This window comes from Puccinia triticina, chromosome 7A, assembly GCF_026914185.1.
Source record: "Puccinia triticina chromosome 7A, complete sequence".
Classification (NCBI taxonomy): Eukaryota; Fungi; Basidiomycota; class Pucciniomycetes; order Pucciniales; family Pucciniaceae; genus Puccinia; species Puccinia triticina.
Window position 1 is genome coordinate 3858957 of NC_070564.1, and position 70884 is coordinate 3929840.

The window sequence follows — 70884 nt, forward strand, 5'->3', positions numbered from 1 at the left end:
AGAATAATTAAAATATTGCTCAGTGTGTTATATTTTGAGCTTCCTTCTTTGTAGATATTGACTCACATAACATGTTTTAGATCCAAAATCAGCAAGCCCAATTGAAGCTTGTTGTGGGAACTTTTCATTAAATTTTGCTGTACCTAGCTTCAAATCTTTGACTGAACTAAACATTAAACAAAGAGTAATCAGATGCAAACCAACAACAGATTCTTTCCCAGATAAAAAAAACCAACAAACCTTATACAATCCTCTGGTTTTATTGCATCATTTGGTTTATTTAAAAAACTATTCTCACAGATTGGAATTCCAAATTGAATCTTGCTACTAAATGGAGTCTGATCAGGTGTAAGTGAAAAAGCTTCAACAGTGAAGGTTGGCTTCACATTCAATGCACCCTACAAGCATTGAAATTGAATCCTCAATCTGGTCAGATACTTGGGCAAGAAAACCATCCACAAAAATTAATAGGAGTACATACAGAATATTGAGATACAGGACATTGGTCAAACATTTCACGGAAGGCTGCTTCTATGTCTTGCTGCAGGGCAGCGCTGGTAAGTGAGGAAATTTGAATCTCTGTCAATACATGCCATCTGACTAGTTTTGAAGGTTCAAATTAGTTGTAAAGGGAAGCTTTAATCACCCTGGGTTAGTGGATTTCACAACAACCTTATAGAAAAGCAAAATTAGCCTTATGTAGTCAATTGTTGATTTGATGATTCATACCTATTATAAATTGGAAAAAGGAAAAAAATCAAAACAAAACTCATGGACTCACAAGGCAGTCTCCAGCATTGGCATATATTTTTGTTTCGCCCCCCATGATCCCGCCCTGAGTATAATTAATATTCTTGTACGCTCTGTTTGAGATAAGTGTTCAAAATACATGAAGATGTTGTAAGCCAAAACGCCCAAGATAGAGGCAATATGGTGATAATTGCTTGAAATCAAGCCACATGAAGGAGAAAATGTAAGAAGCAGCATACTGTTCACAAAGGCTTCGGGTCGGAATCACTGTACCTTCCCCGCATTGCCAAGACTGGGCGCTGTATAGAGAGCTCTGAGCTAGGAAGCCGATCAGAATGAAAAAGAGTTTACAAGCAATCATTTTGGCTGTTTCTGAGATTGATTTTTGATTTTTGGCGCTGGTGAGATCTGGAGAGATCAGGTTTGACACTCTCGAACGCAGGGGCTCACCGTAAATCGTCGCGATGGTCGTCCATCAAGGCCCGAGAATGGGAAAATTAATCAAATGAAGTGTAGCAACTGCCGAATCAATTCGTAGCAACTGCCGAGCGACCGAAGTCGCCGTTGAAGGTGTTTCAGAGCGGTTGTTAATACATGCCCCCAACATCAAATATCAAGTAAGCACAAAAACGCCGCAGAAGCTATCCTTTGTTATACCCTCCCGATCCCATAACATCCCATGGCAGCATGCCCCGGTTTCCAGTCACTAGCTCGACTGCCGAGTCCAAGGCCGCACGGAGTTTGTAGTTTTATGCAATCTGATGGCTCCACGACGGTCTGCATTTCCGAGTTGGAGATAAGAAAGCGAGGCAAAAACAACTTCACAACACGTGTAAGTGAACGGTAGCTGACACCCATGGGCCGACACGCAGCTCGGTCGTAATTAATTTCTTGACGTCGGCTGTTGCATCCGATGAACATAGGATGACTTTTTCCTTCCTTTGTCTTCGAATCTCCCCAATACATACACCCCTTCTTGTTGCGTTGTTGTCAGATCGTAGTCTATCCTTGATACACACACTCCCTTCAACAAATTCTCTGCTACAGTCCCGCATGCATCCTTCACTTTGGCACACATCAAGCGCACCTGTACTCAGAGGCACGCTCTGGACCCTGTCCCCCGCTGCTCCGAACACAAGGCAGCCATCAGGCCCGTCGAGAACGCACTCCAGCTGCCGTTGCCGTCACGCAGATCATGGGAGCCCAACACGCAGCAACGCTGCTCCCAACTGAGACCGTATACATTGACGCAGTACAGAAAAACAGGCGCAATTTGTCTCCGTTTTCTGTGGAGGCCGGGGTACAAGGGCGCGATTTGATGAGAGTTAAAAAAACAACAAACCAATACAGAGAGAGGAGCGCGGCCGGAAAGATGGAGAGGAGGACCTAGTGCAAGTCGATGACGACATGGGCGTCCAAGAACCGGACGCTGGCGTCGGGATCGACGACGACAGTCTGAGTCTCTACGAGTCCACAGAGGCAAGAGGGTCAGCGCGACAGGCGATGCAGAGAGAGAGGGAGGGGACTCAAGACGGTCGAGGAGGACGGCGGGGCCGTCCAGGATGTCGCCCGGCCGGAACTTCTCGAGCGCCAGCACCGGCGTCCGCACCCTGCCCATCGTCTGCTCGAAAAACACCATCGCGAAGCCGCCCTCGTCGGCCGGCGGGAGCGCGAAGGGCGCGAACCGGATGCGCGCGAGCTGCGCCGCCACCGACTCGCCCTCCGCCTCGCTGCACAACCCAACACCATCACTCTTCCGTCCACACCCCAACCAGAAACCCCCAGGAAAGAAGTGGGAGACGTACCTGGACTTGCCGCTCCCCCGCACCCGCACATCGTCGCATACGACCGCAACAGACGGCGCCAGAATGAAGCCGAATTGCTGGCGATAGGCGGCCTTGAACGCGGCCAAATAGTCGAAATAGTCGGGCTCGCCCTGTCCGGAGTTGGGCGGGCGAGCGGAGGAGGGGTCGAGGACCATGAGGGCGGTGTCCGTGCCGTCGTACCTATACGCAACAAAGGGGGCCAGAAGGTCTAGAGCCGCACGCGAGGGAGAGGGAGGGGGCGGGGAGACGGACCGCATGTTCAGGAAGCGTTCGACGACGATCCGGCGGTCCTCGAAGCCCTGTTTGTGCAAGCTGTCGACGACCTGGGCCTGCAGCCGCGCGAGCTGGTCCTCGAGCGCGCGTCTCGCGGGTCCCGATGGCTGGTAGACGACGGCGGACGGGGTCTGGGCCTCGACGACACGGTCGGCAAGGGCCATGCCGTAGGCGCTGAGGATGGACGCGTGGCGGTGGAGGACGATGCGGGGGACGCCGAGGGTGCGGGCAAGCGCACACGCATGCTGGCCCCCCGCGCCCCCAAACACGCTCAGCACGTGCTTCGAGGTCGCGTATCCACGCGCCTCGGTCAAGGCGCGGATCGGCCGACACATGGTCTCGTTGGCGATCTTGATGAACCTGGAGAGTGGGAGTGTCTTCAGTGCATGGGTGGAGAGGAAGGAGGAAGACCGAACGGACCCCCAGGCAACCTCGTCGACGCTGAGGTCCTGCTGCAGATCGTGGTTGATCGTCGCCCGGAGCTCCTCGAAGAGGGTCCGGGAGGCCTCGACGTCCAGTTCCTGGTCCTCGTTGGGCCCGAAGATCTTCGGGAACTGGCCCGGGACGAGGCGTCCGAGGAGCAGATTGGCGTCCGTGACGGCGAGGGGCCCGCCCTTGCGGTAGCAGGCGGGGCCGGGCGAGGCGCCGGCGCTCTCGGGCCCGGTGACGAACAGCCCGTTCCTCCAGAACAAGCGCGAGCCTCCGCCTGCAGCCACGGTATCTATACGAGAGAGATCTCTGTGTCAGCGGCGAGAAAGTGGGAGGGATAGGAGGAGACTGACTGATGTCCAGCTGGGGACTCTGGATGGTGACGCCGGCGGTGGTGGACTCGAAGACGGTCTCGTAGTGGCCGTCGAACCTGCTCACGTCGGTGCTCGTGCCGCCCATGTCGAGGCCGATCACGGGGGTCTTGGCGAGCGGGTCGAAGGTGGTGCGGGCGTAGCCGACGACGCCGCCCGCGGGGCCGGAGAGGACCGAGTGGAGGCCGGAGAAGCGCGCCACATCGGTCAGCCCGCCGTCCGAGCGCATGAACTCCACCCGCGTCCGCCTCCGCCCGTCCGGCGGGCCCGCAGGCTCGCGCTGCAGACTCCCGTCGAACCCGCCAAAGAAGCCGTCGATGTAGCGCCCCAGCACCGGCGTCAGATACGCGTCCGCCGTCGTCGACGTCCCGCGCGTCACCAGCTTGATCATCGGCATCAAGGTCGAGGAGAGCGAGATGTGGGCAAAGCCCAGCTCCTGGGCGAGCCTGCCGATGCGCTGCTCGTGCTCTGGGCAGAGTTCTGTCAGGTTTGGCTGGGTGGTGCAGATGGGAGGGGAATCGCCTCCCTGGGTAGGTGTATGAGTGCATGAGGACGACTGCCAGGGACTCGAAGCCTTGGTGCTTGAGCTCGACGAGCTGGCGGCGGACGAGCTCCTCATCTGGCGAGAGGCGTGGGCAGAGGTCAGGAGAAGGATGTCCGTCACAGAGGGGCGGGGACATACCGAGGGGCCTGATGATCTGGACGGCCTCTCCGCTGTTCCCGCGGACGACATGGGCGGGGTGGGGCCGGCCATCGTAGGGGCGGGCGACCGAGCCGTCGGGGGCGAAGAGCGTCTGGCGGGCGGGCTGTCTGGGGTCGCTGGTGAAGCCGAGCAGGGTCACCCGCTCGTCGACCTCGACGACGGCCGCATAGAGCGTGCTGGGCTTCTGGATGGCCAGGTCGAAGATCCGGGGGCGCGACTGGTTGCCGATCTCGAGCAGGTCCCGGAAGCCCTTGGTGATCAGCAGGGCGTGCTTTGCGCCGCTGCGCTCCAGAAGCGCATTGGTCCCCACCGTCGTCGACAGCCGGATGCAGTCTGCGGCATGGGTCAGCTTGAGTGTGTGTGTGTGTGTGTGTCTGCTGAGGAGAGACTGACCGATCTTGTCGGTGTTGAGGGGCTGGTTCCGTGGGATGGGCTGTTTCAGGACATGCTCGAGCACTCTGCGTATCCCTTCGCGCGGGGCATCCTCGTATCCAGCGTCCTGGGAGAGCAGCTTGGTGACCCATTCGTGTCTGGTGGTGGTGGTGGTTGCTGGCCATGAGGCGTGGACATCGGTGAAGGTGCCTCCGCGGTCGATGGCGATCTGGATGGAGTGGTCGCCGACTGACTCGTCCATGGTCAACTCGATGTTCCGCCCCCTCCGCCGCCTCGCCACCACCATGGCCACCCCACCAGACCCACTCCCCACCCTGTGAGCATCCCCTTCTCGTTTCCCCGCGCCCGGAGGCTGACTCCCGCCACAGCACGGCCCTCCAGACCATCGGCCTCCCCCTCGTCTGGCACCACTCGCACAGCCTCGCCCTCCCCGCCCCAGCGGCATCCGTCCCGGAGCCGGCCACCGCCTTCCTCGGGAAGCTCGCCCGCGCCGCCCAGACCGTCTCCGCACGCCACCTGCTCGGCAGCCTGCTCGCGGGGCCCGACAGCGAGGCCGACGACGCCCTCGACATCCCGCTCCTGCTCGGCTCGCCCCCTGACCGCCCGGGAAAGACGCTCGACTGGCTGCTCGCCCGGCTCGGCCTCGCCCATCTCGACCCCTCCCTCCTCACCGTACGCATCCCCCGTTCTCCCTCACCCCAGCCACAGAGCCTGACCAGAACTTCCGGCGAGCACAGATCAGAGAGCCCTTCGAGGAGGCCTCCGCCCAGCAGCAGCACCAGCCCTGGGTCCTCGCCCGCCTCTCCGCCTGCCAAGTCCAGACAGCCGCCGCAGACCCCGAGCACGCCGAGCTCGAGACCCTCCTCGCCGCACTCCGCCCCCGCCTCTCGCTCGAGATCGAGCTGCCGGAGAGCCCCAATCGCCCCGTCTGTCTGCTCGTCGGCCCCATCCCCCAAGCCCTCAACGTCTGGGGCGGGCTCATCAGCTACCGTGTATCCTCGTGATCCCCTTGCCCGCCCAACAGGCCATCTCCCCCAGCTTATACATATATATATATGTCACCCTCTAGCAACCGCTCACTACATGAACGTCTGAAAAAGAGGCTGTCTCATTCGCCCGATCCCGAATAAAAATACACGATATGGTTGTGAGCAAAGATACCACAGGAATTTGCGAGATGATGGTCCGGCCCCATTGTGGCGTGGTCCAGGTACTTGTTGGTTCCAGTAGGCGGACGCATCCCCAGCTGTCTGGGACCACCACTAGACTGCGACCCCTCCCCACGTAAGCTCACACTATCTTCGCACAGGCCACCCTCGTGGACCTGCCCAAAATGGCAAGCCTGGGTTGGCAAGGTGAGCCCCTCATCTACTGTGCTCGCCAGCCTGTCCATACCGGCAACCCCAGATCAGCGAGTAGGCTCTCTGGCCAGGTCTGCCCCCGACGGAAAACCTTCGTGAGCAGGCAGAATAAACGCAAGGCGATACAGATCTGCTGCTTGGATTCTCAAGACCCGGTTTCCTGTCAAGCCCGCTGCGTTCAAACTTTTAGGAGTGGCACATCCTCATCGCAGCGCAAACCACCCTGGACCGCCGGACATGCCATATTTTACACCACAGGAGCGATCCAGGAAACCTCAAGCGTTCCCTCGACGCTCGACGAAATATTGAACGTATTCTGGACGCTCGAGGCAGAAAAATGTCCCTTAAACCCACAAGACGTGGGTTTTGCGTTGGGGGTTCTGGTAGATCGTCAGAACCCTCCCCCCACGCAAAGCTTATCCTAGCATCGGGGCGGTTCTGGGACTCAGTTCTCTCAACGCTCTGCTAAAGCGTTGAGGGAACGGTGGCCTGGAACCAGGCTGTTCTCTGAACACACCAGTTCCCTCATCGTCTGCCAATCTGTTGAGGGAACTGGAGCCGGGCCACTGTTCTCTCAACGATTTGGCAGAGCGTTGAGGGGGCCCTTGCGTCCAGTTGACATTCTGCCAGACAATTAAGTTAATTGCATGAATCAACCTCTTCCTGTGTGTGTTCAGGCTTTTCATGATGCCCCACAAAATTGGGAAACTTGGCTTGAGTTCCAAGGAAGGTTGCTTCTTAAGGTGTTCAAAGTTGAAATCATAAAATTTTCAATACATACAGCAATGTCAGAAAAGCTTGCCAAATTTTGTGGCTGAAATGAATTCTGCAGTTCAGCCACAGGCCTGTACAGCTTCACTGTACAGGCAGACAAAACCCGTTCGGGCAGCTGGTTTCGCTTGACATGGGTGCCGGGCCGGGCGGGGGGCGAGGGAGGCAGGGGCAGCAAAGGGCCGGATCAAAGTAAAATCACTCCAGGAATCCAATGGTGGGGCCCTTAAGGCCCCAAAGTGTTTCACAAAGAAACTGGGGTTTTTCTTCTGATGGCATTCCTGACGTACAGGAGCCATACAGGCTTTGAGGCTGAAATCAGCAGTCCAAAAGCTGGCCGCAAGCTTTTCTGACATTGCTGTAAAATCATAAAACTTTCATGTGATGATTTCATATGTACCATTCTAGAAATGTTGCTGTAATTTGAGTGTTTAGGTGGTACATATTTTTTTCAACTCAGGCCCCGTTTGGCTGCCGCGTTAGATGTGATAAATAGGCTGATTTATCAGGCACAACCCCCGGGGGGTCAAAGTTTTTGGTGGAGACGGGGGGCAAACTTTGGGTTGCGCTTGATAAATTTGCACATTTATCACGTATAACGCCGCAGCCAAACGGGGCCTCAGAATTTTATGGTTTTATGGTGTTATGATTTTATGCAAGTCAAATTTGAAAACCCTAACTACAGACATTCAGCCATTGCCGCAGCATGCAGCGTCACCCAGCCGTTTCAGTCCCGTGTGAATGCGCAAGTAGGCGCAGTCACTGCCGCCGCAACCCCAAATGCAACGTCAGGTAATGCTGCGGGCTGCAACAGCAGCTATTTGCCTGTAGTGATACTTGGTTAAGAATCACTTCTCAAAGATTTTGGGGAAGCAATGAGGCAGGTTGAAGTCCAAGCATTGCAATGTTCATTTGACTTGGCCCACATTGCTTGTAATGTTGAATCAACATTGAGTGACCCAAGTTAAATGAATTTCCTTCCCACCAAAACCACCACAACCAATGTTTGGTTAAGGATGTGCCCACTGTGTGTCAACTTTTCCCTGCACGCAAAAGCGCAACATTTGATTAACCTCCAGGTTGTCCAATGACCCAACGTTGGACTGCTCCTGTGGTGTAAGGATTCATGGACGGTCTCTTGAGTCTCAGGTGGCTGGAACACTGGGCACAGGAGTCTGGGGGAATTCCAGAATGAATTTTGGACTTCATGTTTTTCATTTATTATCATTGTCCATCTATTGATTCTGATTTTTCATTATTTTTTTGGAGTAGCATTGAAGATTCTCCAAAATCATCATTCAATGCAAGGAAATCTTTTGATGTTCCAAATAATTTTTATTTTGTTACATTCATTCTTCTGAAGCCAGCTGCATTTCAGATTGCCCAAACTTGATGGCTGCGGTGAATCTTTGCATTATTGCAAACCAGAACCAAGTTGGGCACGGGAAAGCAATTCATTTGTGGAATCTAGGGTTGCCGGCAAAGTAATCAGGAGCCATCACTTAAGGATTGAAACTGCTGTATGAAATTGGACTAACCAGGTCCCATTTTGAGAAATGCTCAAACTTCCGTGGCTTGAAAGTATCTTCCCGGACGGTCGGAGCCAGTAGACCATTAATTGAAATTGCCAGGAGGATGCTGAGCCAGATAGGTTTTGAACGCTGGATACAATGAGCAGCAGGAGTTCCTTGTTTTGAGTGTGCATGTGTCTGAAGCAAGTTGCGCTTGCAAATCACACTTTCATCTGGAGGAAAATCAAAGCTTTCAGCACCATGAAACCATGAAAAGGGAAGAGATAATAGCGGGCTCACTGGTGAAAACCAGGAAGTTGGCGGGATAGAATCACATTTTCTCCACATATCTGAACTTCTTCACTAAGCATTTCTTGGACTTCTTTAAAGTTGTAGATAAGTGGTTTACCAGGTTGAACTTCTTGTGAACCGCACACATGCTAAGCAGAGTTGTACTTGAGTTGTAAAGATGCTTTTGTAACTTGTCCAAGAATAAACCAGGTTTTTTGTGCACAAGCTGGACCATGAACATCACATCCTTGGAGGTCATTGTTCTGGAGCAACCAAGGAGCTTGTACTACTCCGGATTCCGGATTACAGATTTAGTTTGACAAAAGATATGAAGCCACCAATTGAACAACTGTTTGGAGATTTGATGGCCTAGAGTTCTTTGGATAAAGTCTTGTGGATGACCCTCAATAGATATTCTGACCACAACTGCCTTGATCTGGGGATTGTACAGTACGTACACCATTTGTGCTAGAATCTACTGGATGAGATGATGAGGCAAATTTGGAATTTGGACAGGGATGGAATTAAGGATGATAATTGGGCCAGGTTTCCATTGGCCCGCCCAAACCCGGCCAGGTTTGAGCAGGGCGCAGACCCACTTTTCTTAGAATTATCATACTTTGGCCCAGCCCTCTACTGCTATCAAACAGCGCAGGCCGGCGCGGGCTGAACCAATCTGACCCAAATGCCCCCCAAGGACCTACCTAAGCGCGTAAATGCATGTGCCATTTGCCAAATACCCTTGGAGGGGTCTCTGAAAATATGCAGTCTACGTACACTAAGTCACCAGTCCAACGTGTTCACTTTCCTATTCTCACTGTGTTGAGTCTTTTGTGCACCCAAGACTGCATGAAGAATTAGAATGTGATTTTCTCTCTCATCCTTGGAGACGCTCTGCTCTCCATCCTATCAGATCAATCATGTTGTTTTCCTTTCTTTTATGTCTTTGTGTTTTTTTTTTACAAAATCAATTTCATCACAAATTTGTTTCTCTGGCCAATGGCACCTATCTCCAAGCTTTCCTAAGCCACCCGTGACCCGCCAGTGTCCGTGATGAGGCGGAAATGTGTTTGGGCCGGACACAATATTTTGGTGTTTGGACCCGGCCCAGCCTGTCCAGAATTGTAGCGGGTTGAGCCGGGCTAGCCCAAACCCGCCCAATTATCATCCTTAGATGGAATGATAGGCAAAAAGGGTGGGTTGGTGGAATGAGATGATGGGCGAGAAAGGACTTACAGCTTGGTCACCAGGGGCTGGGGGGGGGGATGTGTGGCACTCTCTCAAGAGCGCCAAGCCGTATGTTTTTCTGGCAACACTAGCTGATGTCAGCATTTGAGCATGTGTGATTCAGGCTTCAAATCTGTTGAACTTCTGTTCAAATAAGGCTGATCTTTGATCCACTCTATAGCTTACACACTGGGAATTTAGTTGAGGGTACCTCCAATTGATGCTTATTACACCCTGAGATTCTGAAATTACCCCTGTTTACTAGACGTCAAGTCAAGACACCCTCCACTCTCTTATTAGGGTGTGCAGTAATGGAGTGGAGATTCCCTCCACTTTGTTACTTCTGGACAGAAATTGAGTGGAGGGTGTGCCCACTCGATGAAAATATCCAAGTTACTGTCCATCAAGTGGAGGATGTCTCCACTTGATGACTGGTGTTCAATTCCATCAAGTGGAGGGATTCTCCACCTGATGACTGGTGTGTGCTGGCCACTGACTGGAGGGGCGGGGCTCTCCACTTGATGACTGGTGTTAATTAGGCATTGAGTGGAGAGAGACACCCTCCACAGGTTGCTGGGATGGGAAACAACCAGCTGAATGACCAGTGTACATGCTGGAAATTGGTCTTGGCCTTTTTTTCAGACCAGTTAGTACTGTACATTGCTGTGGAAAAGTCCTGGCTTGACAAACAGTACATAGTGTCCATCCAGCTGGGTTTTGGCAAACCAAAGAAAAAGTGATCACATCTATGGTTTGGGACCATACAGCTCCCAGAGCTGAGGGGGCCAGCTCTGCACATCATTAATGGTTTGTAACCGTATAGGTACCTGAGCTGAAGGAGCCAGCTCTCCACATTCTGAGGAGAGTACAGCAGCCCAATGAAATAAATCATCAGCTCACCCAGCTCCCAGAATCACCTCACTGTAGCCAGCTCACCCAGCTCTGCCCAACCCACACAGATCCAGCTCACCCAGCTCCACCAACCACACTAGATCACCCAGCTCATGCAGCTCCCGCACCACACATAATATCCAGCTCACCCAGCTTCTGCACCACACATAATCTCCAGCTCACCCAGCTCCTGCACCTGTCATACTACCCAGCTCACCCAGCTCCTGCACCTGTCATAGTACCCAGCTCACCCACCCAGCTTCCCAATATACCCAGCTCACCAAGCTCCCCCACCACACATAATAACTAGCTCACCCAGCTCCCAAGCCACACATAATACCCAGCTCACCCAGCTCCCGAGCCACACATAATACCCAGCTCACCCAGCTCCCGAGCCACACATAATACCCAGCTCACCCAGCTCCCCAAAATACCCAGCTCACCCAGCTACCGCACCACATCATACCTAAGCTCACCCAGCTCCCCCACCACACATAATATCCAGCCCAGACAGCTCCCACACCACACATAATCTCCAGCTCGCCCAGCCCCCGTACCACACATAATCTTCTGCTCAGCCAGCTCCCGTACCACACATAATCTCCAGCTCAGCCAGCTCCCATACCACACATAATCTCCAGCTCAGCCAGCTCCCACACCACACAAAATACCTAGCTCACCCAGCTCCCACACCACACATAATACCCATCTCACCCAGCTCACCCAGCTCCTGCACCACACATAATCTCCAGCTCCCCCAGCTCCCGCACCACACATAATACCCAGCTCGCCCAGCTCCCCAAAATACCCAGCTCTCCCAGCTACCAAACCACACATAATACACAGCTCACCCAGCTTGCCCAGCTCCCACACCACACATAATCTCCAGCTCACCCAGCTCCCTCACCACACATAATACCTAGCCCACCCAGCCCCACACCACACATATATAATACCTAGCTCACCCAGCTCCGGCAAAAAACATAATACCCAGCTTACCCAGCTCCCCAAAATCCCCAGCTCTCCCAGCTACCACACCATGCATAATACCTAGCTCACCCAGCTCCCCCAGCTCCCCCACCACACATAACACCCAGCTCACCCAGCTCCCCCACCACACATAACACCCAGCTCACCCAGCTCCCCCACCACACATAACACCCAGCTCACCCAGCTCCCCCACCACACATAAAACCTAGCTCACCCAGCTGCGCACAGGACATACTACCCAGCTCACCTAGCTTCCCAAAATACCCAGCTTTCCCAGCTACAACACCACACATAATACCTAGCTCACCCAGCTCACGACCCACATATAATGACCAGATCACCCAGCTCCCGCACCACACATAATACCTAGCTCACCCAGCTCCCACACCACGAATAATATCCAGCTCACCCAGCTCTCCCAGCTACCACACCACACATAATACCTAGCTCACCCAGCTCCCGCACAACACATAATACCCAGCGCACCTAGCTCCCGCCCCACATATAATACCCAGCTCACCCAGCTCCCGCACCACACATCCAATTGATTTCTTTATATTATGTGTTTGCAACATTGTTTTCATGGAAAATAATGTTGATCCCTCTTTTACCTATATATACAAATAAGGTCTGCCAGATAGTAACCCGGAACTTCTTATGTTTCCATTGGTGTTCTGACACGTCCACAAACTTACACATTTTTTTCCATTTACCAGAGGAATAAAATTTAGGGTACAGAGAATTGTCCCTAAAACTAATTCCTGGAAATCTTTAGCAATAGTGTGTCAGAATAAAATGACAGATAAACAGTTTGATGACTAGTTGTTGGTATCTCAATTTTCTGCTTTAGCAGCACACACACAATATTTGCAGTGTTTGGTAATAATGTGCTTGAGGTATTTTGCAGTGCATGGGAGTGCTGTTATGTGTTTCTTGTAGCAGAAACAGCACAGCGCGGCAAAGCAGAAACAGCACAGCGCAGCAAAGCCACAGCCATCACCACAAGACTGAGTCACATACTACAATTCATCACACAAGTCTTTACCAAATCACCCCACCCATCAAGCCTACCATCTCATCAATTTCCAACAATTCAAAATGCTTGCAACTAGATCAAACCAGGCCCAAACAGGTGGAATCAGCTGAAGAGGTCACGGTGTCGAACAAGGGAGTTGTGGAGGACGCGGAAGAGGACAAGGCGGTAGAGGCGGCTACAGAGGGAGTGGAGACAGTCAACGAGCTCAAGGGCAGGAACAAGGACCTAATGGAGTCGGAACAGCACACGAAGGAGGCTGAAGGGCACAGGAACAATCCCAATCTGAATTGGAGGACAACCAATCACATACCGGTAGGCAACAACATAACAATCAAGAAGAAGAGCCCCTACCTTTTGAGTTAACATTGGAAAATTATGAGAGTCAATTAAACAATTGGACCAAAAACCAACTCCGAAAAGTTTTAGAAAAACAGAGCAAACCATTGAACCAAATCCCAACCAACATAGAAGAGGCACTTTGATTCCACAAAAGGAACTACATAAAGGCAAAGTTGATGCTTGCTTGCATTGGTAACATCTCCAAAAAGACGGTCAACTCATTTCTGTATGTTCAATTAGAATAAACTGATTCACCTACTTTGCAACAACTAACAACTTTCCATTACCATCACAGGGGTGAAAATAAACCACCACAAAAAAAAGCAACTGGAATCAATATGTAGCATTCAGCATGGACAGTGCCGAGATACCAGGTTGGCACCTCCTCTATAAACTTGTTTCAATATCAAAAGATTGACAAAATTGTATTCCTTCAGTGCCTCCACAACATTGCTCTATTGGATGGAAGGAAAGGAATGTTAAAATAGGACAAGCGTGGAGGAAACAATCCCCTACTGAAAGAATGGTATTTGATGCACAGATATTCAGTTTCTTCTCCAAACTTCCAATCCATTACTGTGACGATGAAAATATGGAAGATGGTGAAGATGAGGAAAACCAACCTGCTGATCTTCTTACTCCAGAAGAAGAGGTTTTGTATAGACCCCTCTATGAAGATTTAGTTAACCATGAGAAGGTTGCATTGGTTGCCAATAAACCACCTGAGCTTGGCACCAAAGACAAAAAAATGCCCTCAAGCATGTCATGCAAATCAATGCAGAGGTGATTGTGAATCTTTTGTTTTGGAATACTTGGTTGAGATACTGACCTATGCCCTCAAAGCTCTTTACTATTTCAAACCTTTACAGCTTGGCCTTCTATCTGTTGTCTGCCACCAGAAATCCAGGAATTGGCAGCTTCTGCAAAGAGTTATCAAACGATCAGTCCTGGCTGGGTGTGGCAAAAGACTACTGGGTTGCCAAGGAAACCTTTGAAGCATTTAGTCAGGGACGGGATATTCAAAAAATTGTACAACAATGCTCTTTGCAACAAGCCTCTGAATCAGATCCCTCAGCTCCCTCCAATCCTCCCCACGCAAAAAGGCCCAAATGTAGTGATCAAATACGATCCCAGCTTTGTGCTCAACTTAACAGTTTGCTGGGTGAGTAATCGAACCACCATTAATCTCTGTGCAATGCTGATTTTTGAAATCACAGCTCAAGCTCTAGGCCGCGACAAAGTCAATTTTCCAAAGCAAAGGGATCCTTTGTTGATTGTATCTAAGGATTATCCTACTGTGAAAATTCTCCAATCAGAAGATTGCACTCTAAGTGAGGAAGTATTGATGGTCGGATTAGAATCAATGCACTCAGAATATAGAGAAAAATGGCTTAATGATATTGAGAGTGGGGCTTTCCAAATCCTTCCTCAAATACCCGAATAGTGTTTTTTCCTTAACTGCTTTTGATATAATTAAAAATTCATATTCATCTCAAAGTTAAACCATTTTGCTTATCTTCAAGAAACAAAGGTTTTGAACTGGTTTAATATACTGATTTTGAGCTTAACATTCAGATGATCAGAAATGGATTAAAAATTTAGAAACTAATTGATAAGCCCGAATGATTTTAATTAGAAACTAAATACTAAACAGGAATCATTTGCTTGTTTTTGATTGATTCTATCTTCCTAATTTTCTTATTGATTTTACATTCTTCTTTGAACAAATCACAAACTTTTTCCAATGAGTATTCCTGTCAGCCTGTAGGTAACTAACCTTGTCTGGGAGGGTTGTTACTAGCAAGATGATAGTGTAAGATGCGAAGGATGGGCCAATGGGTTCGTGGTAAGACCTGTAAAAGGTTTCACTCTATCAGTAATCTTGACTGAGAGGCTTGCTCAATTAAGGCGCATCCAGATCAACACAGGGTGTTAATAGGCATCCAAGGAATAACTCAACTTGGGTTTGTGGTTTTACCTACAGAAAGGTAAGGGTAATCAAGAGTTGATGTTATTCCTGAATTGAAAGATGGTTGAGAATGAAGGCACCGTTTAACTATGTATGTGTTAAACCTTGCTATAATAATATTCTGAGGGATAAACAGTCCTGGGGGGCATGTTTATACAGAGGGGAAAGAGCAGGAGGGACCATGAGGCGCTTGGAGGCGCTTCAGGACCAGGGGGGAACTGGAAGCTCTCAAGGGAAGCAGATCCTCATGAGGATCAACATTGGAAATGATCAAGGCAGTGTAATGATCAGTACTGATCCTAGATCAGTAGCAGTGCACACTAGCTGATCATAACCAATCATTGATTCCATTCAGTGCTCTTTGAATTGGATTACATCATGTATTGTTTATGTATTTATATCATAACCAATATGTTATGTAAATAGGTACTGAGGGGTAACTGGGGATAAATGAGTGATACCTGTCTTTGGGTATTTCACGTGTACAGTAATATTACAATGTATTGTAATATTACTGTTTGCACGTAACTTAACTCTTATAACAACAGTACATTATGGTAACTGTATTTAACTATGGTTATCTGTAATGTGATGTATAACAAGAGTACATTCTTAAGCTTGTATCTAATGATATACATATGTGATAAAGGTGTAAAGGAATGTACTATAAGTAATGTGAACAATTGCAGGTACTTGGTACGTGTAAGGTACTGTTACATGTACTCTGTGGCTGACAGGGTAGATCAGCCACTTGCCAATTTCCCCTCTGATGTTTGGCTAAACATGACAGAGGACATTGGAAACAAAAAAAACACTTCCCGGGGACACAAGTCTGATCCCTGTTTCACCCCTGCCATTGCAGTTGATTTGTGACCAGCTTGAAATTTCCTTGGCACAAGTTTATTTTTTTGCTTTCCACCACATACACATGCACTTGTGCTACTAGAATTCTCATGGTTTTGATTGGTCTGGGTACAGCAGGGCACAAGTGCATCAGTCTTATACAACACCCAGTGGTAATAAGTACCATGTAATAATGGCAATCAGCGCCATGTTGTTGCAAAATGTACATGTACATAATGGTACCTGTGATGAAGGCATGCTCCCTGCAGGAAAAAAAACAATGGAAAAATCCAGGGAAAATACGTGAATAGGATCAATTTACATGAAAAAGGTTTCAACCCATGCTGGAATTTGTGTGGGAATTTTAGAATTGACTTCTCAACTCAGAGTTCTCAGACCAACTTTTGAAATCTGCTTTTTTATGGTCGCAGTATCACTGAAATATTGATGAACCTGTTGATATCCACCAATCTACATCATTTTCTTGGAGAAGTTTATTTATCTATGCCTCTATCCCCCACATTTTTCAGTCAGGTGGGTGTAAAGTTATGGAAATTGTGCAGTGTCACTGCCAGAATAATTGGCTGGGTTGAGGTTACCCCAGTTAAACTGGGATGAAATTAACCAATTTAAACTTGGTTGATCTCAACTGATGAAATATCAATGACCCACCCCCCTTGGTTTTATATTTTATTGGATGAGATCAACCCATTTTAAATTGGTTGAGTGCATCCCAGTCAAACTGGGATGACTTCATCCCATCTGTGAGCCTGTGTCTCTTCAGTGACAGCAGGAGACAAGAAAATGGGGGCAATATTTGGATTTCTTTGGATAAAGAAAATACAAATATTAGAGAGAGAGAGAAAGAGAGAGAGAAATTGAGTAGATTCAAGATAAGCAGATATTCAAGGTTATTCTGGTGGGTATTCACTTCCACTGGCAATGCTACCTCCTGAAGGGAGTGCTGCCAAGCAGTGCTAGAGAGTGCAACAGCCTCCTCTCACCAAAGAAACGTGGAGGGCTCCTGGATTAGACAAGTTTAATCCAGCCACAATTGTTTAGCTTCCTTCTGGATAGTCAAGGTTCTTTAAAGGGAAACCTATGTGGTTTGTTTCTTACAAAAACCACAGAAAAAGAAGGATATGATGCAGCAGAATCCTTTGGTTGATATTGTCAAGATAGGTGCCAACCTGTGATCAAAGAAGGGGCAAAGGCCAGCAAAAGGGAGAGCAATCAAGGAGACACAGAGTTGTACCTCTGAGATAAACAAGTTTCAGTGAAAGAGGTTACTTACTGTCAAATCCTAGACGCCTGTGACAGTAGGTATACTGGGAGTGTTGTAAACTCTTTGGTGGTGATCCTGGGGTTATCTGGGGTGTGGTTCTGGGTGTCTGAAGTCTGTATATCCTCCCCAGGCAAGGGGGATCCTGACTTCAAAAAATCTCACAGTTTGCTTATGTAATTAAATATGTACATGTGGTTTGGTGCGCCTGGTAGCGCTTACACGTCACAACTGCACATGCGCGCCAAAACTCAAGAACTCAGGGAAGGATTAGAGTTACAAAGAAATGGTAAGTTGTAACTAGACATGGCCTTGCGGTACCCGTTTGGCGGTACCCGGCACCAGCTGGCGGGTACCGCTTGGCTCTTGATGGTACCCGCCAGCTGGTGCCGGGTGCGGTACCTGATGCCTGCTTTTGGGAAAAATTTGACCCGGTACCCAGATACCTCTCAGAAACCCCCCTATAGGAGTCTCACGAGACAATCACTCCTCTCAATGACTGTGTCTGTTCCAGTCATCAAGAGGCGTGTCTACTCCTCTCAATGACCGGAAAGGAGAGGAGTTGAAACACAAGGCAATTAAGCACTCCTCTTGATGACCAAAACGGTTCCGGTCATTGAGAGGAGGAAACACACTTCATCGGAACGGTCCCGGTCATTGAAAGGAGTAAGCACACCTATTAATGACCAGAACCGTCCCGGTCATTGAGAGGAGTAAACACACCTCTTGGCCTCTTGGTGACCGGAGCAGACCCAGTCATCAAGGGGATTAAGTAATCCTCTTGACTCCGGTCATTGAGGAAGTGTTTACTCCTCTCAATGACCGGGATCGTTCCGGTCATCGAGAGGAGTGCTTGCCTCTTGGTGATTGGAGCAGACCCAGACGTCGAGGGGATTAAGTAATCCTCTTGATGACCGGGTCTGCTCCGGTCACCAAGAGGAGAAACACTCCCTCAATGACCGGAGCAAACTGTTCAATGAGAGGAGTGATGAACAGTTCGCTCCGGTCATCAAGGGGAGTCTTTACTCCTCTTGATGACCAGAACGGACCCGGTCATCTAGAAATTAAATTGAGACAATTTCCTTTTTTGTTTTTGGTGGCAAGTACCTCTGGTACCCGGCCAAAGTACCACTGGTACCCGCCTGTTCGTGCCTGGTGCAGTACCTGGTGCCCGCATTTGGCTAAAATTTGACCTGGTACCCGGGTGTCAACCGGTACCCGGGTCCCACGGGGCCATCTCTAGTTTTAAATAGGGTGAAAATTGCATGGAGAAACAGAATATGAAGTCAAAACAAGGTTATCTCTTAAGGTAAAAAAGATATGAAGTAATTCATGTGTAAAAAGGTAGAAAAGGCACTTTTAGGTCAGCTGTGTTGACTCTAAGGCTGACACCAGTCAAATATGCTGGCAGTCTGTGTATTCACATATGCAAGGTACATGGTACCAACTAAACAACTGGTGTCAAATCAAAATCCACCCTTCATAAATGTCCTGTCCCTTGGAAAACATTGTAGGTAAAAAAGTGCCTATTATTGTTCACATTTCACATTGCTGGGTGGAAAATTACAATTTACACAGATTTTCCAAGCTTTAGTGCTGTTTGATACTTGAAGAATATGCATTCAATTTCACACCACTTTGCTCCCAATTTATCATGGAAATAAACATGACAGAAACATCCCACAAGGATCCATCTTATATACCTGGCTGAGCCATTGCAGTTGGTATATTTTACAATCTTGTTTCAATATGTTATTTTATGTGGGTTTTAAATAACAAAAGTAGCTCTTCAAAATATTCCTTGTCAATTAGTCAAAGATATTTTTGAGCATAAGGATAGTTACATTCTCAGCAAAAAAATGTTTTGGATTGAAGTTCACTTCCAGAATTGTGATCAATATGAAGCAAAATTAAAATTCCAACTGAGACATTCCCATCTGTTAGCATTGAGTGCCAGATCATTCCAAAACAACTTTACCTACAGTTACCCTTAAGTTGGGAAAAAAGTTGGACAAAGAGTTGCAGCTGATATTGAGCTTACATCAGACCATTTGAATGATAAAATTACAGTCTGGCAGTCTCACACATTCCCCCCTGGTGGGTGCGTTGGGAGAGTGGGTTGAATCAGATGGGAAGTTGCCAATTGGCAATTGGCAAGTTTGACAGTTGACAACGTGCCATATCACATTGCGTGATATTTGATGGCTCAATTTGGTTTTTGCCAGAAACAATACCCCATCCTATTTCCTCCTAAACCCATACTCAGCAGGAACAACAAAATTTTGAAATTTGCTTGGGTCCAGCTTTCTAGGAAAAATAACAGATGTCTTGGGAGGACTCCACTTGTATACTGGATGACTTCCCATCAGCATTTAGAGTGCTCTAGCTGCACCTCTAACCCCTAGATTAAGACACCTACCAAAAACACACATGAAAGCAACAAACTACAGGCTTCTGATTTTTGTTGTATAAATTGAGATCGGGGAGGCTCACAGTGTGGTGTGTGTCATGTGTGGCACATGTGGACGTCCCCGTTTTTGTGCGCCAGCTTATTATTGCTACCCCTTGCGCTGCGCCTTGAGTACACGCTCCAAAACCACACGGCGCGCAGCGCTCCAGTGTGAAAAAACCCCCTGGGATGCTCCTGCAGGCCAGGCTGGGCAAGTGTTACAGTCAGGCCATCCTGTGCCGGCCAGGGCTGCAGTGGAACATTCCAGCACCGACCAAGCGACTCTTGGGGTATGATGGGGAGGATTGGGATGGCAGGACTGCGCCTGGCAGCGCGGAAGAGTGGAGCAACAGAAGAAACCGTTGCTTCCCTGTTGCCCTCCGGCCACACGGCCACACATCCTGCACCTCATGGCAATGCGCAGGGCAAGTCCATTGAGCTCACTGCAAGAAAAACTCTAGAAACTGCTTGCAGTTGCAATGCAAGAGCTCAAGGCAAGCTATACCTCATGCAAGAATCAAGCACTGGTTGATTCCATGCACATTGTCTAATTTATGCAAGAGTGAGTCTAAGGTACAAAAAACTAAGTACAGAAGTTGATACCTGTGCAAATTCCCCTTTCATGTGCACATACCCCTTTCATGTGCATATATCCCTTTTGTATGCATTCACCCCTTTCATAATGTGTGCATAGCCCTTTATGCGCACATACCCCTTTCATGTGTGTATATCCCTTTCATGTGCTTCACAATGTGTACATACCCCTTTTATCATGTGTTCATGACCCTTTCATGTTTAGCTGTCCCCTTTGAGTATTTTAGATCCCTTTTAATACCCCTTTTATCATTCAGGTTTACATACCCCTTTGATTTTTACATATCCCTTTTGAAAAAAATCAAAGAACTAAGAGATTCTATTTAAATCAGACTCTGTAGCTTTGACTAAATACGTTGTGGTGTGCCAAATGTGTTTCAAGTATCAAATCACATAAACTCACAGTTTACTATTGAGAAGGAGACATATTTCTAGATTTATTATTGCATAATTGGATTCTAAAGGTCATTTAACCCCTAGTCACTCACTGGAACCACTAGGCTAGCTGCACTCAGTCAAAAGTTACTAGTATTATACTGTGTTCATAAGCATAATTACATACTGTAGAGATATTTTGATAGTACATAGTATAGAATTAGACTCAAGGACATATTTATAGTGTATTTAGTGGCATGGTTTGGCTCTGCCCATGGCATGGTTCCACCTGTGGACAACTCCATGATTGTTGTTTGGCTCCACCCATGCACCACGGCATGGTTCCACCTGTGGACACCTCCAGGGTTGTTGTTTGGCTCCACCCACGTACCACAGCATGGCTCCACCTGTGGACACCTCCATAATTGTGTAGGCGCCATGGACACCACCATGTGGACACCACAACCACAACCACGTGGACACCATATGGGCACCACAACCACAACCACAACCACATGGATACCATCACCACATGGACACCTGTATGGTGGTCACACCAGCAAAAATCCCTCACAAGGATCCCCACCAGCAAAAATCCCTCACATTTTACTATAAAAGGAGGAGATTTTCTCTCCTCAGTTTCAGCATGCCACTCAGGCAATCCTAACCAGAACACACATCTCACTCAGAGCTACAAGCCTCATCCACATAAATCCAGCAGTGTGATCTCAATCAAGTTGCCCATCAACATCTTTCATGCCTCAGAGTAGTTCTAAGTAGTCAAGTAGCTAGCATCACCCACTTGTGCTCTTAACAAGTCAAAGTGATCTTAACCCATTGTGCTCTTAACTGAAGGTTAAGGAAGAGGGCAAAGACACTTTGAATAGTTCACATATAACATCAGTTCTCTCAGAAGTCTTGTATCAGTTTATCTCCACTTTCATATCACAAACATATCAAACCATATAAAACATATCTTACGTTTAGGCTCATTTCCATTATCTGACTCAAGGCTGCTGTAAACCACTCCAACTCCATTTCCCTTACAAAATCCACTTTTCCGCTGAATTCAAGTTTGATCTAGGTCTGATAAGAGACTGCTGCACATAGTTTTCTCTATCATTAGTTTGCCACAACAATAAATAAATTTGTTGTGAAAGCTCTTGTGTAGTATCATAGAGGGGCAGGTCTTTCAAACCACCCGTAACAGTTGTAATAGCTTCTTACATCTTTGAAATGTTATAACTGGTATTTCCCCCTCGCAGAACTGCCACCCGTCCCAAAGGAGTTCTCACAACGTCTAATTGATTAAACCACTGAGTATCTTGATTGATTGGAGCCTACCTAAGAGCAGACACAAGGGCCGCTCTCTACTTGAGAATGAGACAAAGATGAGATAAGAAAAGATGTTGTCTGTTGATGGTCTAGCGCAAGAAATGACATTTGTCAGTTTCTTCTGCTCCTTTGGCTGATCCCAAGGGTCCATGTGCGCCCTACAGAATCGGTCTTTGGACCAAAGTGACTTCTCACTTGGCTTTGGAAAAACGGCAGAGTGAAGATGCAGCATTGTCTAAGATAGTCCAACCTCTTATCAGCATCTGCCTTTTTAGCTACATGAATCACTTACCAACAGGTTCTCCTGCTCTTTGAGCGGTATTGGTGTGTTTGGTCTGTTTGTCTAAGATAACAAGATAGAGCATTAACTTCTATCTGTTCAGCTTTTTGGTAGATTGCTGCAGCCGCTTACCTTTGGTGCTAGCTGTGATTCGTTCAATGAGCAAATGTGGGCCGGAATTTTCCATGAGCCTGACCTTGCTGCTCAGGTGCGTTGGATCTGTTTACGTCAAAGAGACGAATTCAGTTGCACGACCCCCGCGGCGCTGGTTTGGACTGCATAAAATGGTTTGCGTTTGCTTACCAGATTCTGCAGCTGATTTGGTTCTGGGTGTCTTTCTCAATTTATGAGTTAGACGCTGTTCCCCTGAGCTGGAATTCTCACACCTTTCATGTGCAAATACCCCTTACTGCACATACCCCTTTCATGCATACATACCCCTTTCATCATGTGTACGTATCCCTTTTATGTGTTAATACACCCCCTCACCTTCCCCTTTCATGTGTACATATTTCTTTCATCTGTACATATCCCTTTCATGTGTACATACCCTGTTTATGTTATTCTGGCTGGATTCAATGGTGCATGGAGTGTTTAATAAAAGAAAATAAAAGGGTGCTCAGGGGGATGCTCATTTGCCTCAGCCTACAGCATGTCCAGCATTGAGATGCTAGACAAGATACACACTCAAGGTGCACCAGCATGGAATTTGGGTGCTTGACTCCAGCTTGAGCTGAAGCTTGATTGAAGCTTGCTGCATCTCAACTGCAAGCAGTTTCTAGAGTTTTTCTTGCAGTGGAGGCGGTGCAGCAACACACACATTTACTGTATATTGGAAGGATACATAGCGGCAGACAAGGTGCGGGAGAGAGAAAGGGGTACATGAGCAGGGAGAGGGGTGAGGAGGGTCACGCGGAGTACCCGGAGTGGACGCTGTCGAGGAAGAACTTGGCGGTGTCTCTGAGCCCGTCGTCGGCGGACCAGGAGGGCGCCCAGCCGAGGGATGCGCGGGCCTTGGCGGTGTCGGGTCTGCGTCTGGGGGGGTCGTCGGGGAGGGCGGGTTTGTGGACGATGGGCGAGGGGTTTGCGGCGGCGGAGGCGTAGCGGGGATGGGCGGCCTTGAGCTCGGCGACGATGGCGCGGATGCGGCCGGCCCACACCAGCACGGGCTGCTCGTCCTCGGAGCCCAGGTTGACGGGCGCATCGGCGACCGCCGGGGTCGACGGCGCGTTCATCAGCCGGACCAGCCCGTCCACCAGGTCGACCACATACATCAACGAGCGCGTCTGGTGCCCGCTGCCGTACACCTCCAGAGGCTCCCCCCGGATCGCCGCCATCATCAGGTTGGTCACCAGCCGCCCGTCGCTCGGACTCATCCGCGGCCCATACGTGTTGAAGATCCGCGCCACCCGCACCGACACCCCGTTCTCGCGCGCATAGCCGTACGTCAACGCCTCCGCGACTCGCTTTCCTGCATCATAAACCCCGCTCAGTACTCTCCGGGTACCACGACGGCGGGGGACGCACCTTCGTCGTAGCAGGCGCGCGGGCCGATCGGATTGACGTTCCCCCAATACGTCTCTGCCGGACGGTCGAGACACCCATCAGCGTGCTGTCGGGGGGCGGGGACGAAGAGGACGGACCTTTCTGGGGGTGCTGTTCGGGCGAGCCGTAGACCTCGGAGGTGCTCGAGAGCAGGAAGCGCGCCTTGGTCCGCTTGGCCAGGCCCAGCATGTTCATCGTCTGGCGCCACACAAACAGCTCTCATCAGCGGGTGCGCGGAGGGGGCGCTGGCTTGGGGCAGGGGGAGGACTCACGCCGAGGAAGTTGGTCTTCATCGTCTTGATCGAGCTGGCCAGCCACAGCCCCACACAAAAGCCACTCAGCATCCCTACTTCTTGCTGTTCTTTTTGTCGGGGGGGGGGGGGGCGTACTTGTATTGGTAGGCCACGGGGCTCGCGGGACACGCGAGATGGTAGATCTGGTCGCACTCGATCATGAACGGGTCGACGACGTCGTGGCGGACGAGCTCGAAGTTGGGATGGCCGCTGGAGGAGGCAAACAACGGCCAGTCAGTGTGCAGATCGTTCGGAGGATGCGGGGATGGGGGACGGACATCCAGTGGGCGACGGCGGTCTTTGAGCCGCTGAAGAAGTTGTCGAGGACGGTGACGTCGTGGCTGTGTGGATGGAGAGCGGTCAGTGGGTTGGCGTGGGGGTATGGGAGTGGGGAGCCACGGACCCCATGAACATGAGCCGATCGACCTGGGACCAGAAGCGGCGGTCAGGATGGACACACAGGGATGGGAGGGGGGAGGACGGACGAGATGGGAGCCGACGAAGCCAGCGCCTCCGGTGACGAGGATGCGCTTGCGGTCGTGGCCGGGCAGATGTCTGACGGGGGGGAAGGCCCTGGCGGGGGCGTAGGCGATGGTGTGGGCGTCCCAGCGGCGGGCGATGTCTCTCTGGCGCTGCTCGGGCGAGGCGGGGGCGAAGGCGAGCGGGGCGATGGGCGGGGCGCTGGGCTGGCCGAGCACGCTGGTGAGGAGGGCGAGGGGCACGTCGGAGCGGTCGGCGGGGTCGCCGACGGTCGCCAGCGGCGGCTCGTGCTCGGCCGGCTGGCTGGCGCTGGCCCGGCGGCGGTCGGCCGGGCGGGGCGAGAGGGCGTCGATGGCCGGGGCGTTCCTGAAGGGAGTGGCGGGGCACATGGTGGCTGGGGACTGACTAGGACTGACTCAGCATGGCCCAGCACACCCGCCTCGCCCTCGCCCGCTTCCTCGCCATCCACACCACCCGCCACGCACTCCTCGCCGAGCTCCACGGCGCACTCCAGCCAGCACACCACCATGGACAGGACAGCCCCCCGGCCCAGCAGTCCCACTCGGGCTGCAGACACGAACACAAGACCATCGACACCAGCCCAGAGGAGTACATCCAGCAGGTAAACACACACACACACCCTCCCTATCCACGACGACGACGACGACGCCGCTGACCCCAGCCACAGGTGATCGCCATCGCCACCTCCGGGCTCATCGAGATCCGCGACGAGGCCAAGCTGCTCATCCACATCCTCGGCTCCGACCTCAACCGGGCCGACCTGGCCGGGCTGCTCGGCCGCATCGAGGCGCTCCAGGCCGACAGCATCGCAGAGGTAACCATCCCCATCCATCCATCCCCCCCTCATCCATCTGCAGCACTCACACAAGCCTCTTCGGGCCCACAGTATCTCCAGCAAAGCCTGCTCTGCCGGAAGGCCCGCGTCGAGGAGCGCGACTACAGCGCAAGGCTCGCCGGCCGCCAGCAGAAGTAAGCCCTTCCCCCCTCTCCCTCGTCCCCGTGTTCCTGCTGCTGACGCTCGGTCGTCCGAAGACTCGACGCACTCGCCCAGGCGATCGCCGGCCTCGCCGAGGAAGTCCAGGCCGAGCTGGCCGACCTGCCGTGAAGACGCCGAAGCGCTCCGTCCACGCTTCTCACACCACTCGATGGCTTGCTCACGTGCATCGTAACCGCTGATCCTGAAACAAAACCACCCCAATCGCGATGTTGACATCCCTGAGATCTGCGTGCATCGTCCCCGGACACAGCCGTCTGCTTTTGTCGGCTATGTGCCTGTTCTGAGCAGGCAGAACGCACTCGAGGAGCCGCTGGACTTCCCTCGCTGGTGCGGGCCCTGTTGCGCGAGCTAGACTCTAGCGGGCTGGAATCTTCAAAGAGGAGCTCCCGTCGATCGGGAAACTCATATCTGAGCCGCCAGATCCCAGGTTTCGCAGAGAAATCTACAGAGCTCCCTGGCGATCCCCGAAGCCATCCAGAGCTCCCAATCTCCCTGCGAAATCTGCAACTCCAGATTGATTCGAAGTGGGCAGGAATTGCCACTTGCAATAAAATGGCTAAGTGGGTTGAAGACTAGCGTGTGTCTGTCCAACGTAGAGAGAGTATGCGTACCTCCACAGCATTCCTTCCAGTCAAACAAACAAGAAAACACCCAAAATAAGGGTTTTGCACAGAGAGAGCTTCCACAGTTCGCTCTCCACTAGAACATACTGAGGCGATCATGGCAGAGATAAGGAATCGGCATGCTTCTCTGCAGCATGCTCCGATGACATTGAGATAGAGTGAAACAGGAGCAGATGGGGTAGGTGAACTAACCACCTTGGAAATTCATTGGTGGTGTGGGGAGCTGAGGGGAAGTCCCTCCCTGTCCCTCCTGACGGAGGTAGGTCTGGACCCAAGCCTCTGCTGCACGAGCGTCTGACGAAGAGGCTGTTGGACCGCGCCCACCAGATACAATTGGCTACAGAAAGCTCGCCAATCACGCCTGCCTCGCGGCGTACCTCCTAGCCTCCAGGTAAAAAGAACAGAGTTCGAAGGTTTGGAAGGCGCCAGGGAACCATGGCTGCACCGTCATCGTGGCACGCTGTCTTGGCTGGACCGTCTGCTGGCGCCCGTCCGGCCGTGGGGCCCGCCGGCTTTTCTCGGGATTTACGGTTTACCCGGGTGTAGGGTGGTACCTCATCTGCAGAGAACACGGCTGAGCCTGCGAGGGCCTTGTCGGCCCTTTCGGCACGCTATAAAGCCTGCTCACAACCTCCCCTTCGCCTCGCTCATCACCAGCATCCTTGCCCTCAAGTTGCCCGCACCCACCAGCTCCACCCAACTCCCTCAAGCTATATCTTGTCAAGACCCAAGCATGAAATCCGGTATTTCCATGCTTCTGAGCGCCGTCCTGCTGCTGCTGCTCATCAGCAGCCCGATCGCGTGCGAGGAGGACTATCCACCGAACTACCAGCCGGGACCAGACGAGGCTATCTTCGTGTGTCCACCCAAGTCGGACCCGAAGTCCACCTTCTATTGCGTCGATAGCAAAGGCAGTGAGTCGCGCGTACTCCTTGTGCAGACCCTCTCCGGCGATCCTCCCTGCAGACCACCGAGATTAATCTTTGTCCTACATCCTTGCAGTTGGTAGGACCACCCCAAACTTGAACTTCAAATTCCCTAAGCCGGGAGTCCCGGTTTTCATCTGTCGACAAAAACAAGGCCATTATTGTTGCAAGGTAAACCGTCTTGGAGAAGCTGCTATTGCGTGCTTCACTTTGCACTTCCTACAAGCTTGCTAACAATCTGCATTCTGTACGTCCATTTGACTTCCCTTTGGCCCATCCAGCCCAACGCGGAATACAAAAAGGAAGCCTGTAAAGAGGCGCTTCCATTCGACGGATAAACCGACGCTTTCCCCGCCAACTCCTTCATCCTTCCTGCTTCCATCTGACCAAGTATCTCATCGTCCCGAGTCTGGTCCTATGTTTGCACGAACCCGCGCGCCACGTTGCATTTTCATCCATCTACACCCAGTAATCGCCGTCCTCACTGGGTATGCGAACCGCCCATCTTTGTCCGCATCGGATTGATCGTGTGCAGATGTGCGAGGGGCTTGCCCATCCAAGCAATGAATTATGTGCGCGCAAACACTGGGCCTCAACGCCTGTTCGGCACGAGGGAGAAACACGCCGGAGTCGTGCCGGAAAGGCCTGCACAAAGGCGCGCTCCTCCGCATGATCGGAGCCGCGGTGGCCGCGCAAAAGCCAACGGGTGCAAGCCCATCGCGGCAGAAAGCGCGGCCCAGCGGCGTCTCCAAGCCCGCCTTGCTGCGCTCAATGGGTCTGCTGCGCCTCTGGGAAAGCCGCACGGGGAAACCCCGGGCGTGGGTATTTGGCGCGCGGTAGATCGGCGCAAAGGCAGCGGACACGCGCTGACCGACAGGGACAGCGCCGCGGGGGTCCGCTTTTCAGCCGCGAACAAGCCGCTGGCGCCGGGCGGAGCCGCTGGAAAGTGGAGCCATCCTAACCCGCAAACAACAACCTTGATAAAAGCGACTGCGCAGACATATATGTATGTGCATTATTGGCCCGGAAACGGCGACTTCGCGCAGCCTAGACGGGGGTGAAGAAACAAAGCTTCGGCGGTGTTGCCGCGGCACCAACGCTATGAGTGCGCATTGCGCAGCAAAGAGGGAGCGAACACTTCTCTGTAGAGCACACCACAGAGAGAGTTCAGCATATTTTGTGTTGGCCAAACTTTAAAAATGAAACCAAGAATCACTTTGAATCTTGTGAAAGATGCCAAAATGCCAACAAAGCTACTGGACAGAGATATGGACTATTATGGTGTTGCAAGCCTGTCTGGGCACTTGCAAAAGTTTGGCCAAAAAAAGGCCAAGCGCGCCAACCCAACCCTCCTGCTTGGCCAATCCTCACGCCCGCCTGGCACACTCCCAACCCCCGCTTGGCATATCGCAAAGTGGGCAGGGTTTGGCACAAAGCCCCGCTGGGCCGATTTCAAGCAAGGGTGCCACGCACGCCAAACGCTGTGCCGGCCATCAAGGAGAGAAGTTTCCCTCCTTGATGGTCGGTCTACAAACCGGTCATCAAGAAGGGGAGACTCCCTTCTTGATGATCAATACAAGTATTGCCCACCGTAAAGGGAGTCTTTCCTCCCTGATGACCAGCCTACAGACCAGCCATTGAGAAGGAAAAGCTCCCTTGTCAATGTTTAATGTGCAATGTCAAGAAGGGATAAAGTTTCCCCTCCTCAAGGGCACATTGTTCTTGCCTTTTGAGGCAGAGACAAGGGCCGGCTTCTGATGACTGGCGTGTTGCATGCTAAGTCACAGATCCCATTGGCCCAGGACTTGGCTGTGTGCCAAGCTCTGCCCCCCGCACAAGCTGCCCAATCAAGCCCGCTGGCAACGCTGGGCCGGTACAGTACTGTACAGTAACCGGCCATTTTGCGTACTGTACAGGAGTTCCTGCCCGTCTGCTTTACGGTAGCGGTACTAGTACCACGCTATTCTGGGTCGGGGCCGTACCGTAATGGTTGCTTTTTTTTATTGCCCTGATTACTGTTATTGTAACGCTTTTCACCCCTGGTTACCGCAGTACCAGGGGTGAAAAACCCCAATTGGATGAGAAATTTTTTCGATCTAGGAGTATCAGATCATTCCTATCCCCCTTCCCACGCACTCGCAACCCCATCAGAGCCTCTTCAATCCACCACAACCAAAAATGGTCTCGCAAGGGCCACGGGCAAATCCAAACAACCCCTCCGGCGCCAATAATAACCCCGGGTATGAAACTGACCAGTCTCTTGGTCAGCCTCCACAACAATGCTCTTCACAAGCATCTTCAATTGTTAACACACCAAACATGGTGCCCACATCAAACGACTCACACGTTAAATTAACCCGCCCAGCTGCTCAGAAATGGTGTGGTACGCAAAATGTGAAAAATCAAAAGTTTTTCTCATGTACATACAGAAGGCCTCAAGATACCATCCATTGGACACCATAAATGGACTCCACGGCTAAATTAACCCCTAGTCCCCACTGGAAGCATCACTGGAGCCCCACTACACTGGAAGTTAGACCCCTTGGACAACCTGTAGCACCCAGTCAACCACCTGTCAGGCGCCTCAAGTCACGTTCCCCGCACCATTCTATCACCACTACATATATTTGGTTTGGGTTTGTTTGTTATGTACATGACATCATGCAGCACTGCCCCTGCAGGCTGTGCCCCCTCACCTGAATGGTTCCCCGCATTCTAGTTCCTTCTAACTCCACTTTGTTTGGTCTTATTACATCACCTGATCATTCCCTGCACAGCTTATGCACCCCTTGCATAAATTATGACATCATCTGACACAGCCCCTCCTCATGTATGCACCCCTTGCATAAATTGTACACAGCCACTCCCTCTTAACCCCCTCATGTTGTACAGTCCAGGCCAGCTAAAATACCTCACTCAGGGGCTGCCCTGGAGCCAAAATCCCTCACATTTGTCTATATAAGGAGCTCTCTTCCCCCCCATTTGTAGTTCCTCAGTTTATTACTCATCAAGTTTTATACTCACCCATCACGCAAAACACTTACGTACCCACTCAACCCTCTTACTTACATATAACAACTCTTACATACTGAATAACAACCTTTTTTATACTGTTTCACGAGAAACTTATCTTGAGCTAACCACTCCTATCACTTATTAAAACTTGCCAAGCTTACCTTGGTGGGTCTTGTAGCTGGTAGTATAGAAGGGCAGAGCTTGCACCTCCTTCATCCCCTTCTCCATTCAGCAAAAGGGTTTCACAACCACTTTTGAGTATTACAATGGGCCGCAGTCGCAGAGTCCTCAGGCTCAGATCATGGCCGCCCCAATGAGGATGATTCAGAGTCTGCGGAAGGATCAACAGCGCCTCAAGGGAAATCTAAGCCCAAAAAGAAGAAACAACGCCGTCAAAAAAAAAAAGAAAGGGAATTCCAGTGTTGGCGCGTCGCTGGTATGTCAATCAAGTGCCTACCCTTGATCTGTAGAGTTTTGATTGGTTTATTCAGCTGACTATTGGGGCTTGGTTTTTTTTTCTATCCTCCAAGGCAACGGGTAAAGACCCTGCCTTGAATTATGATCAGGATTCCAACAAAGGATCAACAGTCATCAAGCCCCGGGGGATGAAGAAAAAGAAGATTGATGAGTTCAACAAGATCAAGGAATTCTACCACCCGCCAACCTATAAGCAAGGCAACCTGGAAGGAGTTCTTCTGAACTTCAAATGCAAGTGGTGCAGCATGATCTATCGTCGCTGCCCTGATAGCAATGGAAACCTTGTCAGCCATTGAGACGGCTTTACACAGATGGGAAGAAACAACCGTGGCTGTGTCAACCGCGCTAATGCCATCAAGGCAGGTGCAAAACTTCCTCTTTCTGTCGCCAAACGGAGGAAACTGGATGGCAGTGGCAACGTGAAGCAGACTGGAATAGCTCAATTCCTGAAAGCCCAACCCCAGTTTTTCAATTGAGTCTTGAATCAGATCATCATGATCTGGCAGATTTGCCAAGCCCTGCCCTGGTCGCGCATTGAGGATCCAATCCTTTGCGCTGCTTTTCAGTACGCAAGCAGCAAAGCAGTCCTTCATGGGAGGAAATGGTTGGCAAATGAGGCAAGATATCTGCACTCAATGCTCAAGTCGCAGGTTTTCGAGGATTTGAATGTTTGTAATTTTATTTGTACATGCTTTTTTTGTGTGAAAGTTAATTTCATTTCCACACTCAAAGAATCTGGACACCAAGTTCTCCCTTATCCACGACGTCTGGACAACCAAGGGGAACCGATTTGCGTTCATTGGCACGGCCGTGGCTTATGTGGATTCTGATTGGAAATATGTAGTCTGTCATTTAACATTGAAGATGATTCCCTGGAGGCACTTGGGAAACCTTCTAGCTTGTCCAATTGCTTGCGTTCTTAGAAAAGGCAAGCTGTATTGTAAGATAAGTCTCTGGGTCCCTTTTTTTAGTTGTTCCCAAGCGTTTGCTAATCATTCCGGTCTGCCTTACATGCTGGCTCAGACCACCGACTCCGGATCCAACAATAACACCATGGCAAGTGCCATGTACAAACTCTTTTACAATGAACCCAGAACCCAAGTTACGACCAAATATGGCGAGGATCTTTCCCAGCCCAATTGGGATCCAGAAACAATGCATTTCCGTTGTTTCTGCCGAGCAGGCAAGGCTCTTGGCGAGCGGGGATATGTATGCCTGCTCGCCGACGATTTCTCTCGGCGAGCAGGTATACATGCACTTGCCCGCCGAGGGGCTCTCGGTGAGCAGGCTCAGTGGGCAGGTGTATGTATACCTGCTCGCCGAGAGGCTCTCGGCGAGGTGGGATCTCTATGCCTGCTCGCCGAGGATTTCACTTGGCGAGCAGGTATATATGCACCTGCCCGCCAAGGGGCTCTGGGTGAGCAGGCTCGGCGGGCAGGTGTATGTATACCTGCTCGCCGAGAGGCTCTCGGCGAGGTGGGATCTGTATGCCTTCTCGCCGAGGATTTCTCTCGTCAAGCTGGTCTACATGCACCTGCCCGCCGAGGGGCTCTCGGTGAGCAGGCTCGGCGGGCAGGTGTTTGTATACCTGCTCGCCGAGAGTTATCCTTCTCGGCGAGCAGGCAAGGCTCTCGGCGAGCAGGGATACATAAACCTACCCGCCAAGCCTGCTCACCGAGAGCCCCTCCGCGAGCAGGTGCATGTATACATGCTCTCCGAGAGGCTCTCGGCGAGGTGGGATCTGTACCTGCCCGCCGAGGGGCTCTCGGCGAGCAGGTATACTTGCACCTGCCCAACGAGGGGCTCCTGGCAAGCAGGCACGGTGTGGGGGCGTGCACGCCCTTGCACGCCCATACAGGGGCGTGCACGCCCTTTGACTTGCACGCCCTTTATCCCCTTTTCGAAGGGCATGGGCGTGGGCGTGCCCCCGGGGGACGGGCGTGCATTTATCAATGCCCTTTCTTGCTCAGGCAAAGGCTGAGTAGTGGCTTGCCCTGTGCCAAGACTGAGGGGCAGCTGGGCCTGGGCCAAGGCTAAGCAGCAGCTGTGCCTGGGACAAAGCTGAGGAGCAGCTGTGCCTGGGACAAAGCTGAGGAGCAGCCTGTGAAAATTCTAGAGGCTTCAGCTGTGCCAAAATGGGCACTGAGCTGTGTGCCAGCCAGCCCTGCACTAGCAGATGGAGTAGCTTGGGAGCTGAAACCAGAGCTGTGTTATATCAGTTGTCATCAACTGACTACTTTTTTTTCCTGGTGAGAGTAGGGCGAATATTTGCAAGTTAAAATAGCTTAATTTTTTTTTTCTCACTCTGCAATTGAAGACTGTTTAAATTTCCTCAGCAAGCAAATTTAAATCAGTTGCAAGCGCATATGGAGCCGTTTCTTCCAATTTCAATTCTTTATTTAAAAACAAGACATCCGCAACTGAGGACTGCTTTAATTTTTGTTAATAATTTGCTTCAACAGAAATCCGCTTGCAACTCAAACGGAGCTCTGCAAGTTAAAAGTCCCCGCTATTGGGGAGATTTGAATTGTTGAAATCCCCCGCAATCGCGGGGGTCTGAATTGTCATGCTTCCCCGCAAGGGCAATGGGAATAGTTGTTGTCAAGTATTATATCCTCCGCAACTGCGGGGGGGTTGAAACGTCAAATCCCCCGCAATTGCGGTGGAGGGGTCTTTGTGAAAGATGGGTCAATCTCTACCTGCGCAAATGCAACATTCAAGATTGACCCGCGGGACATTGACCAACCACGCAAGCTGCCATTTAAGCGCTTTTCCTTTTGACACCGGCTATCCCTCCAAAGGGCCCTTGGACGAATCCGGTGCTCTCCCTCCGACGGTCTCCCTCAAACTATGTCACACGTGAGTCAATCTTCCAACGTACAGCCCTCCTTTCTGTGTAGTCTTTGTCTCATTGACTGTTGTTGGTGCTTCCCCCGTAGCATGGTACGTTACTGCTGGACCCCATTGATCTCTTTTGACTTATTTCTGTTGCGTTGATTGGCTGTTTGCTTCACTTACGGTTTCCAATTACCAGGTAACAGTACAGGTGACTTTTTAGGGGTTTTGGACCCTTGATGATGTGCCCACCTTTTAGTTGCTCACCCCACTCGTAGCATTATCCCCACCCTTTCCCGCGCCGCCACTTGTTTGGTTCTGTACGACGTGTGTCAAGGAGACGTGGACGAATAATCACTTGTTAGACGGTGTAGACCCTTGTTTGAAGGGTTGGTTTGGTTCTTCTCCAATCCCGGCCGCCTTGAATACTCAGCTAGAGTCGTCCTGCCGACCATTCAGTCTTCCATTTGCTGGGACAAAGCCCTCGCCGCGCTAGGCATTGCTCCGACCCTTGCAACGGCCGTCAAGCTTTACTCCGCTCTTTGAATTCCGACCTCATCAAACGGCTTAAAAGCTTGTGCTGCTCCTGATCTCTCTTCTCCCATCCCACTTCATTCAAGCCTCTTTCAATTTCCCCCACCTGCAAGCCAAGAATTTCTCAATTCAATCTCTTCATCGACTTCCTCCTATCATCAGTGTTCCGTTGTGCAGCACTGTCCCCGAGCCCATCTCCGTCCAAACCTTAACAATGTCTTTGACCAGAGCCCCGAACCAACACTGGGTCGCTACGCTAACCATAGCGGTTAGCGTAGCGTAGCGCAGCGAAAATGCGCTATTTTTTAGCTTAGCGTTAGCGCAATTGCACGCATATGCGCTAACGCTACGCGCACGCGGTGCGCAGCTATTTTAGCTGATAGCGTAGCGTTAGCGCAGATGCGCGCAATTGAGCTAACGCTACACATGCAGGGCGCAAAAGAGCGCGCGCTACGCTGCGCTACAGCGCCTTTAGCGGGAAAAAAGGGCTTTTTTTCCGCTAAAAGCGCTGTAGCGCAGCGCAGCGCAGCGTAGCGACTGTAGCGGCGCGCTAACGCTAACAAAGAATTGGCGCGCTGTTAGCGCCGCTGAAAATTAGCGCAGCGTAGCGGCGCTAACAGCGCGCTAACGCTATGCAAAATAGATGGGCGCTTTTTGCCGCTACGCTAACGCGTAGCGCTGAAATAGCGTAGCGACCCAGTGTTGCCCGAACCACCCAGTCCACACTACCAGCCTTTATGAGCCTCTAGCGGAGGTGAGTTGACTACAGCTTAAACAATCAGCAATAAACTGACAACCTCTCCAGTCCGTACCAGAAAACATCCGAGCAAACCAATACGGCAACGTAAACACCCAGTCGTTCATCCAATGCGGTGGCATTGACGGAAGCAATCCGCGGGACTTCGAGGTTTCTTTAAATACAAACACTGCACTTACAAATCTCCTCTTGCCAAACAGCATTTATTACTTGTTGGGTAAACTCATTGCAACCAACAATGGTAAGACACCAATCATCACTTACAATCAACACTCCGTTTCTCGTGTTTGTGAGGCCAGCAATGATGGGTTTGAATTTGTGAACAAAACCAACGTAATTGGGTTGGGCTTAGTCTTCAAACGGGAGGAAGTGGTCATTGGAAACAACAGCCGACTCAAAGTTACCATGGAACATAATGATTGGGACTCCATGGTGAGCATCAGGAGTCCTTTTTTCTTGGGCGTCGAAGCTGAGGCCGCTTTCTAGGAACGCCGCCATAAAACTTTAAAGTAAAGTATGTAGTTCCAGGATCCAAGAATTTTATCAAGACGCACTCGCTTTACGTTGTCGGAAGGGAATGTGAAATAGCCGGCATCCTTGTAGATTTCAACACTCAGGATAAACTGGCCATTGTGCTTGTAAGTAAGCTCGGCTCTTCAAGTCAACAGTTTCTCACAGCTCTATTCTCTTGCTGCAGGTCAACAATTGTATCATTACCAGTGGACACCAACCCAGTCGTGCGAGTGGGTCTGCCTCACCCGGAAAGCTTGGGGTTCACGGGAAAGGTCGCAACATGTGAGCCAGTCCTCATTATCACGCCGTACAAAATTTTAACATCCCGCCATTGCAGCTTGAAATTAGGAAGCGATGAGTCCGTCTCACGACCCTCAACGCCTTCTGTCTCACCGTCTAAAAGAACGTTTATGAAAATGACACCCGACGAAGGCCCCTCGGACGTCAAAGGCAAACAAAAGGCCTCAACTCCTGAGATATTTGACAACGATCAAGAGCCGGAGGAAGAGGCCGAATGAGACGCTGCTGATGATGACGACGAGCTTCCAACTAAACCCGGGCGTGGCAGGCCGCGTAAGGCAATCCTCAAGGACGCTGCAAAGCGTCTCAAGAAGTTGTGAATCACCACCCGAGGTTTGCTTTGACGGGATGTTTCTTCAAATTCTTTGTGGAAGACATTGTTTGACTCCTTGAACTTCATTCCCCCCCCCCAGTTGTTTATGGGGAAAAGCCCCCATGGGCGTCGGAAACTGCTACGACCAATTCAATTTCTGGCGCGTGTACCCGAGAAGGGCCCCATCATTGTTCCAACATCTCCCCTTAGTGATAGTTTGTAGTGTTGCTGATTGACTCAATGAGCAGCTTGGCTGTTTACATTTTCTTTGACTCCAAAAATATTGTTGTTGCACGTTGTGTTTGTTCCGTTGACGTAAAGACTGTTTACAACTTAGCCGACTTTACAGAGTAGTCGGTAATTGCAGAGCTGGGGACACTACGAGCTTTTCAAGGCATGAGTCGTGATGTGCACAGGAAGTTAACATCTTAAAATTCGGCCTTTTTCTGAAAGTTGCAATCAGTTATCCTGGCCGATCAATCAGTGAGAAAAATTGCTTGCCCAGTTGTGCAAGAAGGTGAGCAATCATTTCGGTTTTTCTGGTCGAAGCGTGAATCTTCCAAGACCAATTGAGTTCAACCAAGTTTCAGTTGCAACCTTCTCACAAGCCCAGGTCAAATCACAACTCCCCCTCGCCCTCCAATTTGACTAACTCAGCCAGAATTTATGTCACAAAATTGAGCCTTTTGCCCATGGTTGGTGGGAGTTTGCAGACCAATTGGAGGCTTGAAGTTTGGTATCCTCACTCGGTAAAGAAACTCCAAACTTCACGCGACGGACATCAACTTAACCGGATAGAGATTCAGTCTAACCAATCCTAACAGCCAAATTCAAATAACATAAAGTTGCTTTTTTTTCTTGATGAAGTTTTTGCCGACCAGCTCGCCAGGCTGGGAAGGTTGCAAACTTGACCAGACCGCCACGTTTTGTTCAAGTTCGACCAACAAACACACGGCGCCTTCGACCGTTCCACTTCCGCTTAAACAACAAGTAGTTTGGTTCGATGGTGCAGACAACCCAGGACGTAAACTATCACCCGTAATTCCCTCCTTCCTCTTCCCCATCATGAAACACGAGTGCTTCACCTATAACGCAACGACACATTTAAATTAACGTGAAATGGTTGATTTCAAAGGCAGAATTGTGGATCAACCCTCCAAAAACTGTGAAAAAAAAAATACTTGGTTATGACTTTGCTACAATCCCTTTGACTATTGGTGCGTGTAACCTTCCTTGCGCATCCTGCGGAGCATTGCATTGGGCGGGCGAGTGCGCTGTTGGCGAAAAGCAGAAAGTCTTCATCGACTATACAATGTGTTGCAGGAAAAACAAGGTCCGGCTTCCAATTTTCGACGAAGCGGCAAAGTGTTATCCAAATGCGCTCAAGTCCTTTTTCACTGGTTCCAGCCCCGGTAGGTACTTCTTTTTTCAGGATGATACTCAATTGCTGACAAAGTTTTTACAGCTGCGCGCAATTTCCAACAGTATACCAGGATGTATAATAACGCTGTGTCATTCACCTCCCTTCGCGCAAATATTGACCGATCTGTTGCGGGCCCGTTAGGCGTGAACGTCTTCAGAATGTCTGGGGGTTTAGCCCACTTAATATCAAGCATCGAACCTGTCGACAAGAAGAATCCCGGCTTCGCGCAAATCTTCGTGGTCGGAGATCATGGGACCAATGAAGCAGAACTCCGTGTGAGGAAGGCAGAAGGAATTGGCTTGACGAATGGACGGGTCGCTTGTCTTTTACCATCTACTGTCTCATCGATAATGAGTTTCATGTACAAGCATAACCCATATGCTAAAGTTTTCAAGTCAGCTCAGCAAGTTTTAGATGAAGCCAATGCAAAAACACTTAAGCTAAAAGGGATTTCGAGACCGGGCAACGACCCAAAGCGGTACAATGAACCGACAATGAGTGAAGTCGCCGCAATTGTCAAAGGTGAAGGCAACATCCTCAAGGAAAGGGACATTCTTCTTCATCGAAAAGATGAAAAGCTTATTTCAATTTCAGATACACACTCATTGTACTTCCCACTTCGCTACCCGCTTTTCTTCCCGAGGGGCAAGCAACAATGGCATAAACTATACAGGTGTTCAACTGAAAGGGGTAAGTGATCGCACGCCGCAAATTGGACTTGATCTAACAATGCTTTCAGTCCGAAATAGGAAGGTCGGTTTGCTTGAGTGGTACGCTCACCTCCTTTTCAAACGTCCAGGCCAATTTTCTCCCATACTTCGTGGGCGGTCGCTCCTTCAAGAATTAGTCGTCAACATGTACGTGTGCGTTGAGCGGCAACAATTGCAATTCATAAGAAACAACCAAGCGGCCTTGAAAACAAGCCAGTACAGTCAGTTGATCAAGGGCTTGGAAAATCAAAAAGCTTACGACGCACAAAGAGTTATCCTCCCCGCGACCTTCATTGGAAGCCCTCGTGGGATGACGCAATTGTACTACAACGCAATGGCCATATGCAACAAATTTGGCCCTCCGTCACTGTTCATAACTATGACTGCGAACCCTGACTGGGTCGCAGTTGCCGCGATGATTCCGAAAGGCGAAAAGGCATTCGATCATCCCACAGTCATTGCCCGAGTTTTCAGGTTGAAATTGAAGATTCTCATTCACGAACTGGTTAAAATGGAACGCCTTGGACGCGTGGTGGCCTATGTTTATACCATTGAGTTTCAAAAAAGGGGTCTTCCGCATGCCCATTTGATGATAACGCTTGACAAGAAGAATAAACCAACGACGCCTGAAAAAATCGACCTGTTGGTGTCAGCTGAAATTCCTGACAAGATCGAAGAACCTCAACTCCACAGCTTAGTCACACAATTTATGTTGCACGGGCCATGTAAAGGGCGGGCTTGTTGGAAGGATGGTGGTTGTAAGCTTGGATTTCCAAAACCTTTCTTGCCGCGGACAGTTACTGTGGACGGCGCCTATCCCGTATACTTGCGGAGGAACAACGGTTGAATCATCACAAAGCATACAACGCGCTTTGAAAACGGATCTGTTGTTCCTTTCAACCGAGTTTTGAGGCTCATGTTCCAATGTCATATCAATGTCGAAATCCCAGTACACTCGACTGCAATCAAATATTTATACAAATACATTACAAAAGGTCACGACCGAAGTTACTTAGCCATGGAGGTCGACGACAAAACAAAAGCATATGTCGATGCCCGTTACATATCGCCACCTGAAGGTGTGTATTACTTTGAATCACATCTATGAATTTGGGGCACTTACGCTTTCAAACGAAGCTGCTTGGCAGCTGTTTAAATTCCCACTATCTGATAGGTCCCCGGCGGTAACAAGGCTCGCCGTCCATGAAGAAAACAAGCACGTGGTATATTTCAACAAAAATGAAGGAGCTGAAGGTCAAATCAACAGCGGTATGGCTGCATGGACTACGCTTACTGGCTACTTGGAGCTTAATGCCAATGATGCTGTTGGGGCCGATGGAAGACGTGCGAGATCGCTCTTATATGGCGATATTCCCACATTTTATTGGTGGGATAAATCCAATAAACAATGGAAAGCGCGAAAGACAAAAGCCGAGTCAGTAGGAAGGATCTACTCCATATCCTATTTGGCGGGGGAAAATTTTTACCTTCGACTGCTCCTCTTGCACGTCAAAGGTGCCGAAACATTTGATGACTTCCAGAAGGTTGAAGGTACACTGCTGGAAAGCTACCAGGCCGCTTGCAACAACCGAGGGCTTCTTGCAAACGATTCATTATACAATTTAGCGTTGAGCAAAGCAGGATTGGTCCAATCGGGATACCAGCTTTCACAGATGTTTGCAATTATCTGTGTTCACTCACAACCATCGGATCCACAAACCCTCTTTGAAAGCCATGTTGACAATCTCACGGATGACATGATCAGAGTCGACATGTCACGACGGAATAGCCATCAGTTGAAGTTGGAAGAAAGGCGAATCATGGGATTATTCCAACTCGAAGCAATGATTGTTAGTATGGGCTCAACACCCGAATTATGTGGATTGATGATTACTCAGGAAGAAAGACTGCTACTTCAAGCTATGAATTCCGAGCGCACAGTTCCGGTTGACAGATCTTCAATGCAATCACGGCTCAAAAGATGTTGATCTCAATTCAACAAGGCTCAACGTTCAATCTTTGGCAAAGCGATCAACTCACTGGGATCCCAAACTGGGAAGCTTTTCTACCTTGATGGCCCGGGAGGAACCGGTAAAACCTTTCTCCTCAACTCCATCATTGATGCGTCTGAACTGCGAGGCCGCACCAACATTGTCATTGCTTCATCGGGTGTAGCTGCACTGTTATTACGAGGCGGTCAAACTGCGCACTCTGCATTCAAGATACCCATTGATCCTCTTGAAGGCGCTGAGTGTAGTGTTGAGGCCGATACATTACTTGGCGAAAAGCTAAGATTGTCAAATCTCATCATATGGGACGAAATTGTGACGATCCAGAAGTTCGCGATTGAGGCTGTTGATCTTACCCTAAAACGTCTTTGTAAGAGCGATAACACTACCAAGATGGATGAATTTGTGATGTCGTATATTGATCAATATAGCGTATATTGATCAATTCACTAGAGGCCAAGGCGGCTTCGCCGCTGCAGGGATCAAGGCCACTGAACATCTGCTATCTCCCAATTGATACACCAGAACCAGCACACCCCACCTCAAGACCCCCCAAAATATCAGGTGTTCCAGCCACCAATCCATATGTGCAATCCTCCCCTTAGCTAAGTCTTCCAGAGGTAAAATTGAGGCTTTTTTCAAAAAAAAAAAAAACTAACATTTTGGCAAGATGTCCATGAGCAGGTATTTCAGGTCAATCAGTGCAAGCTATCCAATGCTAAGAGACAATACACCACAAAGTGCTATCCTTTGGTGCTATATGAAATTTAGCTCCAACAATAACAATATTGAGGCAAACCTGATTTGCTATCCGGGGTTTTAGCAGGCTTGGGAGCTCAGGTGATGCCAAAGAATAGCAACATCTGCGCTCCCCAATAGCTCCTGTGACATCTCACCACAAACACCCAGCCACTACCTCAAGTAGAGGCAATTGGGGATTGGTTGAAGCCAAGTTTAGCTCTCATGATACCCCCTGTGTGGTGGAATTACCAGCAGGCTGCATCAGCTTGGGAGCTAAAAATGGAGGATGCCTCCTGTGCAGTGGATGCCGCAGTAGGCTGCACCAGCTTGGGAGCTAAAAATGGAGGAAAGCTCTTGTAGTGGAGTTATTCTTAGGAGTCCCTGGAGCTAGGTGGTGCCAAACATAGCAACACCTGAGCTCCCCAATAGCTAGTTTTGCACCTCAATTTTCACAATAGCTTGTGTGAAACCAGAATTATTGTTGACATCTCACCACCCCAAGCGCACACACTACTCTGATTAGGGACATTTGGGGCTTGGTCACTGTTGTCATCATCCCCAACAATATGTTACTCAAAAGATGTTATATATGACTTGCTTGCTTTTTTTATGTCTGCCAAAATACTTTATTGTCCTCCCTCTCAAATGACCTCCAATTCTTATTGATACATACATAAAACTTCTTAATTTCTGAACACTGGTTGATGAAGCATCTATCCGAGTATTCAAAAGAGAGCCAAGGGAATCAATCCTTTTCATGATTGATGCTGGGAGGTCCTCATGTAGGGCATCAGAAGTTGACGCCAAAGAGGCAGTGGAGCTCCTCCGGTTTCTATGTATGAGGCTAGGCCCGATTCATGGATTTGGCCGTTGGGTCCAGAGCCACAATGATCCTAGATATATTGCGGGGGTGCAAGTAGGGCACCGGGAGCTCCCCTCCGTCCATGGAGGCTGCTAAGTGGGCGGACCTGAGAGATCGGAGCTGGGTGGCGCACAGACCGCGAGAATCACGCCGTCATGCAGATTGCGACTGCACGCCAGAGTGACTCTTATAAGAGTCCCCAGCGGAGGGAAAGACACGCTCTTCACGCGTTCCCTCCCCTCAGATCTCCCATCGCCCACTTCTAGCGCTTGCCATTTTCTTTAGGCACCTGCCACCCACCCTTCTACGCACGCAGGAGCGGGGGGTATACGGGTATACGCCTGAACCCACTCCTGTCTCTTGTTGCAGTTGCCGAAATGAATCAGCCTCATTTCTCACACCCTGGTCGAGGCCAAGGAGAGGGGAACCCTCCCTTGCCTCTCTTCCCACACTTGCCACGGGCAGCTGCGGCACAGCGGCCTGTAGCAAGTACCAGGCGAGAAACGGCAGCCAAATGGATGTTTTTACGCGCACTTTAAGTGAGCACAGTGAGACCAATTAGAAGCGACATAGGCAAGTGATTGCTGATCAGCAGATACTGGAAGATGGAAAGAAGAGACAAACCTTTTTGACCAAATAGGAGGCATACGCAAAGAGCAATACATCAGCATCTTGCCACCCGCGCCGGCGTACATTTCCGCCAGGAACTCAACCGCTGCGAGCGCAGGCAGACTTGCGTGTCTGTCGAGGTCCTCTGTCCAGACATCTTTGGCGTCAAGCTGCCGGGCAGATTTCAGCAGTGGGAGGACTAAGCCCTCGACGGTCGCGAGCGGCTTCTGGGCGCGTTCCAGGACTCTACATACATCTTTGTATGCAGATTTTCAGTCCTTTTTCCTTTTGGATGAGGGGGTGGGGGTGGTAGGGGCGTATACTCGCCAAGGAAGTTCCAGGCGCTCGGGTTGCTGGTCGCGGTGAGCAGCTAACGCTACACAAAGGCCACTTCCCAAACCACCATCTCGGAGAGCTGGGCACATGTGAGCCCCGGGGTGTGGAGCCGGAAGGTGAGGAGGCCAAGGAGAGGGCAGACGAGTCAAGTTCAATGTCAACGGGGGAGGCTGTCCAAGCTCGGTAAAATTTTAGGCTGTTTGGTGGTTGAGAGCATTGATCAGCAGGGTCAACAAGCGTCGAGGACTGGGGAAGAGGCGGCGTGATGGGAGGGATGTGGGAGGCATGGGGGGAGGGAGAGCAGGAGGGTGCGGAGGCGGGGTGTCGCTGATGGGTCAAGAGATCGGGCTGGGCAGCATCGACTCCAAGGGCCGGGGTCCTTGTCGTTGTGGGTGTGGCCGGTAGTTGAGACGAGCCGGTGGGCGGTTTTGGTGACAAATTGGCGAAGTAGCCGACGCCTTCTTTGCGCACGTTCTACTCAATGTTCCCGCGCATGACCAGGCCCTTCACCTAGTCCACCTTCCGGATCTTGTTCTCCCGCAGCGATTTGTTCTCCGCTCTTGTTCTGAACTCTCCTCCATCTCCACTCTCCTTTGTGCGAGCTCTTCCGTTGCTGTTTTCAGCTCGGTTTGCACCTCTTCCTGTTGTTGATTAAGGCATCGTCCGGGGGATTTTTTTAGGTTTCAGGAATTTGTTAGGGGAAGAAAGAGTGGGAGAAAGACACAAACCAGTGGTTGTTTTGAGCTGGCGATGGAGTCCGTCTGCAAGTCCCGAGCCAGAAGGGCGGCTTTGAGCTGAGTTTTGAGGGGATCGATTTGGGCGTCACTCTGCAAGATTCCCTGATTTTGTTTGAGACTATCGTGATATTTGAGGGATGCAAGCCGGGCCTGGTTGCGCAGATGTCCGATCTGATTGGGCCGTTCTTTCAAGCTTTTGCTGAGCTCGTTCTCGACATCAATCCGCTCCTTTTCGAGCTGCGCGATCCGGATCTCAATGAATTGGCTGGGTTGCTTGCATCACGAACCTTCAATCAGCCCAATTGATCATGTTGTTCTGATATCGGACAATTGTCAACAGCATTCGCTCTTTGTTGGAGAGCAGACAGGGTGCAAACTGACCGACTGGGGAGTTGAGCAGTTGGCTGGTGGGATTGGTCAGGGGGGTATCCGCTTTCTGCGCGAGTTCGCTGAGGGTCTGGTAGAGAGCAAGGTATTCTGGCCAGATAGGATGGGTAGCAGGGCCTGGATGATCACACCCAGCGTTGGTAGTTCTGCTTCGATGTGCTGGTTTGTGTGCTGATGATGCCAGATTGATTCAGAGCGGCGACTGATCCTAGCGTTGTCCCTGGAGGAGTCAAGCAAACAGATGATCCGATCCGATCATGGCCATAGAGACATTAAAAAAGGGTGATCTCTTTACAGAAGGTAGGTCCAACGGTTGGCCTGCTTGAGCCCAACAACCTTGATGGGCACCATCTTCGGACTCCCGTCCGCCACTGTATTCTGTGCATGGGTGCGTGGGTTGGTTGCGATGGGAGATTCGGTGACGGTTGCAATGGCGGGCGGTGACAATCAAGGCATTGGGGCTGGGCTGCAAGGTGGGCGGTGGCGGTTGATTGGCGAGCAGTAACGGCAAGGCATTGGGGACAAGCTAAACGTGTGTGGCGGCGAGTGCTTGTGGAATTTGCTCTGGACAGCTTATATAAGGGGGACGGTTCCATCAGCTTGAGGCCCCAGGGGTTCCGGTTTCGTCCTACCCCCTCCCTGGGAGCCCCCTAACCACTTGGTTAGGCCCTCCCTGGACACCTTTAACAACCGGCCCACTTTTGCTTGTTGCTACGGCACAGCTGGAGGGTCATCCATAGGGCCTTTGGGACTTTGGGGATTTTCAACGTGTGCTGTGAGATGAATGTGACTTTTTTGTTGCATTTTTTGAGAAATAAACACCCCAAAACTTAGATCTAGGGGTCTAGGATTTTGTGGATTTAAGAAAGTGGGATATTGATCGATTTTTTTTCTTTTTTTATTATTCCTCTTGATACCTTTGTCTGTTTTCCATGTCTCCTTGATACTATTCTATAATCTCTCTCCTTCTGCCTGTGTTAGCTTCAAGTCACAGGAATTTTTTTTTTCTTTTGCCTGATAACATTCATAAATTTCTACATACACCACTCGATTCTTCCTGAGAAGTAAAGATGTTGCAAGTTTTAGGATTAATCCAGGGTGGCTGAGGGGTCTCAATTTTTTTTTTTTTTTTTTTTTTTCACTTCAACAATTGATCTGTTATCAGAAGTCTGCAAATTGACTTTTTTCTCAAAAAAGGAAAAACATTGACCCCTGACCTCTCTCATGATACCATCCTGCACAAATTTTTAATTTGGCTGGTTGAACTTGCTCAAGATATTGCATATCATACTTGAAGTGCTACATGCATAGAAGGCCTTTTTGAAATTAGTTTACCATGGTTTAGCATATTTTTGTCAGGTTCTTTTTTTTATCTACTTTTGTTATCAACCACAGATTAATGAGGAATATTTCGACATAAAATTTCATCGGACAATTTTTCTGCATATAAAACCCAGAAATATTTTAAAATATAATTTATTTGGGGTCGCATCCATTATGCAGCAGCAACAATGTGATCAGTTCCCAAATATCAGTAATTTGGTAGTTTCTGGCCCTTTCTGCCACTATATCTCAACACGGTGTGGGAGTTCTTCCATGATATTGGTATCAAAATGATCAATAGCCCCCAAGGATTCATTTTGTACCTTAAATGACCACATAACCCAAATGTAGCAGCTACAATCTGATCAGTTGCCAAATGTCACTAATTTGGTAGTTTCTTGGTGTTGCTGCCACTATATCTCAACACAGCCTGGGAGTTCTTCCATGATATTGGTATCATAATGATCAATAGCCACCAAGGATTCATTGTGTACCTTGAATGACCACAAAACCTCCAAATGTAGCAGCTATAATCTGACCATTTGCCAAATCTCACTAATTTGGTAGTTTCTTGGTGTTTCTGCCACTATATCTCAGCGCAGCATGGGAGTTCTTCCATGATATTGGTACCAAGATGATCAAATGCCCTCAAAGATTGATTGAGTACCTCCAATGAGCACAAAACCCCCAATTGTAGCAGGCACAATGTGATCAGTTGCCAAATATCACTAATTTGGTAGTTTCTTGGTGTTTTTACCACTATATCTCAGCGCAGCGTGGAAGTTCTTCCATGATATTGGTACCAAAATGATCAAATGCCCCTGAAGATTCACTGGGTACCTTGAATGACCACAAAACCCCCAAATGTAGCAGCCACAATGTGATCAGTTGCCAAATATCACTAATTTGGTAGTTTCTCGGTGTTTCTGCCACTATATCTCAGCGCAGCATGGGAGTTATTCCATTATATTGGTACCAAAATGCTCAAACACCCCCAAAAATTCATTGAGTACCTTGGATGACCACAAAACCCCCAAATGTAGCAGCCACAATGTGATCAGTTGCAAAATAACACTAATTTGGTAGTTTCTTGGTGTTTCTGCCACTATATCTCATCACAGCATGGGAGTTCTTCCAAGATATTGGTACCAAAATGATCACATGTCCTCAAACATTCATTGAGTACCTGCATTGTGTACCTTGGACGACCACAAAACCCCCAAATGTAGCAGCCACAATGTGATCAGTTGCCAAATATCACTAATTTGGTAGTTTCTTGGTGTTTCTGCCAGTATATCTCAGCCCTGCGTTGGAGTTCTTCCATGATATTGGTAACAAAATTATCACATGCCCCTGAAGATTCATTGTTTACCTTGAATGACCACAAAACCCCCAAATGTAGCAGCCACAATGTGATCAGTTGCCAAATATCACTAATTTGGTAGTTTCTTGGTGTTTCTGCCACTTTATCTCAGCACAGCGTGGGAGTCCTTTCATTATATTGGTACCAAAATGATCAAATGCCCTTAAAAATTCATTGAGTACCTTGGATGACCACAAAACCCCCAAATGTAGCAGCCACAATGTGATCAGTTGCCAAATATCACTAATTTGGTAGTTTCTTGGTGTTTCTGCCACTATATCTCAGCGCAGCTTGGGAGTTCTTCCATGATATTGGAACTGAAATGATCACATGCGCCTGAAGATTCATTGTGTACCTTCAATGACCACAAAACCCCCAAATGTAGCAGCCACAATGTGATCAGTTGCCAAATATCACTAATTTGGGAGTTTCTTGGTGATTTGGCCACTATATCTCAGTGCAGCATGGGAGTTCTTCCATGATATTGGTACCAAAATGATCACATGCCCTCAACCATTCATTGAGTATCTTGGGTGACCACAAAACCCCCAAATGTAGCAGCCACCATGTGATCAGTTGCCAAATATCACTAATTTGGTAGTTTCTTGGTGTTTCTGCCAGTATATCTCAGCCCCGCGTGGGAGTTCTTCCATGATATTGGTACCCAAATTATCACTTGCCCCTGAAGATTCATTGTGTACCTTGAATGACCACAAAACCCCCAAATGTAGCAGCCACAATGTGATCAGTTGACAAATATCACTAATTTGGTAGTTTCTTGGTGTTTCCGCCACTATATCTCAGCACAGCATGGGAGTTGTTCCATGATATTGGTACCAAAATGATTAATCACCGCTAATGATTCATTGTGTACCTTGAATGACCACAAAACCCCCAAATGTAGCAGCGACACTGTGATCAGTTGCCATATATCACTAATTTGGTAGCTTCTGGGTGTTTTGGCCACTATATCTCAGTGCAGCATGGGAGTTCTTCCATGATATTGGTACCAAAATGATCACCTGCCCTCAAACATTCTTTGGTTATCTTGGATGACCACAAAACAGCCAAATGTAGCAGCCACCATGTGATCAGTTGCCAAATATCACTAATTTGGTAGTTTCTTGGTGCTTCTGCCAGTATATCTCAGCCCTGCGTGGGAGTTCTTCCATGATGTTGGTACCAAAATTATCACATGCCCCTGAAGATTCATTGTGTACCTTGAATGACCACAAAACCCCCAAATGTAGCAGCCACAACGTGATCAGTTGACAAATATCACTAATTTGGTAGTTTCTTGGTGTTTCTGCCACTATATCTCAGCACAGCGTGGGAGTTATTCCATGATATTGGTACCAAAATGATTTTTCACCGCTGACGATTCATTGTGTACCTTGAATGACCACAAAAACCCCAAATGTAGCAGCAACACTGTGATCAGTTGCCAAATATCACTAATTTGGTAGTTTCTTGGTGTTTTGGCCACTATATCTCAGTGCAGCATGGGAGTTCTTCCATGATATTGGTACCAAAATGATCACATGCCCTCAAACATTCATTGATTATCTTGGATGACCACAAAACCCCCAAATGTAGCAGCCACCATGTGATCAGTTGCCAAATATCACTAATTTGGTAGTTTCTTGGTGCTTCTGCCAGTATATCTCAGCCCCCCGTAGGAGTTCTTCCATGATATTGGTAGCAGAATTATCACATGCCCCTGAAGATTCATTGTGTACCTTGAATGACCACAAAACCCCCAAATGTAGCAGCCACAATGTGATCAGTTGCCAAATATCACTAATTTGGTAGTTTCTTGGTGTTTCTGCCACTATATCTCAGTGCAGCGTGGAGTCCTTCCATGATATTGGTACCGAAATGATCCGATGCCCCTGAAAATTCATTTTGTACCTAGAATGACCACAAAACCCCCACATGTAGCAGCGACAAGGTGATCAGTTGCCAAATATCACTAATTTGGTAGTTCTTTGGTGTTTCTGCCACTATATCTCAGCACAGCATGGGATTTTTTCAATGGTATTGGTACCAAAATGAACACATGTCCTCAAATATTCATTGAGTACCTTGGATGACCACAAAACCCCCAAATGTAGCAGCCACAATGTGATCAGTTGACGAATATCACTAATTTGGTAGTTTCTTGATGTTTCTGCCACTATATCTCAGCACAGCGTGGGAGTTCTTCCATGATATTTGTACCAAAATGATCACATGCCCTCAGAAATTCATGGATTACCTTGGATGACCACGAAACCCCCAAATGTAGCAGCCAAAATGTGATCAGTTGACAAATATCACTAATTTGGTAGTTTCTTGGTGTTTCCGCCACTATATCTCAGCACAGCGTGGGAGTTATTCCATGATATTGGTACCAAAATTTTTAATCACCGCTGAGGATTCATTGTGTACCTTGAATGACCACAAAACCCCCAAATGTAGCAGCCACACTGTGATGAGTTGCCAAATATCACTAATTTGGTAGTTTCTTGGGGTTTCTGCCACTACATCCAGCGCAGCATGGGAGTTCTTCCATGATATTGGTACCAAAATGATCAAATGCCCCTGAAGATTCATTGCGTACCTTGAATGACCACAAAACCCCCAAATGTAGCAGCCAACATGTGATCAGTTGCCAAATACACTAATTTGGTAGTTTCTTGGTGTTTCTGCCAGTATATCTCAGCCCCGCGTGGGAGTTCTTCCATGATATTGGTACCAAAATTATCACATGCCCCTGAAGATTCAACGTGTACCTTGAATGACCACAAAACCCCTAAATGTAGCAGCCACAATGTGATCAGTTGCCAAATATCACTAATTTGGTAGTTTCTTGATGTTTCTGCCACTATATCTCAGCACAGCATGGGAGTTCTTCCATGATACTTATACCAAAATGATCAAATGGCCTCAAAGATTCATTGAGTACCTTGATGACCACAAAACCCCCAAATGTAGCAGCCACAATGTGATCAGTTGCCAAATATAACTAATTTGGTAGTTTCTTGGTGTTTCTGCCACTATATCTCAGCGCAGCATTGGAATTCTTCCATGATATTGGACCCAAAATGATCAAATGGCCCTGAAGATTTATTTTGTACCTTGGATGACCACACAAAACCCCAAATGTAGCAGCAACAATGTGATCAGGTGCCAAATATCACTAATTTCGTAGTTTCTTGGTGTTTCTGCCACTATATCTCAGGCCAGCATGGGAGTTCTTCCATGATATTGGTACCAAAATGATCAAATGGCCTTGAAGATCCCATGTGTACCTTGGATGACCACAAAACCCCCAAATGTAGCAGCCACAATGTGATCAGTTGGCAAATGTTCTAATTTGGTAGTTTCTTGGTGTTTCTGCCACTATATCTCAGCGCGGCATAGGAGTTCTTCCATGATATTGGTACCAAGATGATCAAATGCCCTCAAACATTCATTGGGTACCTTGGATGATCACAAAACCCCCAAATGTAGCAGCCACAATGTGATCAGTTGCAAAATATCACTAATTTGGTAGTTTCTTGGTGTTTCTGCCACTATATCTCAGCGCAGCATGGGAGTTCTTCCATGATAGTGGTACCAAAATGATCATATGCCCTCAAAAATTCATTGAGTCCCTTGGATGACCACAAAACCCCCAAATGTAGCAGCCACAATGTGACCAGTTGCCAAATATCACTAATTTGGTAGTTTCTTGGTGTTTCTGCCACTATATCTCAGGCCAGCATGGGAGTTCTTCCATGATATTGGTACCAAAATGATCAAATGGCCCTGAAGATTCATTGTGTACCTTGAATGACCACAAAACCCCCAAATGTAGCAGCGACACTGTGATCAGCTGCCAAATATCACTAATTTGGTAGTTTCTTGGTGTTTCGGCCACTATATATCAGTGCAGCATGGGAGTTCTTCCGTGATATTGGTACTCAAACAATCAAATGCCCTCAAACATTCATTGAGTATTTTAGATGACCACAAAACCCCCAAATGTAGCAGCAACACTGCGATCAGTTGCCAAATATCACTAATTTGGTAGTTTCTTGGTGTTTTGGCCACTATATCTCAGTGCAGCATGGGAGTTCTTCCATGATATTGGTACCAAAACAATCACATGCCCTCAAACATTCATTGAGTATCTTGGATGACCACAAAACCCCCAAATGTAGCAGCCACCATGTGATCAGTTGCCAAATATCACTAATTTGGTAGTTTCTTGGTGTTTCTGCCAGTATATCTCAGCCCCACGTGGGAGTTCTTCCATTATATTGGTACCAAACACATCACATGCCCCTGAAGATTTATTGTCTACCTTGAATGACCACTAAACCCCCAAATGTAGCAGCCACAATGTGATCAGTTGGCAAATGTTCTAATTTGGTAGTTTCTTGGTGTTTCTGCCACTATATCTCAGCGCGGCATAGGAGTTCTTCCATGATATTGGTACCAGAATGATCACATGCCCTCAAAAATCCATTGGGTACCTTGGATGACCACAAAACCCTCAAATGTAGCAGCCACAACGTGATCAGTTGACAAATATCACTAATTTGGTAGTTTCTTGATGTTTCCGCCACTATATCTCAGCACAGTGTGGGAATTCTTCCATGATATTGGTACCAAATTTATCAAATGCCCCTGAAGATTCATTGTGTACCTTGAATGACCACAAAACCCCCAAATGTAGCAGCCACAATGTGATCAGTTGCCAAATATCACTAATTTGGTAGTTTCTTGGTGTTTCTGCCAGTATATCTCAGCCCTGCGTGGGAATTCTTCCATGATATTGGTAACAAAATGATCACATGCCCCTGAAGATTCATTGTTTACCTTGGATGACCACAAAACCCCCAAATGTAGCAGCCACAATGTGATCAGTTGCCAAATATCACTAATTTGGTAGTTTCTTGGTGTTTCCGCCACTATATCTCAGCTCAGCATGGGAATTCTTCCATGATATTGGGACCAAAATGATCAAATGGCCCTGAAGATTCATTGTGTACCTTGAATGACCACAAAAAGCCCAAATGTAGCAGCCACAATGTGATCAGTTGACAAATATCACTAATTTGGTAGGTTCTTGATGTTTCTGCCACTATATCTCAGCACAGCGTGGGAGTTCTTCCATGATATCTGTACCAAAATGATCACATGCCCTCAAAGATTCATGGAGTACCTTGGATGACCACAAAACCCCCAAATGTAGCAGCCACAATGTGATCAGTTGACAAATATCATTAATTCCGTAGTTTCTTGGTGTTTCCGCCACTATATCTCAGCACAACGTGGGACTTCTTCCATGATATTGGTACCAAAATGGTTAATCAACCCTGAAGATTCATTGAGTACCTTGATGACCACAAAACCCCCAAATGTAGCAGCCACAATGTGATCAGTTGCCAAATATAACTAATTTGGTAGTTTCTTGGTGTTTCTGCCACTATATCTCCGCCCAGCATGGGAGTTCTTGCATGATATAGGTATATCAAAATGATCACCTGCCCTCAAATATTCATTCAGTACCTTGGATGACCACAAAACCCCCAAATGTAGCAGCCACAATGTGATCAGTTGCCAAATATCACTAATTTGGTAGTTTCGTGGTGTTTCTGCCACTATATCTCAGCGCAGCATAGGATTTCTTCCATGATATTGGTACCAAAATGATCACATGCCCTCAAACATTCATTTGGTACCTTGGATGACCACAAAACCCCCAAATGTAGCAGCCACAATGTGATCAGTTGCCAAATATCACTAATTTGGTAGTTTCTTGGTGTTTCTGCCAACATATCTCAGCGCAGCATGGGAATTCTTCCATGATATTGGTACCAAAATGATCAAATGGCCCTGAAGATTCATTGTGTACCTTGGATGACCACAAAACCCCCAAATGTAGCAGTCACAATGTGATCAGTTGGCAAATGTTCTAATTTGGTAGTTTCTTGGTGTTTCTGCCACTATATCTCAGCGCAGCATGGGAGTTCTTCGATGATATTGGTACCAAAATGATCACATGCCCTCAAACATTCATTTTGTACCTTGGATGACCACAAAACCCCCAAATGTAGCAGCCACAATGTGATCAGTTGCCAAATATCACTAATTTGGTAGTTTCTTGGTGTTTCTGCCACTATATCTCAGCGCAGCATGGGAATTCTTCCATGATATTGGTACCAAAATGATCAAATGGCCCTGAAGATTCATCGTGTACCTTGAATGACCACAAAATCCCCAAATGTAGCAGCCACAATGTGATCAGTTGCCAAATATCACTAATTTGGTAGTTTCTTGATGTTTCTGCCACTATATCTCAGCACAGCGTGGGAGTTCTTCGATTTTATTCGTACCAAAATGATCACATGCCCTCACAAATTGATTGAGTACCTTGCACTGCAAGAAAAACTTTAGAAACTGCTTGCAGTTGAGATACAGCAAGCTTGAATCAAGCCTCAGCTCAAGCTGGAGTCAAGCACCCAAATTCCATGCTGGTGCACCATGAGTGTGTACCTTGTTCAGCATCTCAGTGCTGAACATGCTGTAGTGCTCATGCAGTAGGCTGAGGCAAATGTTCAACCTTTCAAATGAGGATACCCCTGAGCAACCTTTTTTTTTCTTTGAGTAAACACTCCATCTGCCATTGAATCCCGCCAGAATAGCAGAACAGGGGTATGTACACATGAAAGGGATATCTACATATGAAAGGAATATGTACACATGAAAGGGGTATGTGTACATAAAGGGGTATGTACACATTATGAAAGGGGTGAATGCATCAAAAAGGGACATGTGCACATGAAAGGGGTATGTGCACATGAAAGGGGAATTTTCACATTAAAGGGGAATTTTCACATGAAGGAGGAATTTGCACAGGTATCAACTCAGTATTTTGGAGCCTGCATGTACTCAGTTTTTTGTACCTCAGACTCACTCTTGCATAAATTATACAACGTGCATGGGATCAACCAGTGCTTGATTCTTGCATGAGGCACAGGTTGCCTTGAGCTCTTGCATCTCAACTGCAAGCAGTTTCTAGAGTTTCTCTTGCAGTGTTTGATGACGACAAAAACCCCAAATGTAGCAGCCACAATGTGATCGGTTGACAAATATCACTAATTCGGTAGTTTCTTGGTGTTTCTGCCACTATATCTCAGCGCAGCGTGGGAGTTCTTCCATGATATCTGTACTAAAATGATCACATGCCCTCAAAGATTCATGGAGTACCTTGGATGACCACAAAATCCCCAAATGTAGCAGCCACAATGTGATCAGTTGCCAAATATCACTAATTTGGTAGTTTCTTGGTGTTTCTGCCACTATATCTCAGCGCAGCATGGGAATTCTTCCATGATATTGGTACCAAAATGATCAAATGGCCCTGAAGATTCATTGTGTACCTTGGATGACCACAAAACCCCCAAATGTAGCAGTCACAATGTGATCAGTTGGCAAATGTTCTAATTTGGTAGTTTCTTGGTGTTTCTGCCACTATATCTCCGCCCAGCATGGGAGTTCTTCCATGATATAGGCATATCAAAATGCTCACCTGCCCTCAAATATTCATTAAGTACCTTGGATGACCACAAAACCCCCAAATGTAGCAACCACAATATGATCAGTTGCCAAATATCACTAATTTGGTAGTTTCTTGGTCTTTCTGCCACTATATCTCAGCGCAGCATAGGATTTCATCCATGATATTGGTACCAAAATGATCACATGCCCTCAGAAATTCATTGAGTACCTTGGATGACCACAAAACCCCCAAATGTAGCAGCCACAATGTGATCAGTTGGCAAATGTTCTAATTTGGTAGTTTCTTGGTGTTTCTGCCACTATATCTCAGCGCAGCATGGGAGTTCTTCGATGATATTGGAACCAAAATGATCACATGCCCTCAAAGATTCATGGAGTACCTTGGATGACCACAAAACCCCCAAATGTAGCAGCCACAATGTGATCAGTTGCCAAATATCACTAATTTGGTAGTTTCTTGGTGTTTCTGCCACTATATCTCAGCGCAGCATGGGAATTCTTCCATGATATTGGTACCAAAATGATCAAATGGCCCTGAAGATTCATCGTGTACCTTGAATGACCACAAAACCCCCAAATGTAGCAGCCACAATGTGATCAGTTGCCAAATATCACTAATTTGGTAGTTTCTTGATGTTTCTGCCACTATATCTCAGGCCAGCATGGGAGTTCTTCCATGATATTGGTAACAAAATGATCAAATGGCCCTGAAGATCCATTGTGTACCTTGGATGACCACAAAACCCCCAAATGTAGCAGCCACAATGTGATCAGTTGGCAAATGTTCTAATTTGGTAGTTTCTTGGTGTTTCTGCCACTATATCTCAGGCATGATTCCTTCCATGATATTGGTACCAAAATGATCAAATGGCCCTGAAGATTCATTTTGTACCTTGGATGACCACAAAACCCCCAAATGTAGCAGCCACAATGTGATCAGTTGCCAAATATCACTAATTTGGTAGTTTCTTGATGTTTCTGCCACTATATCTCAGCACAGCGTGGGATTTCTTCCATGATATTGGTACCAAAATGGTTAATCACCCCTGAAGATTCATTGTGTACCTTGGATGACCACAAAAACCCCAAATGTAGCAGCCACACTGTGATCAGTTGCCAAATATCACTAATTTGGTGGTTTCTTGGTGTTTCTGCCACTATATCTCAGGCATGATTCCTTCCATGATATTGGTACCAAAATGATCAAATGGCCCTGAAGATTCATTTTGTACCTTGGATGACCACAAAACCCCCAAATGTAGCAGCCACAATGTGATCAGTTGCCAAATATCACTAATTTGGTAGTTTCTTGGTGTTTCTGCCACTATATCTCAGGCCAGCATGGGAGTTCTTCCATGATATTTGTACCAAAATGATCAAATGGCCCTGAAGATTCATTGTGTACCTTGTATGACCACAAAACCCCCAAATGTAGCAGCCACAATGTGATCAGTTGGCAAATGTTCTAATTTGGTAGTTTCTTGGTGTTTCTGCCACTATATCTCAGCGCAGCACGGGACTTCTTCGATGATATTTGAACCAAAATGATCACACGCCCTCAAAAATTCATTGAGTACCTTGGATGACCACAAAAACCCCAAATGTAGCAGCCACAATGTGATCGGTTGACAAATATCACTAATTTGGTAGTTTCTTGGTGTTTCTGCCACTATATCTCAGCGCAGCATGGGAGTTCTTCCATGATACTTGTACCAAAATGGTCACATGCCCTCAAAGATTCATGGAGTACCCTGGATGACCACAAAACCCCCAAATGTAGCAGCCACAATGTGATCAGTTGACAAATATCATTAATTCGGTAGTTTCTTGGTGTTTCCGCCACTATATCTCAGCACAGCCTGGGAGTTCTTCCATGATATTGGTACCAAAATGGTTAATCACCCCTGAAGATTCATTGTGTACCTTGAATGACCACAAAACCCCCAAATGTAGCAGCCACACTGTGATCAGTTGCCAAATATCACTAATTTGGTGGTTTCTTGGTGTTTCTGCCACTATATCTCAGGCCAGCATGGGATTTCTTCCATGATATTGGTACCAAAATGATCAAATGGCCCTGAAGATTCATTTTGTACCTTGGATGACCACAAAACCCCCAAATGTAGCAGCCACAATGTGATCAGTTGCCAAATATCACTAATTTGGTAGTTTCTTGGTGTTTCTGCCACTATATCTCAGGCCAGCATGGGAGTTCTTCCATGATATTGGTAACAAAATGATCAAATGGCCCTGAAGATCCATTGTGTACCTTGGATGACCACAAAACCCCCAAATGTAGCAGCCACAATGTGATCAGTTGGCAAATGTTCTAATTTGGTAGTTTCTTGGTGTTTCTGCCACCATATCTCATTGCGGCATAGGAGTTCTTCCATGATATTGGTACCAAGATCATCAAATGCCCTCAAACATTCATTGAGTACCTTGGATGACCACAAAACCCCCAAATGTAGCAGCCACAATGTGATCAGTTGCAAAATATCACTAATTTGGTAGTTTCTTGGTGTTTTGGCCACTATATCTCAGTGCAGCATGGGAGTTCTTCCATGATATTGGGACCAAAATGATCACATGCCCTCAAACATTTATTGATTATCTTGGATGACCACAAAACCCCCAAATGTAGCAGCCACAATGTGATCAGTTGCCAAATATCACTAATTTGGTAGTTTCTTGGTGTTTCTGCCAGTATATCTCAGCCCTGCGTGGGAGTTCTTCCATGATATTGGTAACAAAATTATCACATGCCCCTGAAGATTCATTGTTTACCTTGAATGACCACAAAACCCCCAAATTTAGCAGCCACACTGTGATCAGTTGCCAAATTAGTGATATTTGGCAACCATTCACATTGTAGCTGCTACATTTGGGGGTTTTGTGGTCATTCAAGGTACACAATTCATCTTTGAGGGCATTTAAGCATTTTGGTACCAATATCATTGAAGAATTCCCACGCTGCACTGAGATATAGTGGCAGAAACACCAAGAAACTACCAAATTAGTGATATTTGTCAACCAATCACATTGTGGCTGCTACATTTGGGGTTTTTGTGGTCATCCAAGGTACTCAATGAATTTTTGAGGGCATGTGATCATTTTGGTGCGAATAAAATCAAAGAACTCCCACGCTGTGCTGAGATATAGTGGCAGAAACATCAAGAAACTACCAAATTAGTGATATTTGGCAACTGATCACATTGTGGCTGCTACATTTGGGGGTTTTGTGGTCATTCAAGGTACACGATGAATCTTCAGGGCCATTTGATCATTTTGGTACCAATATCATGGAAGAATTCCCATGCTGAGCTGAGATATAGTGGCAGAAACACCAAGAAACTACCAAATTAGTGATATTTGGCAACTGATCACATTGTGGCTGCTACATTTGGGGGTTTTGTGGTCATCCAAGGTACAAAATGAATGTTTCAGGGCATGGGATCATTTTGGTACCAATATCATCGAAGAACTCCCATGCTGCGCTGAGATATAGTGGCAGAAACACCAAGAAACTACCAAATTAGAACATTTGCCAACTGATCACATTACGGCTGTACATTTGGGGGTTTTGTGGTCATCCAAGGTACACAATGAATCTTCAGGGCCATTTGATCATTTTGGTACAAATATCATGGAAGAACTCCCATGCTGGCCTGAGATATAGTGGCAGAAACACCAAGAAACTACCAAATTAGTGATATTTGGCAACTGATCAGATTGCAGCTGCTGCATAATGGATGTGACCCCAAAAACATTATTTCTGGGTTTTATATTCAGAAAAATTGTCCAACGAAATTTTATGTGGAAATAATCCTCATTAATCTGTGGTTGATAACAAAAGTAGATAAAAAAAAGAACCTGACAAAAATATGCTAACCCATGGTAAACTAATTTCAAAAAGGCCTCCTGTGCATGTAGCACTTGAAGTATGATATGCAATATCTTTAGCAAGTTCAACCAACCAAATTCAAAATGTGTGCAGGATGGCATCATGAGAGAGGTCAGGGGTCAATGTTTTTCCTTTTTCGAAAAAAAAGTCAATTTGAAGACTTCTGACAACAGATCAATTGTTGAAGTAAAAAAAAAAGAAAAAAAAAATTGAGACCCCTCCGCCAACCTGGATTAATCCTAAAACTTGCAATGTCTTTTTTTCAGGAAGAATTGAATGGTGTATGTAGAAATTTATGAATGTTATCAGGCAAAAAAAAAGATTCCTGTGGCTTGAAGCTAACACAAGGGGAAGGAGAGAAATTATAGAATGGTATTAAGGAGACATGGAAAACAGACAAAGGTATCAAGAAGAATAATAAAAAAAAATTGATCAATATAAATTGATCAATATACGCTATATTGATCAATATACGCCATCGCAAATTCATCCATCTTGGTAGTGTAAGCCTTTTGCTGGCAAAACCGTTGTTTTTGCTGGACACTTCAGGCAAATATTGCCCGTTGTTAAGCATGACAAATACCCAAGATCTTGGAATGCTACATTGAAGTCTTCAAGCATCTGGACTGAGCTCGTTGAAGTTAAACTCACGGAGAACATGAGACTCTCACAAGCACTCGCTGACGATGGGTCTGACAGGAATGTGCGTTTTGCTGCATCACTCTTAGCTTTGGGTGAAGGAATCAACCAAAAGGACGACTTCGAGGTCGTCTGGCTGAGCGCAAATCAAGGCGGAGTCGATTGCAACGCAGCTTGAATACCTAAACAAGCGGTGTATTCTGGCGCCTTTGAACCGTGACGTGAAGAGGATGAACAAAGAAGTCATCTCGAAGCTTCCAGGTCAACTCATTCACCTCTATTCCATTGACACTCCAGATCCGGATGCCTTCAAAAGTCTTCCCAAAGAATGTTTAAATAGGCTTTCACCTTCTGGACTCCTTGATCATGTTTTGAAACTAAACATCGGTATGCCGGTCGTCGTCACACAAAATCTTAGAATTGGGAGGGGCATTTGCAACGGTACCCGAGTGTTACTGACCAACATAACACAAAGTTTCCTCTGCGGGATTCTGATGGGCGGGCCCTTTGAAGGCAAGGAAGTGACCTTACCGCGAATCAAGCTTCAAAGCAAGGCAAATAAGTTGTTGGGACAATCATTTTATCGCTTCCAATTTCCAATAAAACCAGCCTATGCAATGTAAATAAACAAAAGTCAAGGGCAAACGTTAGGTCGGGTTGGAGTCTTCCTTCAAACGGATATTTTCGCTCATGGGCAACTCTATGTGGCTCTTTCTTGTGTCTCAAACGTCAAAAATCTCCTTGTAGCCAAACCGGTGAATTGGGATGGATTGATCAATGTCATCCACAAGTCAATATTTAGTTCACCAGGGACCAATTGTACGTTTGCATTTCATCTTGATGTCATAACCTACTGTCACATTAACATTAAACTCTTCCAGCATTGAAATTTGCGGACGTTTGAAGTCACAGTGACGACAAAAGACAGCGTTGACTGATTGAAGCTTCCATTGTGGGGACGATGGGCCTCGGCCTTCGCCTTTGCGCTGACGACCAATACCTCTCAAGTCAATGTCTCAACTCATGTTTTGTTGTTACCTGAGAAGTTTTTCACCTAGCTGTTTCAGCATTCAACTTAAGAAACGTAAATTTGAACCTCAGGATTTCTGAATTAAGTGGGTTTTTGCGCCTCAAATTGAACTATTCAACAATATGATATCAGGTTGAAAGCAGGAGGGCTGGCGGCGAGGAAGCTATAGTGAGATCAAAGGGGTTTGTCTCTGGGTGTATAAATGGCGAACTTTCCCACAGCTTCGGATTTCAATAATTCAAGCGTTGAAATTTGAGGGCTGGAATGTGATGTGAAGAGCAGGTTATTTTTCAAAGTCATTTCCTCAATGTTATGTGAACACAAACCAATTTCAATTGATTTTTTTGCACGACTTCATAAACAGGAATTTGGATGTCAGGATTAGGGAGCGGCTTAAGTTTACTTGCAGCGAGATAAAGGTATGGCGACCGGTGAGGGGAGAGAAACTTGCCACCAGCTCAATTCCTCAACACAAATTTTACAAAGAGGATTGATTGAATTGAGGATAAAGTTTGGCGCCCGGGGAGGGGAGAGGAACTTCACAAGCAGCTTGATTACTGAACACAAAGTTTACAAAGAGAACTGATTGAAAAGACGTTGTTGGGCTCAGGCCGAAGTTGCAGGTCAAGGTTAGGCAAGCTCAGCTTCAGTTGAGTATGAGAAGTTGGCTCGAAATTGGTGAGCAAAGGGTTGGTTGGTGGTAAGGGTTTGAAATTACTGTTGCTTAGCAACCGCAGGTCGTAGGGTGATCAATGAAGGGCCCATTGCTATCCTACTCATTGGTGGTTTGGCACAAAGGTGAATCGGTTGCTTGGGATTGCCCTGGAAGGATGCTTTGCGGTACAGCTTTAGAAAGCTGTTGTGGAGCATCCGTCGGGGAAAGGTTGGGCAAAGTAGGGGCCGTTGCTCATGGAAACAATGGTGATATCGTGTGATGAGAGGGATGATCACGGGTCCGCCTGAAACTGTTGCTAGACCCTTGCTTCGTGGACTCTAAACAGTTGTATTCGCTGCATTTTTGGCTTCGATATGACTAAAGGGAGGGGGCATTTAAGCAGCAAGGGAGGAGCTACAACTTGACCCATACTTTGCGGTCGACAAAAATCTTTATTCTCTTTTCCGGTGCTTCAGAGTGGACACAAGTTCAAATCATTCGCTATGGGATCAATTGTTGCAGTCCATTGGTTGAACAATACTAAAGAAGATCAAGACTTACTTTTTGGTGGAGGTTTCAAGGCTATCTCCTCGGTGAGATAGACTTCTGAGTGAACATGGTCTGAAGTGGTTGGCTGATAAGAGTTTTTGTAGTTTCTGGAATACGAAAACACACCGTTTGAGATCCAAATCAACAGATCGTCAGCCGTCTTGCCGAGCGCGGATAAAGCAATGATTTGCAAGCTCGCCATTACCTTGTGCCCTGAATCATCAAACGTGCCAAGACTTGAAAAAGGCAAAATTTACGTGCTTGAGGGCAAAGTTACAATTGTTGACAAGAACGGCAATCATGAGTTTTGTTTCTCATTGGAGGGTCTCAGGTGGAAAAGATTTACTCGGGCTTCAGCAAAGTTGCAACCGCTAAAGATGAGGGGAACTGGGACCATTCGGCACGTCGAGAAGGTGGTGGCGAGTGACGGCTCTAAAATATCCTTAGAAATTATTGTGGGGCATCGCTCATTGGGAAGTCTCCTTGGATTTTTCTTTTATGCAACTGCTAACCAATTGATTTTTAGGCCCTACGTGACGCGGAGTTTTACGCGAAGTACGTTGTCGATGTGTCCGAAGTTTTGATCAGCAATGAAGTAATACTTCGGCCCGGGGTCAAAGTCAACTTCGAGGGTTGGCTGTCAAACTTTTCAGCTAAAGCTTGAATGCTAATCATTCAAGTAAGCCTGCAAGCAACGCCGAATTAGGATGGGGACTAATGAACGCGATTGCAGGTTGATTCAGGCTTCGCGGGATTCATACCTACCTATCAAAACGGTCCAAACCGTGACATGGTTGAAGTTGAGGGCTGAGCGGCGAATTGCGCGTGGGGAGGTTTATTGTTGCGTTTTACGTCTGGTGATGGTTTTCCACGACATGAAAATTCTAGGGGGTTGTGGGATTGTCAGTTTGAAGGTAGTTTCCATGAGAAAAAATCTTAATTACCAGCCTATTGGGTCGCGTGCGTCAAGAGTTTGGAGTTCTTTGGGGGGGGGAGTTGGAAGTTCGTGAAAGGTCGGCGGTTTGTCCCTGGGGAGGGTTGATGCGGGGGACGGGGGGAGTGGTCGGGGGTTGCGGCCCCCAATTTGGATTGAGCACGGACCCAAGAGAGTGGCGGGTGGTATTGATGAACGGGGTTGTGTGGTCATGACAGGGGGAGGCAATCAGAGCGGGACGGGTGCGCACGATTTTTTAATGTAGGTTTGATTGGGTGGAAGAAGCGGGGCACAAAAGCGTTATGGTAATCTTCGCAACAAACGCTTTGCTTTCCGCGTGGGGAACATTTTCCTTGCAACATATGGCGTACTTTGAGATGATTGGCGTTAACGACCGGCCGGATGACCCATGGGATAATTGGACAACTGGCAAGTTTTTGGACGGAATCGAGCAGGTGTACGGCGACCTTGGATCGTCTTCCTGCCGGGTGGGTTTTGGAGCCGCGGAGTATTTCAGCCGGCGATCAATTGTTGTTAGGGACGACCTCGACCGTCGTAGGGTGAACGCGGTCCTATCCCAGACGCACGCGGGGCTGGTTATTCGGTGTGAGGCGAGGCTATTAGGCGCGGTTGCGGGCGTCGAAGTGGAGTCAAAACTAGAGAAGCGGATGGTTTTCGAGTCAATCAGGCCAGATGTTTGCATTGACTTGAAAGTTGGGATGCCAATTATTTTGAAGAAAGATTGTACTCACTGTACGGCTGGTGAAGCGTTGGTTCGGGTGAGGAAAGGGGCTCGTCTTGTGGTGGTCAAAGTGGACGATTGGGTGATTCTTGCGGAGTCGATCGGGCCTGGAAAGGTCGGCAACAAGGTTAAAATCGGACGGACTATGATTCACTGTAACGACCCTGGAGACTTCGACTATGTTTATTTGCGCTTTCAATTCCCTGTGGTTCTTGGGTATACAAATGCGGAAGGGGAGTGGGAAATTTCGGCTATCTACCGGGGCGGCAGCAGGTACATGGTGAGCCTTGGTCGTTGAGGGGGATCGGGTCAATCTGTTGACGTAATTCTTGGTGGCAGTTGTAGGGTCTGATTACGTAGCGCGGGGAGCAGGTGCTTGGGCGGACAACCCGGGATTGCGATTGCTGTGTGGGGGGGGCGGCACCTGGATTTTTGCTTCTCAGTCGATTTGAAGGATAATCCCAAACAACCAGACTAAAAGAATTTTAAGGTTATCCATGCTGTTGGATTCTCTTTGATCAACAATGTATTTGGAGCTATCCTAGGACCCGGTCTTATCAAATTTCCCCAGCAGTCTGTTGCATTTGGACCTGCACCGGGTCTGTGTATTGAATTTCTTCAACATACAGTGCCCCCCACGACTTCTCGACTACCCCGCGCCCGCAAAAAAAAAATTGAACTTTGAACGACGTGTTCAAAGTCACCAGACATGTATCAGATGTGAACTATATATTTTTGAGCCCTACAGAAGTAGGGGAACTTGAAAATATAACTTCAAAGTCTGTACAATGCCTCAAAAAAAAGTTTCATTTTTTCTGGATGCAAAATTTGGAACGGCTGGTTTTAAACCCATAGTATGTGGTTACAGACATGTACTATGGACTTCTAAAGTATCTGGTATGTATTTACAGAGGTGTATGTATGTACATGTCTAGGTATATGTATATACAAACCTCCTTAGTTGTTGATGACTGCAAGATCCATCAGCGCACTCTTCGGAATGCGGCGATGTGAAGAATATTTCTTCATTGCTCTCTGGGCAGCAGGTCCAGTGAGACCAAGAGCATATGCCGAGTGCTGCCAATCAATTTTTCGGAAAAACTTTTGGATTGTAGAGAGAGGGCAAGAACGCCTGGAGATTTCAAAAAGTGCCTGGTATTGTTTCCAAGTGGAACACTTATGGCTCAGTCTTTGATAATCTACAACATATGTATGAATGACGGAGACGGTGTTAGAAACAAACTTCTAAGATATGATGAACAAAATGAAGAGCAAGCTTACCTGATTTGACATAGGCCCAAAAGAGCTCAATCGGGTTCAGTTTGCAGTGGAACTTTGGCAGGAACAGGCATATGTGCCCTGCCTCTTCGATGATAGTCTGGAGTAAGGGCCTCTCGGCCAGGAAATCGGATTGATTGGCCATAATCTGTGACCAGCAGCAGTCCTTTGCTTTTGGTGCTTGGACATCGGTTGCTGAGATAGTGCTGATCTCCTCTCTGAAGCAGGCGTCTTGGTTGATGAAGTAGCCTTGAGCCTCGGCTTGCTTCACCAGATTGCTTGCCCTAGCTTCAGCATCTTTGACAGCAGTACTGGTGGAACAACTCTTGCACTTCATTCGCAGTGGAGGTAAGCGGGCCGCGATTCGAGCACAACAGTAGTGTCCCCAGAGTCCACGCTCCATAAGAACATGCTGGATTCCCTTGGGCTGGCCAGCTAGCGATTCAACCATGTAGTCCATTGGAAAGCACATACTCTGCGGTTGGCCTCTTAGCTCTTCCGGTATGTGAGGATCATCGCTAGGGATTATCGTATCCCGCATGCGAGATTGCTTTCCACCGGGTCCAAGATTCATATTCTGGGCTCGAAGCGCTTCAGGTCCATAAGCTTCATGAGCCGAAGAGCAATCAAAAACAAAAACACCCTGGCAATCGGGGTGCAAAGCTTTGAATATCGGCAAGGCCTTCTCCAATACCTGTTTGCAGAGCTGAGCCATGTCCCACCAAGGATCACCCTGCGAGCCAGGGTAGATTACTGTTGCAGCGTCTGAACAAGCAAGCTGATTTAATTCTTGCTGGTCGGATGATAGAACTAATCGACCGTGTGACTCCAATATAAAGTCAGAGATGTGCATGAGCCGTCCAAGGCTTTTTGATCGAAGCTTGGTTGCACCTGGGAGAAGCCACAACAGTGTCGGCCGTTCTTTTGCGTGTATAGTTGATTCATCATGATAGATAAAGACTGTCTCCTTGTTGTCGCCAAGAATTTCTGGGTCAACCATGACCGCAGTTCCACAATCGTCCCCATCATACTTTTTCAAAAAACGACGCAGCCGAGCAACTTCGTCCAAGAATTTGATCCTTGATTCAACAACATCCTCTCGCTCGTGTCCGTCAAAGTAAACTGATTTTTGATGCTGCTGTGCCCGAAATCCCAACTTATACATCCATCGAGTTGCTGTATTAAGACTTATTGCTTGGTGGCCATGCCTCGGAAGCACAACATTGACTGCATGCTGGTGAAATGAGCGTGGGGTAACCTGTAATAAAAATTAGGTAAGTCACAAATCTGATGTGATACTTCATCAAAGCAAGCAAAATAAGGCATACACTTCCAGGCTTTTGTTCCACCGCCCAGTTTCTAAGAGATTTGAAAATGTCGGGGTCATCGAGAAGGGTTTTCTTTTCAGCCCCTTTGCCTTGGCTGTTGGTGTACAGCTGCTTGAATTTCAGGACATAGCTTGCCTGATGACGAAGGCGCTTCGCTCGACCGACGCTAGTTGTAAATCCCTTCTTTCCAACTTGGAGGCGACGGTTAGATGCAGAAGCAGCCGTTAGTGATGCTAAGATTGCCGTTTTATTGATGCCGTCTAAGCGATGTTTGTTCCTCAAGTTGTTGAATTCTTGCAGCTCGTCAAGTTCTAGTCCGGGGTACTTAAAACCTTTTTCCGTCTTTTCGCGTTTTCGGTATTCTTTCTTCATGAAGGCAATGACATTGTTGAGCTCTTCAAATTCTCTCGCAAACAGAACTCGTTCATCATAAGGTGGCTTCTTTTTTGGGGGATTAGGAAGGTAGTTGTTGGTGCTTGACGAAACAGGAGGATCAGGAGCATTGGATGAAGAGACAGGCGAATTCAGACTGATTTCTTCCTCGTCCATAGACGTATCAAGCTGATCCTTTGCTCGTTTGAGAAAGTTAGCCATAATATTATTCTTCTTTCCAACAGCTTTGGTACCTCTTGCCGCGTAATTGTGCTTCGTCAATTTCGGAAGCCGCCATGGAACAAGTTTCTTTGACTCAGAGTTAGGATTAGCCATTGGCAGGAGATATCCAGATCTTCCGGAGGCCAGTTTTCTTTTTGGAGGCTCGGTATAGTGAGAGAAAGAGATTGGCCACAATGACTTGAAAACCTCATCAGAATCTTCGCCATCGCTGTCAGATTGGTCCGACTCGTTGCACCAAGTCATGATCTGGTTTGCTTCATTGATCAAGGCAACATGCTGGTCAAAAATTTTGAAAATTTCAACTTGATCAGCTGGATTCTGGTTTTTTTCGAGTTCCGTAAGTGGCTCATTGTGGTCAGAGATGGAAATTGGTTCGTCCTCATCGGCAATTTCAATAACTGGGGACCGGAGAAGTTGACTTTGTTTTTGAATTTTGGTTTTCTTCTTGCCTTGTTTAGCACTTTGAACCAGCTTCTTCTTTGTGGATGACTCGTGAGCTCTTTGTGCTCTTTGCGCTCGGGCAGCTTTACTGACCGACATCTTTGATGGTTGGAAAGCAGGTTTTCCTCTAGAGCCAGGACTTGATGAGGCTCATTGAAATTGCTATGCAATTATTCATATGTACATGAAGTGTGCAAGTAGACGTGAGAAGACATAATATTATCATGTATATGGTTGGTGAAATGTGACATTTGCATCAAAAAAAGCCGAAAAAAAAGCTCTACAGCCCACTTTAAAAAAAAAAATTGAGAAAAAAAATCTCCGAAATTTGGAACCCCCCTGTAGGGGTAGTAGAGAAGTCGTGGGGGGCACTGTACAACTCAATTGGGCGCTGCGGAATGTTTGATAAATATTTTCCACCCTCACTGGCTGCTATTCCCAGGGGCTTGGCGAGTTATCCTCTTGGGGGGGTTGACAAAAGACCCGGGCACTACGGCAGCGCAGCCGCGTTGGACTCTAGTGAGATATAAAGGGTGCGCGTAGGGCTTAGTAGGAAAATGACCGCCAACCACATAACTTTTTTGTTACACACCCAAACAGTCCAAAAATTTCAGGAATCTTTCCATGATACATATATTTGGTGCTATCAAATTATTAGCAATAGTGTGCCATTGTAGAATGACGTATAAGGGGTGCGCGGAGGGCTTACTAGGAAAATGACCGCCAACCATATAACTTTTTTGTTACATACCCAAACAGTCCAAGAATTTCAGGAAATTTTTCATTTAGCATATCATTTGTGATATGAGATTCATAGCAACTTTATGTGATAAAAATAGGAGATATGGGGTGTGCGCAGCGGGCTTTATCCGCGCACACCTTATATATCCTATTTTTATTACACCCCATGGCTAACACATTCATAGCAAGCCTGATATGCTACATTGAAAGTTTCCTGAAATTTTTAGACTGTTTGGGTATGTAACAAAAAATATATAAGGTTGGAGGTCATTTTCCTACTAAGCCCTCCGCGCACCCCTTATACGTCATTCTACAATGGCACACTATTGCTAATAATATGATAGCACAAAATATATGCATCATGGAAAGTTTCATGAAATTTTTGGACTGTTTGGGTGTGTAACAAAAAAGGTATATATTGGTTGATGGTCATTTCCCTAGTCTCAATTAAAAAAGAGTTCAAATTGAATTATGATTCGATTGTGGCCATTGTGTCTTAGTGGTTTTAACCGCGTTCCAGTTGTGTTCTAGTTGAATTTTGCATGACTTCTGATGGTTTATGCATGAATCCAGGATCAGTTTCAGATCATTTGTGGATTAGTTACAGAGTTTTTCATTAATTCTTACACTACTTTCATCAAAGGCATCCAGCACAGTTATGGAAAAAGGGTACAGTATAGCACTCTCTGGAGAGTGCATCACAATTTCCCCTGGTGTATAGCTATGTTGTTTTGGCAAAAGATAATTGCTGATGTAGGCTGTCCAAGATACATCATCACAGACAGAGATCCCAAATTCAGGTCAGAATTCTGGAGATGACTTGATGATTTATGTGGTACACAATTGAAGTTCTCCACAGCTTACCACCCACAGACTGAAGGATTAGCTGAAAGAATGATTCAAACTCTAGAAGACATGATCAGAAGATATTGTGCCTATGGATTGGAATTTAAGGAAAAAGATAACTACACTCATGATTGGTGCTCACTTTTACCAGCCCTTGAGTTTGCCTATAATTCCAGTAAACATAGCTCTAAAAATATTAAACCTTTTGAACTACAAAAAGGATGGATTCCATGTTCCCCAAAGACTTGCACCAGGGGGGGAATGGTTGCACCCTCCGGAGAGTGCCAGATGGTAACATCTTTCAGGAAGGCTGCCAGATGTGATCTATGCCTCAGTTTCAACTCAGTCATGTGCTAGCTTGATGTTATGTTCAACTGGCATCAATGTCTGCTTTTGTAATGCTTGTATTATATTGTAAGTTAACATGACAGCATGAGGCTGGGGTAATCAAGATACTTCCAGGCATATTTTCTTCTGTAACCAGCAACTATGACATATGTTGCAGCAGTCCAATTCATGCTTATTCATAGGTATTTCACAAAGTACTCCTGGGCAAGTACCTCAGCACCTGGGCTGTAGGGGAGTACTTTCAGGCTTACAACAAGTACTCATCTACAGGTGCCAGGTGCCGGTGCAGGTTACGGCATCTTGGGCTGAAAAACAGGCAAGTATTTGGTACAAGTACTCTCCATACACCTGTGTCCTGCGGTTTATCTTACAGCTATGGCAACAAAGCTTGCAGGCCCGCAAGGCTGAAATTCCAACACACGACATTTTTCATTTCAGCCCCCTCACCTGCAGCCCACCATTTTTTCTTCCAAAGTCTTCCCTCTCTCCACCACCCCAGGGTTTGAAATATTATATTTGTGTCTTCTCCTGCCGATTCTGCAGCCGGAGCTATTATTCCTACTTGTCTAAGGGATCTTGTTATTATGTATATAACTATTTGTCGTTTTTATTCTATGCGCGGCGCTCCGCGCCGCAGCTAAAACTTTCCAAGAAAGAAGTTCATTTTGTACGCAGCGCTCTGCGCCGCTATTAGTACATACATTTTTGGTAATGTTACAATAGTTAGCCGGGCTCTAACTTATTATAGTAGCCCGGCTGACAAGTACATTCCTTTTACACCCTTATTACATATGTATATCATTAGATACAAGCTTAAGAATGTACTCTTGTTATACATCACATTACAGATAACCATAGTTAAATACAGTTACCATAATGTACTATTGTTATAAGAGTTAAGTTACGTGCAAACAGTAAGATTACTGTACACGTGAAATACCCCAAGACAGGTATCACTTACACTGCAAAAAAAACTGTGTCAACTGTGAGCAGTTGACATGCGGCAACTCTGAGGAAGCTTGTGGTGTTACACCAGCCTTACTCAAGTTTTGACTCAACCCAAGCTTCAATGCACAGTCACTGTGCACCTTGCACAGTGACTGTGCCAACAAAGGCACTTCTGCATTCATGTGGAGTTACAATGGCAGCTTGGCTTGAGTATCCTGCATGTCAACTGCAAGCAGCTGACCAAGTTATTTTTGCAGTGTTATTTATCCCCTGTTACACCTCAGTCCCTATTTACATAACATATTGGTTATGATATAAATACATAAACAATACATGATGTAATCCAATTCAAAGAGCATTGAATGGAATCAATGATTGGTTATGATCAGCTAGTGTGCACTGCTACTGATCTAGGATCAGTACTGATCATTACACTGCCTTGATCATTTCCAATGTTGATCCTCATGAGGATCTGCTTCCCTTGAGCGCTTCCAGTTCCCCCCTGGTCCTGAAGCGCCTCCAAGCGCCTCATGTTCCCTCCTGCTCTTTTCCCCTCTATATAAACACGCCCCCCAGGACTGTTTATCCCTCAGAATATTATTATAGCAAGGTTTAACACATACATAGTTAAACAGTACCTTCATTCTCACTCATCTTTCAATTCAGGAATAACATCAACTCTTGATTACCCTTACCTTTCTGTAGGTAAAACCACAAACCCAAGTTGAGTTATTCCTTGGATGCCTATTAACACTCTGTGTTGATCTGGATGCGCCTTAATTGAGCAAGCCTCTCAGTCAAGATTACTGATAGAGTGAAACCTTTTACAGGTCTTACCACGAACCCATTGGCCCATCCTTTGCATCTTACACTATCATCTTGCTAGTAACAACCCTCTCAGACATGGTTAGTTACATACAGGCTGACAATCTCCGACAGCCTCGGACCTCCCAATCTATATACACCAATGCGGTCGGCCACTCGGATTAGCTTACTCCAACCGTAATCCAAGCTAGTTAGTCCAGACTAACTTAGCAACAGATGCAGATGCTCTAACAGATCTGCTTACTCCCGGATTAGCGCTAATCCCGGCCAGCAACCGCATTGGTGCGGGATAAAAAGCTGTGTAAGTATGTGGTATGCACCTACAGCTTATGTAAGCTGTGTTTGGTGCATACTTTTGGGTGGGGAGGAGTGTCTGCATGCAGCGCTTACTCCCAGGATTAGCAAGGAGTAACTTTACTCCCGCTTACTCCAAATTGTACTCCCGGGAGGAGTTTAGTCCAATTAAATCGGACCCAATGTGGTTGCCAAGGAGGATTAGTTACGCTAATCTTCCCTTAATCTGCAACCGATGTGGATGCTCTAACAGTAGCGCCGCCGTAGCGTAGCGTAGAAAATTTAACACTACGCTACGCTAGCGCTAACGTTAGCGTAGCTGGCCCACCGTTGGCACAAGTCCCTCCTTCGGGGGGCGCTGCGCTCCCCCGAGGAGGGTGTTAAGTTCGCCTCCCGGGGTCCGGGAAACCTAAATCCTCTTGCAGGATGTCGATCAGGTCTCAGTTGCAACTTGCCGCACATGCTTCTACATAAGTTCTGCCCGCCCACCGATGATAATTGACGAAGGAGATTGACGAGTTGTCGATCACCAGTGACCAGAATCGGAAACCAATCCGCCCGCCTGTCTCACACTCTCACTTCTTTCAAGTTCTCGTGCCTTGTTGCCATACCGGGCCTTCCTCTCTGTCTTGACCACCGTCACGGCGATGTTGGACATCTTAGCCTGCTCCGAGGACTTGATAAACACGCAAGCAAACACACTCTCGAATGTCCTGCAAGCAGAAGATGATAAGATCGTGGGTTTAAGTCTCAGCCAGGTAGCCTTCGACCGCGGTCTATTGTCGTTGGAGCCGA

At 47.6% G+C, this 70884-nt stretch overlaps 10 protein-coding genes across 10 annotated transcripts; 5 read left to right on the forward strand and 5 right to left on the reverse strand.

The window, feature by feature from the left end:
- Positions 1-2136: 2136 nt before the first annotated feature.
- Positions 2137-4986, reverse strand: PtA15_7A434 (uncharacterized protein; the record flags this gene model as incomplete). The annotated part of the gene is made up of 8 exons (XM_053171040.1): positions 2137-2213; positions 2284-2480; positions 2556-2756; positions 2829-2956; positions 3281-3463; positions 3921-4175; positions 4243-4685; positions 4746-4986. The coding sequence occupies 8 exons, from the start codon at positions 4984-4986 to the stop codon at positions 2137-2139; spliced, it is 1725 nt and encodes a 574-aa protein (XP_053022261.1).
- Positions 4987-5029: 43 nt separating this feature from the next.
- Positions 5030-5749, forward strand: PtA15_7A435 (uncharacterized protein; the record flags this gene model as incomplete). Its single annotated transcript, XM_053171041.1, has 3 exons — positions 5030-5061; positions 5114-5417; positions 5483-5749. The coding sequence occupies 3 exons, from the start codon at positions 5030-5032 to the stop codon at positions 5747-5749; spliced, it is 603 nt and encodes a 200-aa protein (XP_053022262.1).
- A 7151-nt stretch (positions 5750-12900) lies between these two features.
- PtA15_7A436 (uncharacterized protein) lies at positions 12901-14344 on the reverse strand (the record flags this gene model as incomplete). The annotated part of the gene is made up of 2 exons (XM_053171042.1): positions 12901-13048; positions 14310-14344. 2 exons carry the CDS (start codon positions 14342-14344, stop codon positions 12901-12903), a joined length of 183 nt encoding a protein of 60 aa, XP_053022263.1.
- Positions 14345-23197: 8853 nt separating this feature from the next.
- Positions 23198-24996, reverse strand: PtA15_7A437 (uncharacterized protein; the record flags this gene model as incomplete). Its single annotated transcript, XM_053171043.1, has 8 exons — positions 23198-23760; positions 23817-23870; positions 23933-24032; positions 24107-24140; positions 24224-24337; positions 24406-24468; positions 24531-24553; positions 24613-24996. The coding sequence occupies 8 exons, from the start codon at positions 24994-24996 to the stop codon at positions 23198-23200; spliced, it is 1335 nt and encodes a 444-aa protein (XP_053022264.1).
- A 32-nt stretch (positions 24997-25028) lies between these two features.
- Positions 25029-25733, forward strand: PtA15_7A438 (uncharacterized protein; the record flags this gene model as incomplete). The annotated part of the gene is made up of 4 exons (XM_053171044.1): positions 25029-25229; positions 25296-25442; positions 25515-25597; positions 25661-25733. 4 exons carry the CDS (start codon positions 25029-25031, stop codon positions 25731-25733), a joined length of 504 nt encoding a protein of 167 aa, XP_053022265.1.
- A 1248-nt stretch (positions 25734-26981) lies between these two features.
- On the forward strand, positions 26982-27512 carry PtA15_7A439 (uncharacterized protein; the record flags this gene model as incomplete). Its single annotated transcript, XM_053171045.1, has 3 exons — positions 26982-27162; positions 27251-27345; positions 27456-27512. 3 exons carry the CDS (start codon positions 26982-26984, stop codon positions 27510-27512), a joined length of 333 nt encoding a protein of 110 aa, XP_053022266.1.
- A 232-nt stretch (positions 27513-27744) lies between these two features.
- On the forward strand, positions 27745-28135 carry PtA15_7A440 (uncharacterized protein; the record flags this gene model as incomplete). The annotated part of the gene is made up of 2 exons (XM_053171047.1): positions 27745-27996; positions 28052-28135. 2 exons carry the CDS (start codon positions 27745-27747, stop codon positions 28133-28135), a joined length of 336 nt encoding a protein of 111 aa, XP_053022267.1.
- A 5214-nt stretch (positions 28136-33349) lies between these two features.
- Positions 33350-33855, forward strand: PtA15_7A441 (uncharacterized protein; the record flags this gene model as incomplete). Its single annotated transcript, XM_053171048.1, has 2 exons — positions 33350-33525; positions 33780-33855. 2 exons carry the CDS (start codon positions 33350-33352, stop codon positions 33853-33855), a joined length of 252 nt encoding a protein of 83 aa, XP_053022268.1.
- Positions 33856-41645: 7790 nt separating this feature from the next.
- PtA15_7A442 (uncharacterized protein) lies at positions 41646-44083 on the reverse strand (the record flags this gene model as incomplete). Its single annotated transcript, XM_053171049.1, has 8 exons — positions 41646-41694; positions 42288-42518; positions 42655-43069; positions 43180-43249; positions 43337-43618; positions 43731-43802; positions 43862-43952; positions 44028-44083. The coding sequence occupies 8 exons, from the start codon at positions 44081-44083 to the stop codon at positions 41646-41648; spliced, it is 1266 nt and encodes a 421-aa protein (XP_053022269.1).
- Positions 44084-61584: 17501 nt separating this feature from the next.
- Positions 61585-65580, reverse strand: PtA15_7A443 (uncharacterized protein; the record flags this gene model as incomplete). Its single annotated transcript, XM_053171050.1, has 5 exons — positions 61585-61633; positions 62055-62339; positions 62436-62532; positions 62703-62829; positions 65032-65580. 5 exons carry the CDS (start codon positions 65578-65580, stop codon positions 61585-61587), a joined length of 1107 nt encoding a protein of 368 aa, XP_053022270.1.
- Positions 65581-70884: the final 5304 nt, after the last annotated feature.